General features: G+C 44.1%; 2 protein-coding genes across 2 annotated transcripts in view; one reads left to right on the forward strand and one right to left on the reverse strand.

The window, feature by feature from the left end:
* Positions 1–3,464: 3,464 nt before the first annotated feature.
* On the forward strand, positions 3,465–54,920 carry fbxo41 (F-box protein 41; the record flags this gene model as incomplete). The annotated part of the gene is made up of 13 exons (XM_083634484.1): positions 3,465–4,013; positions 5,169–5,398; positions 30,167–30,374; positions 37,490–37,563; positions 43,632–44,017; positions 46,568–46,806; positions 47,353–47,468; positions 48,918–49,070; positions 51,109–51,204; positions 51,321–51,439; positions 52,386–52,544; positions 53,523–53,638; positions 54,858–54,920. The coding sequence occupies 13 exons, from the start codon at positions 3,465–3,467 to the stop codon at positions 54,918–54,920; spliced, it is 2,508 nt and encodes an 835-aa protein (XP_083490610.1).
* A 12,445-nt stretch (positions 54,921–67,365) lies between these two features.
* The window catches only part of smox (spermine oxidase), a 33,270-nt gene continuing 28,546 nt past the window's right edge, over positions 67,366–72,089 (reverse strand). The window contains exons 6-7 of the mRNA XM_083634682.1: positions 69,597–69,757; positions 67,366–67,863 (exon numbers count right to left, since the gene is read on the reverse strand). Coding sequence (XP_083490808.1) covers positions 67,711–67,863; positions 69,597–69,757 — 314 coding nt within the window. The 3' untranslated portion in view covers positions 67,366–67,710. The remainder of the gene's footprint in view (positions 67,864–69,596; positions 69,758–72,089) is intronic.

Raw genomic sequence — 72,089 nt, forward strand, 5'->3', positions numbered from 1 at the left:
CGAGCAGACAGACAGAAAGTCGGAAAGTAGGATATTGACTGTCTGTCTACCTGTTGAAAGCACATTAATGTAACATACACATCTGTTATAGCTGATATAAGTTTGCAAGCATGGCCACATGGAGAGGACAACATAAAAATGACAAACATAAAACATACCGAAATAACGTTACTCAACTTCATTCCAGAACTGATATTTCAGCCAGGTCCACTTGCTCAGCCCTGCTACAGACAGCTTTGTCTGTGATCCCCGTCTGTCTGTCTGTCTGTCTGTCTGTCTGCTGCAATATAGGGCTGTTTTTGTGTTGACAATGACAGAATGTTGGCCATGGGTGCCACACACTATCTCCTAATAAAACATCTAATATCAGATGGGGGACCCCTGGATTAAATATAGCATTGATGCACTACCACCATTTATACTTGAAACTGTCAAATTTTGAATATTCATTGAAGGTAAAAAATAATAATTTTTAATGAACAATGTAATTATTTTGACCAAATATTTTATACAGAAATGTAAATACTGTATAGCAAAACTCTACTCTGTCTACAACCTTTAAAAATGATTTAGAAACATTTTCCAAATCCATAAAAGATACAGTATGAAAAACAAAATGTGTTGGGTGAGTTGAAAACGAGCCTAACTACGCTCAGTGTGGAAGATAGAAAGCATAATTGTTCTTGTAATTCTTTAAATCAAGAGAAAAATAACGAGTATTTTATTTTGAAGGGTGATGTGTATACCAGACCGTGTCAAGAGGCGTAGCCAGACCGTGTCAAGAGGCGTAGCCAGACCGTGTCAAGAGGCGTAGCCAGACCGTGTCAAGAGGCGTAGCCAGCTGGCTCTGCGGCGCTGCAATTAGATGATGTTGTTTGTGCTCATGGTCGCTCCACCCAGTTTCACAACAGCTCCAGAGAGGAGCGTTCGTTTCATGTCCAGGTGGGCGGAGTAGAAGTTAACACCAATTTATTCATAGTAATTATTCATATTGTCCAAACTGTACAAAAACAGTGCTCTGCACTCCGTCAGGTCCGCGTTGACACACCACGCAAGTTTGAAGTCGATCCGACCAACGGTTCTCGAGATACGCGAAGGACAGAGAGAGAGACAGACAGAGAGACAGACAGACAGACAGACGCTCTTCCAATTATTAGATAGATATTAATGACATGGAGTCAGCCTGTTCATGTCCGTTATTTCTGTATGCTGATGATTCCGCCTTGTTTGTAACCGGAGAGTGCTTAGAATCAGTCAGACTATCACTTAGTAAAGAGCTTCTAAATGTAAGCGCATGGCTATGCAACAATAAGTTATCTCTGCACTTATTAGGAAAATCTGAATGTATTGTTTTTGGAACAAAGCATAAATTAAGGGACCAACCCAGTTTTTCGGTAGAATATATGGTATTAAGTTACAGGAAAAGTGTATGTGTGTGTAACGTATCTGGGATATCAATTGGATCAGTGTATGACGAGTGAAGCTATGGCCCTCTCTGTCATTGGGAAAATTCACTCAAGGACAATGTATTGGTCAAGAATATCTAAGTTCCTTGACAAGAAGACCATGAGGATATTAGCTACCACTTTAATTCAATGACACTATGTGTGGTATAACTAAAAGCCCAACCCATTTTAGAGAGTTAAATTGACTCCCTGTTGAAGGTACTGCAGAGTTCAACAGCTAAAACTTATCATGGTCTATAAAATATTGCATGATCAAATTGTCCAAACTATTTTGCTAAGTACTTCCAGTTTGTTCGGGACACTCATAGCCTGAACACGAGAGCTAGCATAGCGAACTTGAAACTACCCAATCTGAAAAGCAAAGTTGGGAGAAGTACATTCCTCTATACCGGGGGAGAGGAGTGGCACAAGATCCCTAACTACAATTAAATCTGCAAATTCTCTGAATGGTTTTAAAAACCTTCTGAAAAAAATATTGCTGAGTAAACTAGAGTAATGTGCGAGACTTCTGTTGGAATGGTTATTGATTTGAACTTGTGTGTTTTTGTTGATTGTACTATGGTTTATTTGATGTTATGTAAAATATGTAAAATAAGCTTTTAGCTTCAGCCCATACCTTTTTTTGGTCAAGATCTATGTAAAATGTGTTATGTCTATTGTTTTGATTATATGAACATAGAGGGTATTGTACATAGTGTTTGGATGACCAAAAATAAAAATCTGCAAATCAATCAATCAATCAATGTATGTCCTGTTTTTATAAGACCAGGGACCATGTTGGAAATAAGTGTAACAGGTCTATCCCTTGGATGTTGTCTGCTATATCCATGAATAAAGTCAATCAGTCAATCAGTCAATCAATCAATCAAGCATGGTCCAGCCTGACCACCTCATAGACTTCAGACATTGATATGGAAAATGCCGTCAGCATTCACAAGCTCTCACACTAATGGATCCATTTGCCCTTTCCCCCACGCTTCTCTTCCTTTCAGAATAAGAGTGCAGATTTGAGAGCAGTTTGCTTCTTCAGCTATAGTGAAGTTTAGGTTTCATGTTTCCTGACCACTGACCTTGGATCAATATTCGCACTTTAAAGAGTTGAGACGTAGCAGGCCCTAATGTGTGCCTGTCCAGTCAGCAGGAGTAGCACATACTGTAGTGAGGACTAAGTGAAGGGAGGAGGACTAGGCTATGGGACCATCATCTGGATTCTTCTGGAAGAGTTCCTATGTTCTCATATCATATCCTATTGTTAATTATATTTTGAAACCACTTATGCCATTTATCTCAAGCTCATTCATTCCTATTCAATTCCAATTAACATACAAAACAGGTTCAAATCAAGATGTCCAATTGATGTGCTGCTATGCCAACATCACCACTGAGGAGATAAGATATGCCTTTTATTTTCTCAGCAGTAATTCATCGCCCACTTGACTTTGCCGCACTGAAATGCCAGATATGTTTCTAAAAATAATTTCGGCCTGTCAGTTTTCCCCTAAAAGATTGCTTTGCAGCTATGCAGCAGGTTACATTAGGCACAACCCTTATCCATTTCATTTGAACAATCCTTTCTGCATTATTCCCTTGGTTTGGTTCATTCTCAGCTGTATTATTTTATACCAAAAGGAGCCATTCTAAGTATGTCGCATTTAACCTGTCATCTGTATTTCTCTCTCTGTGTGTTTTTAGGACCTCAGGCAGGGGAACCAGAAGAGAAGCAGTTGTGAAGAAAACAGTAAGAACTCATGAAACGTGTGACGCAAGAAAATGTGTGGATGTGAACGTCGCCACTATGTGTGGTTCTGTGATTGAGCTGGGCTCCTCCGTCGCACGTGGGATCTCTCTGGGTCCTACCACCTTCCACTAAACTGCTCTACTGCTCCGTTTTCACCATGAGAGGATCCGTCTGGCGCTCGGCCACCGTGCCCTCGTCCCGGCGCTACCGTTGTGCTGCGTGAGCCCCCCCCCCGACTCCTCCGGCGGTTATTGCACGGAATGGCCTCTCTGGACCTGCCATACCGCTGTCCTCGGTGCGGGGAGCACAAGCGCTTCCGAAGCCTGTCGTCCTTACGCGCCCACCTGGAGTACAACCACACGTACGAGACGCTCTACGTCCTCTCCAAGTCCAACAGTGTGTGCGACGCCGCCGCTCTGCTCCCCCTGGTGGCCGAGGGAGCCCTCCTCACGCCCGGCAACAACAACGACCCTTTCGAGCCGCTTCGACCCTCCGCATTTAAGGAGCGACGCTTCCCCTGCCGCGAGCTTCCCTGCCCGGACGACCTGGGTTTGAGCCCGGCTATCTCCAACGCCCCGGCCCGGTACATCCCCAATGTGGAGTTTCCCCTAGGGGAGATTTTCATGAAGAAAGCCATGACCTCCGCTGACCCGGGTCCCCATGGAAACTCCAGTACCGCTGTGGCAGTGGCGGCTAACGTAGCGGCCAGCGCAGTGGAGGCGGCCTACGAGGAAGGCCTCGCCAGGCTGAAGGCACGGGCGTTTGAGCGACTGGAGATGGACGAGAGGCTGGAGAAACTGTCTGAAGAGGTAATTGGGATCATTATAGTCATTATGGTCGTGGAGAGTCACCGCATCTTTATGTTTGTATTGAGATCCAGTCTTTGAAAACCCATGATATGACCTCCCATTACTTTTACATCCCGGACAATACTCTACTTTGCCATTACCTCGTGCTGCACTAGTAGGCGTAAAATAGACATTTCTAACCAATAAAACCATTAAAACCAGTGGCTTTATTCTTTGAAATGATCTCTTATTGCATTATCTCCCCAACAGGAAATGCATCGGATCCAGGAAGTAAATCTGGACTTTAAGTTTGATTTTCTTTGTTAGTTTCTTTATTAGTACCGTATTTCACTAACCGGAAACCAAATCGGCATAATAAACCATAGGCTCTTTGTTGTGAGCTCTGTATTTCTGCACCACTTTAGAAAAAAAGTCAAACATCTCTAGGGCAAGATGGAATAAAATTGTGACCTAGAAAGTATATGGTCAAAATTCCTACATTTAAGGGGGTGGGGGGAGGGGGGTCATTTTCTCATCAGAGCCGGGGGGTTTATTCTTTTTTATGTCCTGTCGGTCTGTCTGTCTGTCTGTCTGTCTGTCTGTCTGTCTGTCTGTGTCGACAGACTGTAGTGAACACAATAACTCTGGAACAATATAGAAATGTCATACTTCCACCACAGGTTCCCCCTATAGAGGAGATGACCTGATTAGATTCTGAAGCACACATTTGCACACAATGAGGAAAATGACTGTGACTTTGTAACACTTTAAGATAGAATTCCTAATAATAGCACTCATGTTTTGTGAAGACAGAGATGTACTGTATGTTGACAGAAATATTTGCTTCATGATGCATTCATTAGCTTAAATAAATGCCTGTTAAGTCCTCTATCGCCAACTGAGTTATCACAATGGTGATTGAGCGTATGGCCCATTGATGGAAGCCTTTGCATTTTCAGTATTCAGTATTTCAGTATCTGACACAGATGATGCATGCAACACTGCTTGCATCTCACCTGCAATTACCGCTCATCTCCATAGGTGTCACCAAAGAAAACAAAACTGAAATCTTTGAGATTATAACTTTAACCTCATCTTCATAACTGGTTCTGTTTACTACATCGGGGTGATAATGGCGGGACATTAAGCAGCCGGAGTGCCTCTTCTTGCCTGTAGGTGGAGCAGAAGATCGCGGCTCGTGTGGGCCGTCTCCAGGCGGAGCTGGAGAGGAAGAGCTCTGAGCTGGAGCGAGCCAAGCAGGAGAGCGAGCGGCTAGGCCAGGAGAAGCACGACCTGGAGGACAAGGCCTCGGAGCTCTCCCGCCAGGTGGACGTCTCCGTGGAGATGCTGGCCAACCTCAAACAGGACCTGGTCAGCAAGGAGGATGAGCTCAACCACAAACAGCAGTGAGTCATATACTGGTCTGCCCCAGTGTCTGTGCTTATGGCGGTTGCCTCCTGCCTTCATATCACGATTATAGTGACCAAAATTATCACGTTATCAGTATTATCACGATATTGTTAAAATGTGCTGAACATTTTTCACTAAGGCTGTGCGCTTGGCTGCGTCAGGGAGACTGTCCTTTGGTTGATGATGGGCTGTATTTACTGTGTTTTTCAAAGCGCTGTAACCACGGTAACACGGTAATCACAGTAATACGGTTTTAATAATAATTTAATTGAATAATTGAAACAGTACGGTTGCTGTAAGGGAATTTCACCATGGTTTGGACCTACCGGTAGTTCTGAGCGCTGATATGGAGTCCTCCCTGAACCTTGCTACAGGCGTCTCTTAACTCCTGCTCTTCCTTAAAACCCACTTCCAGATGCACAAACACTCCCACACAACTAGGGCTGCAACTAACCATTATTTTCATTGTAGATTAATCTGTCGATTGTTTTCTCGGTTAATAGATTAGTTGAGTTGTTTGTTCTATAAAATGTCAGAAACTGGTGAAAAATGTCGATCAATGTTTCCCAAAGCCCAAAATGACATCCTCAAATGTCTTGTTTTGCACACAACCCAAAGATATTCAATTTACTGTCATAGAGGATTAAAGAAACTAGAAAATATTCACATTTAAGAAGCTGGAATCAGAGAATTTTTTACCTTTTTTCTCATTTCTTTTTACTCAAACCGTTTAATCGATTATTAAAATAGTTGGTGATTAATTTACTAGTTGACAAGTAATCGGTTAATCAACTAGGATTGCACTCGGAGAGCGCAGACCTCCACCAAGGCCAATAGTCCAGTCTGCTATGATATGCGAATTTTGTGAGTTGGATCAGAATCAGAACCCTGACCCTGAACCACCCACACTCCCAGCCACCCCTCCTACCCAGCCCTCGAACCCCGACTCTCTATGACCCTCCTATCCCTAGCTACGGCCTCCTTCCCCTATCCCCTCCCCTTGTTGACCTGAATCGGATCGGATCCGCTCCAAAATTGAATGGGTTCTTCCTTGGCCCATGCTACACCCTTCCACCAAGTTTCATGAAAATCGATCCAGTAGTTTTTCTGTAATCCTGCTAACAAACAAGCAGATAAACAGAAGGACAAACACCACCGAAAACCAGGGATTCCGTTAGCCACTATTGCCGGCTTTTGGCCTGTATCATGTGCAGTGAGTTGGCATATTAAAACGTCAACGGCCAAAGTAGCCGGATTATGCCAAATAAATAAATAAATCCATTCATTAACAGCATATTAAATAGCCTAATCTTGTGTGACCTAAATGCAATCATTAATAGCATAATATTGTGTGACCTATAAGATAGGCTATGTTGCCAGGCCCACCGCAGAGTCAAGCTGATTAGGCTACTGCTTCACAAACGAGCAGATAATTCATTAGAATTGCAACAACACTAATACAAAGGCCAAGTAATGCGTGTCAACTGTCAATAGCCCATTAGTGGCAAATGGCTCTCCATAGGCTACAAACGTGATTCTGGAACGAAATGCAGTCGGGCAACAAGCGCGAGCGATTGATTGATTGATTCACCCGACGTAGGCTAGTTGTCAATTTAGAGGAGGTAAAAAGCGCTCGTATGATATGAGGAGGTAAATCAAAATGTTTTACCACAAATAAAGTCAAATAGGAGCAGGAGAGCCTGGCTAACGCAGGTGTGGAGTGGGAGAGATGAATGTGCATAATGCGTGTTGCTGGAGATTCAAGTCGTGCGCACACCTCTCCACTGTCCTGACAGTTATTACTTTTAGCTGCGTTGTTTTTTCATCAAGGCAATGTCCAGGAGATATTGACTCCTAAGAATTGTGCGTCCACAAATGCATTTTGATAGGAGCGTGCATAACGAAAGTGTCCTCACCGAGGATGACATGCATGCCTGTTGAATGCCAACCAATTAAATATTCTTGTTGCAAATTCGGGTTCTTAATGACAACACTGGAATAAAGAGGCTATAAAGAATAGACTATACAGAAATAAATGGATTCAAAATGTTTATTTAGGATTTTTTTTTTTTTTTTTTTTTTTTTTAACATTTTTGTATTCTTTTTTAAGTGGCCAGTAGATATTCTATATGGCCGGAATTCTGGAACGTTACCGGCTGCATTGGCCATCTAAAAAAGTCTAGCGGAATCCCTGCCAAAAACTTCTTTGGCGGGGGTAATTAATGGTTGCAGCTCTACACACAAACCTATGTCTTGTCCCCTCCTCTCCCCCACCTCTCTGTAGCCTCTCTGTTGATGGTGCGCTCCCCAGTTGTGTCCTCCTACCAGATGGGGGCTGCATCTGTCCCACCATCGTCTCTCTTTCTTGCCTCATGCTCATGCAGGCCTGGGCAGGAGCAGCTGGGTTGGCACGACTGGGCGCTCTCACAGCACTTGGCCCGACTCTCCATAGAGCTGACATTGTGTTTTATGAACTAATAGTAGGGGTTATGCAAATAGTGTACATGGGTATAAAACACAGTTAGCTGATGTCATTAATTGCTGGCTCAGTATCTGAGGAACATGGCTTGGATTTCTGTGTTGCTGAAAGAAACGTTCATTTTTCGTGTATTTAAATGAATCCCAAGGCACTGTATTGTGTGGTCCAAATTGTGATGTTAGATTTCAGGATAACATAACGTACATTAAGCCTGTGAAAGCTGCAATCGTTGCGGCGTCATTACGCTTCGCCTCTTGTTTAAAAGTCACAAGGAACGGAATGGCGTGTCGTTTTGTTACGCCTTTCGTTCCGCCACTGGAGGCAGTATCAGCCCCGAATCGACGTCTGTTTAAAAGGGTAAGCCGTGGGAAAAGGGGAAAGGCTGAAATGAAAGCAAAAAGCGACCTGAAGCATGACTACAACAGGAGGGCCAGGAGGAATTCTCCGTCCCTACACTTTATGTAGGCTATAGTATGAGGCTATTTATGCTCAAACGATGTTGACATTAGTAGGCTAAATTAACAGACAATAATATGAACGACCTATATCGAGGTTTTTCTCCCAATACGCCCGCAGCAGTTTCCCTGAGTTTGTTTCTTTTTCTTTTTTCTTTCGTCTGATAAGCTGTGGCGAGTCGTGGTCTACGGGTGAGGATATTCCCGCTGTTCTGTCTTCCACAATAATTGTATTCCCTTTGAGCGGGTATGGCTACAGCTGTTCACATCTCCATGGCAACGGCCTCTTTTGCTTGTGGAAAGCCAGCTAAAGGCATTTTCTGTGTACTGTAAAAAAGGGAACGCGCGCTCATTTGCCGGCCTTCCTAATGGTGTTACTGCGGGATCTCTGTGTAAAAATGGCTCTACACAGTTGGTAGGTTAGCCTTCTGCAGTATCAGTATGTTGGTTGACTTTTTCTTGAAATTTACTGTGAAAATGAGATGAATTAGACGTTAGAAAATTAGACAACTCATTGCATTGAAATCGCCATTAAACATTTCTTTGGTCAATGCCAAACAGCCATCCAGGTTCTTAGAATTAATGCAAAGTATTTACAAAAGGGAGGCATGAGACGCGCTGACTGACAATCCAATTCCCCCGAATTTACACCATCAGCCATTTACACTTCGGTGCCCTTGTTAACAGATTAGACCGTTCAGACCTGCGGGCGGCTCATGATGACCTGCAGCGACCCTTTCGGCGTCTGGTCTGTTTTTTTTGCGCGAGCCACGACCGATTGTGTGAAGCCAGGCAGGAAGTCGGTACAAGTTGTGACCAGTGCGGAGCAAAAGAGCACGCGTCTGCTGTGAACGACCAGGCTCCTGCTCGAGCTGAATTTATGCGCGGTTGGCGCTTTCGGAGCTGGTGTTTTTTGCGGCATAAGTCATCAAAGCAGCATTTGAATGATTGAATTACAAATACAGAAGACAGAAGTAGGATTAACTGGTACTACTTATCATTTGAAGGTTTTATTCTCCATTAAGCAATTGATTTGGTTTTCAGATAGCACAATATACGGGTCAGGAAAGGGACAGGCAAGAGGTTATTGTTGTTTTCAATATTAGAAAAACCCTGAAGGGGTCACAGAAAATTATTAAATGATTTGAGTTGTTTTGTTGACCTAGAACGCGTGGACAAACATCATTCATGGCTTACAATATAATGTCATCCATATACAAGTGTGCTAATCTGTCAGCAGAGCCAGTCTGGTCTTTCTCTCTCCCTCTTGGTTTTTATCTCTTCTCTTGCGTCGTCTTATCAGTCCTAGATGTCAGCACGAGGCCACACACAGAACCACACTGTCCAGGCCTCCAATCTCCCCTATCACAACCACAACGCTGACATGCTGCACTGTACACACGCTGCGTCTGTCAACCACAACACTGACATGCTGCACACACATCACTGTACACACGCTGCGTCTGTCAACCACAACACTGACATGCTGCACACATCACTGTACACACGCTGTGTCTGTCAACCACAACACTGACATGCTGCACACACATCACTGTACACACGCTGTGTCTGTCAACCACAACACTGACATGCTGCACACATCACTGTACACATGCTGTCTGTCAACCACAACACTGACATGCTGCACACATCACTGTACACACGCTGTGTCTGTCAACCACAACACTGACATGCTGCACACATCACTGTACACATGCTGTCTGTCAACCACAACACTGACATGCTGCACACATCACTGTACACACGCTGTGTCTGTCAACCACAACACTGACATGCTGCACACATCACTGTACACATGCTGTCTGTCAACCACAACACTGACATGCTGCACACATCACTGTACACACGCTGTGTCTGTCAACCACAACACTGACATGCTGCACACATCACTGTACACACGCTGTGTCTGTCAACCACAACACTGACATGCTGCACACATCACTGTACACACGCTGTCTGTCAACCACAACACTGACATGCTGCACACATCACTGTACACATGCTGTGTCTGCCAACCACAACACTGACAAGCTGCACACATCACTGTACACATGCTGTGTCTGTCAACCACAACACTGACATGCTGCACACATCACTGTACACATGCTGTGTCTGTCAACCACAACACTGACATGCTGCACACATCACTGTACACATGGTGTGTCTGTCAACCACAACACTGACATGCTGCACACATCACTGTACACACGCTGTCTGTCAACCACAACACTGACATGCTGCACACATCACTGTACACACGCTGTCTGTCAACCACAACAACACTGACATGCTGCACACATCACTGTACACACGCTGTGTCTGTCAACCACAACACTGACATGCTGCACACATCACTGTACACACGCTGTGCCTGTCAACCACAACACTGACATGCTGCACACATCACTGTACACATGCTGTGTCTGTCAACCACAACACTGACATGCTGCACACATCACTGTACACACGCTGTGTCTGTCAACCACAACACTGACATGCTGCACACATCACTGTACACATGCTGTGCCTGTCAACCACAACACTGACATGCTGCACACACATCACTGTACACACGCTGTCTGTCAACCACAACACTGACATGCTGCACACATCACTGTACACACGCTGTGTCTGTCAACCACAACACTGACATGCTGCACACATCACTGTACACACGCTGTGTCTGTCAACCACAACACTGACATGCTGCACACATCACTGTACACACGCTGTGTCTGTCAACCACAACACTGACATGCTGCACACATCACTGTACACATGCTGTGTCTGTCAACCACAACACTGACATGCTGCACACATCACTGTACACATGCTGTCTCTGTCAACCACAACACTGACATGCTGCACACATCACTGTACACATGCTGTGTCTGTCAACCACAACACTGACATGCTGCACACATCACTGTACACATGCTGTCTGTCAACCACAACACTGACATGCTGCACACATCACTGTACACACGCTGTCTGTCAACCACAACACTGACATGCTGCACACATCACTGTACACACGCTGTCTCTGTCAACCACAACACTGACATGCTGCACACATCACTGTACACATGCTGTGTCTGTCAACCACAACACTGACATGCTGCACACATCACTGTACACATGCTGTGTCTGTCAACCACAACACTGACATGCTGCACACATCACTGTACACATGCTGTGTCTGTCAACCACAACACTGACATGCTGCACACATCACTGTACACATGCTGTGTCTGTCAACCACAACACTGACATGCTGCACACATCACTGTACACATGCTGTGTCTGTCAACCACAACACTGACATGCTGCACACATCACTGTACACATGCTGTGTCTGTCAACCACAACACTGACATGCTGCACACATCACTGTACACATGCTGTCTCTGTGTATTTGTAATTAAACCGTAGATAATGGCACGTAATATTCGGTACATTACTATTACAAGGCTGTTGAGTATGAAATAGTTGGGAATGGATTTGTGTCGTCCACCTTGTTTCACCGCTCTCATTTTGTCTCCTGACATAATGTGAATAAGGGTGCTTTCTCACTGGGAACGATTGTTTTCGTTCCGTTCTGTTCCACGCCCGGGCACGATTGCCCCCCCTCCCCTCTCCCCCGCTGGTGAGCTTTCACATTACAACATTTCTCCCGCGCTCGGGAGCGGAGCAGAGTGCACTTGCGTCATCAACTACGCCTGGAGTGTATCCTCGCCTGTGTGTCGTCTTTGTGGTTCGGAACGGTTGCCGTTCACATTCACAAGTGTTCCGTTCCCGGGCACGCCAAAGCGTTCCCCAGGTCACCTTTTCAAGTGAATCCTGTCACGGTTCCCACGTTGCGCGCCCGGGCGCGGAACGCAACGTTCACACTCATCAAACGTTCCGAAACTGGGGTCAATTTGGGGACAAGTGTGCTCGGGAACGGTACCGGGGCGCCAGTGTGAAAGCACCCTTAGAGCAGTGCTGAGCTGCCTGTATCAGGTTTTCCCCTGGGTCAGAATGGGCTTTTGGAGGGGGTGACTACTACATTTGACTTTTGGGTTAGTGTCAGGGTGATCCTGAACTAAATGTATCAGTCATTGTCAGAAATGATTACCCCAAGTTTCAGACTAAGCCATTTGAACGTACAAATGTGAGACTTTAACTTTGAAGTGGTTCAGATCTTATCTGCAAGACAGGAACTACTTTGTCTCCATTGGCAACTACACATCTGACCAAACCATGTGGGTACCCCAAGGATCAATTTTAGGTCCTGTCCTATTTAACCTTTATATGCTCTCTCTAGGCCTAATTATGCAAAAAAACAAAATAGCTTACCATAGCTATGCAGATGACACCCAACTTTACATAGCCCTCTCATCGGATGACTATGCCCCCATAGAGACACTGTGTCAGTGCCTTGCGCAAATTAATGATTGGATGTGCCAGAATTTTCTCCAACTTAATAAAGACAAAACAGAGATAATTGTCTTCGGCAAAAAAGAAGATAGGCTCAAAGTTACTGCTCACCTCGAATCCCTATCTTTGAAGCCAAAGGACCAGGTAAAAAATCTTGGCATTATTATTGACTCTGATCTAAATTTCACCTCCCACATCAAGCTTATAAGAAAATCTGCCTTCTATCATCTAAAAAATATAGCAAGGATTAGAGGCTATATGTCCAAACAAGATCTTGAAAAACTAATTCATGCTTTCATTTCTAGCAGGCTAGACTACTGCAACAGTCTTTTCAATGGTCTTCCCAAAAAAGCTATTAAACAACTACAGCTCATTCAGAATGCGGCTGCTAGAGTTCTAACAAGAACCAAGAAAGCTGAACACATTACACCAGTTCTCAAATCCCTGCATTGGCTGCCAGTAAATCTTAGAATAAACTTTAAAATTCTGCTAATAGTTTACAAATCTCTCAACGGGTCAGGCCCACACTACATCTCTGAAATGCTTCTACACTATGAACCATCCAGATCCCTGAGATCTTCAGGCACTGGTCTACTAATTGTCCCGAGGACCAAATCAAAACATGGTGAAGCCGCGTTCTCCCACTATGCCTCTCATAACTGGAACAAACTCCCTGAACACATTAGATCTGCCCCTACTCTGCCTATTTTTAATTCCAAGCTAAAGACCTTTATGTTTACTCTTGCCTTTAACTGCTACTAAACTACTGCCTCTCTCCAGCCCGGCAGAATAAACCTGTATTCGGCCTGTAATTTTAAATTTTTACATGTAATAATAATCATGTTTGTTAATTTGAGTATATATTCTAACTAAAACTGTCGGCTGTGTTTTTTATATATGCATTGCTTTGCTGCTTGTTTTTTCGATTATTTTTTTGTAAAGCACCTTGAATTGCCTTTGTGTATGAAAGGTGCTATATAAATAAATTTGACTTGACTTGACTTGACTTGACTTGAAATCTTCTCAATTGATTCAGTAAAAAAGAAAATGATTTTGAGTCGGTGTGCAGTCAGTTGTCCTGAACTCAAATATGTCAGGCCTTTGGGGGGTGGCTTGGGCCTGGCTAAGCCTACAACCTCTTTGGGGGGGCAATACAAACCATGTCTCTAAACTTTGATAACACATGCGTCATCCAGGTGCTTGAGACAGCATTTAATTTTTTGAACGGGAATCTGAGGATCAGTGTGATTTTCTTTCTGCTTAGCCCCGCCTTTATGTGTGTCTATTATTTTACAGTCTATGGTCTCAATAAAGGAGAAAGTAGCTGTGTTTTTTTCCCATGTTTTTTCTTTTTTTCTTTTCAGGATTTTTCTCCCATTTTCTCCCCAATTGTACTTGGACAATTCTCCCTGCTGTCCCTGTCGTTGCGCCACCCCCTCTGCCGATGTGGGGAGAGCCATAGACTAGCACACGCTTCCTCCGATACATGTGCAGTTGCCAGCCGCTTCTTTTCACATCACAGCGAGGAGTTTCACATTCAGGACGTAGCGCGTGGGAGGGTCACGCTATTCCCCCCCAGTCCCCCCCCCAACAGGCACCCCCGACCAACCAGAGGAGGCACGAGTGCAACGACCAGGACTCGCAAAACAACCAGGCTTGTCTGTAGGAACGTCCTGACCAAGCAGGACGTACCGCTGCTGGGAATTGAACCCGGGTCTCTGCAGTAGTAGGACTACACTACCCAGACGTCCCAAAGCAGCTGTGGTTTCAAATTGTCTGAGAAGTTCACAAAGTTACATAGCCCAGTCACCGCCTGGGCAATGTGATGCCTCCCAACTATGCCAACGGCCCAAATTTCTCTCTCTCTCTCCCTCTCTCTCTCAGGAAAAGCTGGCAGTTGAACAGTGAGCTCTTTCAGACTGTAAAATACGGAGTAGCTCAGAGATGGAAAAAGACCATCACAGGCGGTGAATGTTCAGCAGAGGGTCGGCTGTGAGGATGACTAAGCAGTCGTTAACAGACACAGAGCAGCTCATCGGTTCAAACGTGGTTGTCTCTAACAAGCCCATACATTGTGGGTGTCAGTTACTCACGGCAGCTGCATGCTGCCTTGTCGAGTTATAGGGTTTGAAGGGTCTGTGAAGCTATGTGCTCCCCTCAAGGAGGACATGGATATCACTTTTCTTTTTGCATCAATTGCTGACGGATGCTAAAAACGCTAGTCCGCTAACCCGAGTGTTGCTATGCAACTGTGGGAAACTCGTGAGAATTGGCTTTAGCTGCTAGCAGTGCCACGCACAAAAATAAGACCGATCTAATCGTTTCTCGCTGAAACACTGTAAACGATTAGGAAGTGTAGTGTACAAAAACGCCCCTGGTAGAGCAAAAGAAACCTTAGGAATAATGACAAGCAGTGTGAGGCTTATCTCCCATCATTTTAGTGCTTTACAAATTCACTCATTAGAAACCTGCTGCCAAGAAATACGCTGCCATAATCTTCCATTAAAGACATACAGGGTTGTCTGTGGCTATGGTTATTATGTAATTCTGCCAATTGCCAATAGCCTAATAGTCAATTCATTGTGCCAGTCAATCATTTTTGAAGTGCCATTTCTCATCCGTTTTGATCCTGTGGTGGGTAACATTTAAGGCCGCTGTTCACTTTGCCAACAGTGTTTTTGTTGGCCATTTTATTTTATACATAGCCCAGGAGACGATGGCCAGCCTCGCTGAGTGTTCCTGCAAGAGGATAATACGCCTCAGTGGCAGCCAAATGAGATCACCCCCCGCTGTGACATGTCGGCTTAAAGGCAACGAAGGGCAGCTCTGCAAACAGCGTTAGCGCCCGTTTTGCGCTGGAATAGCGCCGCGCAAAGCCCTAATTGTGGGCGTGTCGGGCCGCTGCCCTTCACGTCATCTCAGCGCAAACCCCGATAGGCGTGTTTATGCCCATATTAACAGGATTCACCACAAGTTGAGATCACTCCCCTTAAAAGCCACAGCGTCACCGCCTGCACATCTGTGACAGGCAGCAGCTTCTTTCTCGCTCAGTGCAAGCAGAGTGACAGTGTGAGAGAGAGAAAAGAAATGAATGAATGGTTTATTTTCGGTCATAGGTTAATGAACCACAAACAAAATGTAACAATTTGTGTGAATATACAGCAAGAGAACATCATCATACATGTACATATCAAACCATTTCACACAAATACAATTTATACAATCAATGGCCAAAATAAGGAATAGGCTGAAGCCAAGGCTTATTTTTTGCCTATCCTGTAAGAAAAGAGGGAGAGAGTCAGAGAGAGAGAGGGGGGAGAGAACGAGAGAGGGAAGAGAGAATTGGAGGATGAACCAGTTCGGATTGTAATGAAAATTGATGCTTTTGTCATTAGTAGCCTTTTAATTAGCCGTTTCGCTCATATAGGCTATAACATACACATTTAAAAATAGCCTATTCGTTTCTTTAACACGTTCAGTGCCAGCGACGCCATATGGCGTCATTAGAAATTTACCGTACAGTGCCAGCGACGCCAAATGGCGTCATAACTCCAAATTGTTTTTTTGACGGGGGGGTGTCGATCTAAGCTTCTTACGTCGCCTCTAACAATATTGTAGCTATTGGAGGTCGATAACCTATTTTACAAACCCATTAGGTGGCGACAGCACTCTCCTGATCAGAGAAAAAGGAGCCAAACACACAGAAATAGTCACTGTGGAAAATGAGGAAATCGCATCGCATCCGTCCGTATGCATCGACGTGCCTCCATAAACGAGCACAACGCCAGCTGTGCCCCCAGCAGCAGCATCCACTGTCACAACTGAGCACTTCCATGTACGCTGCAACAGCACATTCACATAATCAGCATTATTATTCCGAACTGGAAGCATGCCAGCCCGTGACAAACACACGCGGAACCAAAAAGCTGAATGTCGCGCACCATTCACTGTGTGTGCGCAGCAAACTCAGCAGAGACTGAGAGCCACCAGACACATAAGACACACCCAGGAGGCGTGTGCAGTTGAGGGGGGGGGGAGCACGGAGAGCAGCAGAGCAGCATACACTTCACCCAGACAGACCCAGACATCAGAAAATTAGCTTCAGAGTCAGAGATGTGCTTGAAATGTTTAATTTCACAAAAGGCTCATTATCTCAGCTCGTAGAAAAAAAGGTATATTTTTCGTTCAATCAAGCTATCTTCTCCGGCTCATAACTAAAGAACGGAAAATGGGATCAATAAACTTTTTTTTGCAGGTGATAGAAGAGAGTCTCATCGTTATTTGTGCGTGTTCAGTGTTTACATAGTAATTATTAAAAAAATTATATGACTGTTTTAAAATGCATTGCGGCCTATGTGGCACAGCAAGCAACCTTTTGCCCAAGGGCCGTGGCACTGAAAGTGTTAATAGGGTAGGGATGTGTGAGATTTTATTTCAATAGCCTATACCAGAATTGTCCACTCGGGTTAACCTATTGTTGCATGGTGCAATTGTGCAGGGAGAGAGGTTACTTACTGTATACTATCAATGGTTACTATACTGGCCGGTGTTGTCAGAAAGTGATTTCGATCCGCGGGACCACCACGCACAGCACAGCACAGCACAGCGCTGCCTCGGTGCCTGGGCAGTGACAAACCATGACAAATGAATTCTCATTGTTAAATCAAGGTGTGTTTTTTTCTGCAGTGTAGGTTAGTTGAAAATCAACGTGGCATTCTGAGGAGGGAATTGTGTGTCCGCGCGCGAGCCGTGCGTAATGGCCCTATCCAAGCGAGGATTTCCTGCACTGCGCCGGAGAATACTGTCTGCGCTCAGGCGTACGTCTGCGTTTGCGCTAAGACCAGCTATTTCCTGGTGTTAAAATTGAGAGCACCCAAGGTGATTTTTTCTAACACATTGCCCTGAACCACCTATTTTGGAACGGGCAACTCCCAAACCTCTCTTTGCGCTCGCCACATACCGACGGTATCTTCCCCACAGCGCTAAATGACACTTGCGCGAGACACATGATAGGCTAGAGGCCCACTGACACGCCTGGGCCACGCCTACACCTGTGTCATCACAGCGCAAAACTGGACGGTGCACTGGGAAGATAGCAATAAGGGGCACGCAAACGCAGCGCAAAGGCAGCGCAAACGATAGCGCCGTACAAAGATAGGGCCCTAACTGTTTTTCTGTGTGCTGCCTAGTATACAGTCTACAGTATGCACGCCTTCCCTTGACTGAGGTTTGGTGGTTAGGACCTTATTGCCTCTCTTCTCGTAGGAAAATCTTGTATATCTCTGTATGGGGAAACAGCACAGCAATAGAGAGGCAAAGTGGAACGTCACTTCCTGCTTCAGCACTGTACCAGAGATTTTCATCCGCCATTTATTTTATTATTTATTTTACTAAAACTAAAAACAACATCGAAAAGATATTTTCTTTAAACCTGCATTTTTACATTTTGGTCCCAGTGAAATGTTATGCGATCTCTCCTGTTTCTAAATATATCTGCACCGTTTGGTTTGAACCAGTAAAACTATTTTTATACGCATTTTATGAAATGTGTATGGGAAAATAAATGGCGGATGAAAATCTCTGGTACAGTGCTGAAGCAGGAAGTGGGCGGTCACACTTTGCCTCTCTATAGAAAGCAATCAGTGATGGGCATGCATATGAGAGCAAAACAGAGGGAAATTTAGGCCCCTGTCACGTTTTTTCTCCCCCATATCATTATTCAGCACGTCACACCCAGTTGGCCTCAACCCCGAGGCTTCAGTTATTCCTACACCCAGGCACGATGAAGGGAGCGAGCGAGCACAAGAAATCCCCATGTGACGAAGCGAAGGCCAGGGGGCGTTCTCAACCTGTTCCCAGCACACGTTAGTGGGAGGGCGGAGCACGCCGAGGGATCCTCGTGCGCGCACGTGTTTCATCGCGCGGTATCGTTGAATGCAAAGTGAGGCTGTCAGGCTAGAGAGAGAGCTTGCCTCGTTAAGGGCAGAGTCTGACACAGAGGAGCGTGCGCTTATTAGCATAGCAAGTAAGGCGGAAGCTGCCGCTGCAGTGACAAGACTTCTGACTGCTTCTAATGGAATGAAACAAGTGTAGGAAATGTGATCAACGCTAAATCGGAGAATGTGGAACATTTGGATTGTAAATAAAGATAGTCATAAACATGAATGTAGTTGATGCTGGTAGCTTTAGATTTTTTTGAATTACGTACCTGGCTGTACCTGTAAAATACTATGGCACGGTGGGGGCGGCTCGGTGGTGCAGTGGTATAGCGCTGTCGCCTCACAGCAAGAAGGTCCTGGGTTCGATTCCCGCCTGGGACGCTGTGGCGTCTCCCCCCATGTCCTCAGTGCCCAGTGCCCGGGTGGGCTATCTGGTGAAAAGGGCCTTTCTGTGTGGAGTTTGCATGTTCTCCTTGTGCTTCCCTGGGGTTTCCTCCATACATACAACGTCAGTATGGACCCCCACTAAAACATGCAGAAGATCGTCACCTGACCATCTACGATGACAAGATTAAGTTGGTGCCCGGGTGCTGTACACTGAAAGCTGCCCACTACTCCTGGCCTGGAGGAAAGCCATGACTGCATGGGATAAATGCAGAGAGACTGTATTTCACCGGCCACTGTCAGCGTGTGTGTGTGTGTGTGTGTGTGTGTGTGGCTGACCGCATGTGTGTATTGTTCAACGGGTGTCATGTGACAATAAAGATGGGTTTGTCCGTCTGGTTCTTCTCCTGTGTACTGTATGTGTGGCGGCCTGGGAGAACCCTCCACATGTCGGTGCTACACATTGTTCAAATGTGAGCTTCATTGATCCGATTGCTTCTACAGTAGGTCCATCCAATCGCGTCCAGATGCATTTCTTTGGTCCGCGCGGACTGTTGATAACACCCCTGGCTGCACATCGAAATTGAACAGAGATTTTCCAGACTCGCGTGTGCGAGTTGGTCTGGCGATGCAGACTAGGCTCTAGCTGTATAGAGAAAGATTGTGGAACCACATGAAACAGACATTTAAATCGGTATGTATACCACAGACCAACATAGACACTGCATCTCGGATTCCCGCCGGCAGGCTTATAAGGAGAAAGGGTTCTGCTAGTTAGTGGATAACCCAGATGATAGTGTATGGAATGTCCAATCTACGCGCTCCCTCAGGATTTATAGGCGCAGGGCGGTCGCGGTCGGGCTCTGCTGTAGCTGCCCGTCATGTGATGGAAAGAATGATTTGCGGGTCCTTGAGGCTGGATGAAGTGCTTTGAAGACGGGAAAGAGGGAACGGGAAGGCTAGTGCTGCAGACACTCCTTCACCGGACATTGCCCCTTCCTTCACTTGAAAGGCTCCTGTGATTACTGCAGGCTACGCTGTTAGAAAAGGCACTATGCTGCTTAGAACAGGATAAGAGGCTTCGAGGCCATACTGGGTTTCTGCGTACGTTGTCGGCGGGTGTGTGGTGCTGTTCCTCGGTGGAAAGCCCAGTCTGAGGCTATGCTGTCATTTCTGTTTATCTTGAGATGGCATCGAGCTGAATGAGTGTTGCTGGTGTGCATGTATGTGTGCAAGGGCTAATGTATATATAAACCGCATGTGTGCCTCAAAAAGCCCAGTTCACACCAATGATTTGCAACGCAACAGAACCCTTCTAGAACTAAGTCTGAACAGAGCCGTCTCATCTCGGCTCCAGCCTATTTTAATGGGAGCCAGAGTTGCATTGCAAGCAGTTGCAAGTTTCAACTACATTGCGTTGCAAACCATTGGCGTGAACTGGGCTTTACACTAATAGGTAGGTACTTTTATCAATCCCAAATCTAAATCTACCAATCTTCTTGTATCGTCACATCAGTGGAAGTAGTTGCATCCCAAAGCTAGTTACCCACCATAGTGGAATACTGCCAGACAAGACACTGCAATCTTTGCTTACAAAACAACAGCATTTGAGGATGGTTTATTTATTTTTAGAACACGGCTCTCTTGAATACTCGATTCTGATTGGTCAATCAACAATATTCACCGGTCATTATTTCTCGACAACCGACCGCTGCTCTGCCACACCTGGATTAATCAGTTGATAAGAGCCTTTTGTCAGCAAGACACTACTAATTAGGCCAACCAGTTGCAGCTGTGGTGTCTTGTGTGCCAATTATGAATGAAACCGCTTTGTCGTTGAAAACGCTATAAAAAAATCTATTTGAATAATTATTTTTGTCAGATTATTGAATGATTTAGTTGTAGGCCGTGTTCTAAGCGGGATAATGGATAGTGAGCCGGTGATTACTGGAAATAATGACTTTCAGGTGAATGATTAAGCCCTCCGCTGCGCGTCGGGCTCAATATCACCTGTCGGTCATTATTTCGCCAGTAATCACCGGCTCACTATCCATTATCCCTTACATATTTTGACATATTGACTGATGAATTTCAGGTGGCATTTCCCCCCCAGAATGAATGCACGCCATTTTGGAACAAATTCCCTTTCTCTCAAGCGTTTTGAAATGCCCTGTGTATAGCCTAATGACCGTGCTGTTGTGTCCTTGGGTGAGTGAACTAGCTGTGGATTCTGATGGCACTTGAACATTTTGTGCAGTGACTGAGGCAGCAGGAGCTCAGCATGGTGCCGCAATAAAATATTTACTTTGTATGATTGATCAGAGGCGAGACCAGGGATTACTCGGGTCATGCATTTCACAAGGAGGCTTTGAACATGGCGGTTGCCGAATGCATCGGGTCGGTGAAAGGCATATTTTCTCCTTGCGAATTTGTCCGATGTTCACGCCGCATTCTTACAGCTGATGTAACGGATCTGTGTCCCTATTCTCTCTTTCGCGTTATTGTGCTGCTCGCTCTCCCGTTTCCCCTTGGTTTGATTGAGCTTGTCTGTTTTCCCTCATCCTTTCATCCCTGTCCATATCCACCCATAGCTCTCATCTCCTCTCATGTCGCTATAGGGAGGGAGGCGGTAGAGTGTGTTGAGTCTACACACCACTGCCTTCTTCTTCTGTTGGTGTGTGTCCTATATAAATGCAGGCTATATAAATGCGTACGTACACGTGTGTGCAATGTAACCTACTGAATCCATCTGACAACATCATTTCCCGGGTCTGATCCAGGTGGCAAAAGCAAATGTCACGCGACGCGAGCGGATGGATGGCCCTTTATTCAAACAATAGCTTCCTATTCTTCACCGTTCCGGCCTTTCAGTCAGTCATCTCTGCTCTTAAATATTAATGAGGAATAATTTTGAATTAATGGCCAGAGATGATGGCGACTCTGAAAGGAGGCTGACCGTGATTGTAATTAACATTTATACAGAGTACTTCAGAAGATCATGCCTTATTAATCATGTGTGTTACGCGGCTGGCGGTCTGTCACGGCGGTCTTAGCTACACTGGACTGTCTGTCATGGTGGTCTTAGCTATACTGGACTGTCTGTCACGGCTGTTAAGTGACAGGAAAATGAAAGCAGCTCTTGGTAGCATAAGAGGTTTATACTATGCGCTGTGATGTATCTTTGCATTCACAAAATAACAGCAGCATAGATAGTTGTCTGGTTGCAGCCTTGAAAAACCTAAATTCACTAAGAGGGGAGTGCAAGAACAAATGTTGTAGCCACTTGATTCACTTACAGTATCTCACACAAAACATGCCCCTTTTTCTCGCGGGAGCAAGCGGCAGACAGCAAGAGTGGTACTGGTACTGCCGGTACTGATCATGAACTGACAGGGAATGTGCGGTCAAACCTTTAGTGGCATTCTCAAGTATAGTGTTACTGCTGCTCTTTGCTGCCTCCAACTCTCCCGCATTAGCGTTTCCTGTAGTGAAGCACTGTGTTTGCCTGGCTGGGAGCCTAGCTCTGGATGGAACACAATGTTTAGTATGATTGGATCCTATGCTACAATGCTTTACCTTACTCATTAGTACTCATTGAAATTACTCACTGCAATAATAGGTAGAATTGTATAAATTTCACAGGTGAAGTCTTGTGAAATTGTATGCAAATCTCTGACACTGCAAAATATATTGGTCTGAGTAAATTTTGCACAGCTGAATTAATTTCACGATAATACCATGGAGATATATACTAAGATCAATTCCATCTTTTAAACAGAATATTTGATTAATTTGCAAAATCCTATTGCTCATCAGTCAATCAGTCTTTGTTAGCTGGGAACACACAGCTACTAAGTTTTTATTAAGATCTAGCATTTTATGCATGCAAGAAGGGGGCTGCATCACTATATAACCTGATCTTATTAGTTAGTTAGAGAAGATCCATTCCTATATTCTTGAAGCTGAATGGATTGCAGAAAATCTTTTGTTTCCCATCTCATATTTTCAAATTCAACTCTGAAGAACATGGTAACAGAGCGGATATAGGGTGTTTACGCTGTACTGTATGTGAGATGGAAAAGAGAGAATGAGAAAGGAGACTAGATGGGCGTCTAAATGGTAAATGGCCTGCATTTATATAGCGCTTTTATCCAAAGCGCTTTACAATCAGTAGATAGTCTACATTCGCCCATTCATACACCGATGGCGGCAGGCTGCCACGCAGGGTGCCTACACACCATCGGGAGCAAGGAGGGTTGAGTGTCTTGCCCAAGGACACAACGACAGCAGCTAGGAGGGAGCGGGGATCGAACCGCCAACCCTTGCGTCATTGGCCGACCCGCTCTACCTCCTGAGCTAAAGCCGCCCCACCCGCGTCTAGGTAGTGCAGCAGTAGAGTCCCTGCCTACCAACACGAGGATTGAAGGTTTTGAGCCCCCATGTTACCTCCAGCTTGGTCGGGCGTCCATACAGACACAATTGGCCATGTCTGCGGGTGAGAAGCTGCATTATGGGTATGTGTCCTGGTCACTGCACACTAGTGCCTCCCCTGGTCGGTCCGGGATTCTGTTCAGGGGGAGGGGAACTGGGGGGAATAGCATGATCCTGGTGAAAAGAAGCAGCTGGCAGATGTATCGGTGATGTACTGTCTGCACATGACATGTAGTAGTGTTTCCCCTACCATTCTAACGACGCCCCCGCCAGGCCAGGAAAGAAATTGCAAAAAAATATATATATATCCTGCTCTCCCCAAAATGTCAATAAACCTGTTATGGCATATTATTACAATACAACAATACTGGTGTTGACAGTAATAGAAGATCATTCAAAACAATAAGCATTTTGCTTTTAGGAGCATCGTGCCAGTAGGGCTGGGCGATATGACGATATATTTCGTCTGGACGATAGAAAATGTATTTCGTCTGATATGATGCTCTATCGTTTATATTGTTGTGTTGCAAATCACACTCTTTACGGCAATATTGTCCGTCATTTGGATGATGCTGTGCTTTCTTCATTCTGTTTTCTTTGTTACTCACGTCCACAGTCCACACACACACCAGACTCTGTGTCAACAAGCCCCTTGCGTCCCTTTATAAGTGGCACAAATCAGCCGGGTGTGTAGGGTCCGCCCAGAGCCGTATAATAGAAGAGTTCCGACATCTCCATTCACTCCAATGGACCAGTTTTTTTCCAGGAAGTAGAAAGTGAGTAAAAAAAGCAGCACTGTCAAATTGCAGGAAAATAGACAGTGTTGTACTTTGAAAGGGTTTTTCATCCCTTGAAATGTTTCATCATCGTCATCCCAAATTGTACATTATCGGCTTTATTTTAGCATGCAAAAGTAGCGCGAGACCCATTCCTGGCTGTTCATTGGCTAATGTGTCTCGCATTTTGGTCCTCCGCTGACGCCACTCTCTTACTAGAGGACACTAGGTCCGCCTAGTCTACCAAGGCATTTGCGCTGTGTTAAGTCTGCGTTTGATCCATATTTGCGTGTGTCCTCCTAACGTTAAACCTGGCAAAACATCTCCTCCCATCCTCTCATCATCCCAAGGAAAACCCTTGAGGGCCGACAACAAAACGTCTATCGTTAGCTTTAGCTTTTAGCTTTCCCTGGGTGAGTTGTGTTGGTTAACCTTCTTCTTCTACAGTTTTATTCTTCTTCTACTGAACATGTAGGTATTTTGACGTTGACTAAAGAAATACTGTCGCCTAGTGGCCGCTTCTAGATATGATTTCCAAATTAGTGCTTAAATCAAACACATCAATAGCAAATGCTAGTGTCCTCTTTGAAAATTGAACTGGTGGTGGGGTTCAGTTTGTGTTTCATTCTACTGCCCTGCAACTAATTATTATTATTTGTGTTGTAAAGAATAGCCATGCTTATCTGTATTCTGAATGCATGTATCCTTTGTGAGGTTTGACAACATTTTAACTGGTTTAACTGCTACATAAATAAATGGCCATGTGGTAATTTTATATAAACTATAAATTGAATTTACAGAAAATATGGTATATCGTGATATCGGTATCGGGATATGAATGACCTATATCGGGATATGAGATTTTGGTCATATCGCCCAGCCCTACATGCCAGCGTGCGGCGCTGTCCCAAAACGTGTCAACGTGTGTCGTTGCCTGGGAAACGCACATCCCATAATACAACTGTTCGCATCGCATCCCATAATAGTATGATGATACTTGGGATGCCATTGCGAACATAGATGCGAACAGGTTAGCTAAAAGTTTAGCGTTGCCAGCGAGGGCCCTTGCGGTCGGGGTACGTTTCGAAATCTCTCCAGGCCTGACATTTTTTCTAGGGGAAACACTGACATGTAACTCCACAGATTGGCAGAGGGGTGGAGCAACGACAGCTTGGCAGGCAGAATTGGACGAATAAAATTGAGGAGAAATCGGACCAATTTTTTTAAATAAATAAATAACCTTTTTCCTCTCCCAGTAAAGATGATGATCTGTTTCTCAATCTCCCCCCGGTGTTCGGGTAAATGTATGCACATTATTTGTCACCTCGTGGCTGCATTTCTGAGGTGTTGGCGTGAGCAATGCTGCGAGGTCTGTGTGTTTGTGTGTGTGTGTGACTGTGTGTGTGTGACCGTGTGTGTGTGTGTGTGTGTGTTTAAATTGGGACTGATGGCGGGAAGCAGCCGCATCCCATTTCTCAATTGTTTCCTCTCTCTCTCTCTCGAGCCTCCTCTGCTTTCTGCTTCCACATGACTGCAGATTTCTGTTTGCTGTCTGTGGCTTTAGCTGGTCCTCTGCAGTGTCTCTCTCTCTATTCTCTCTCTCTCTCTCTGAGACTATTCCTCCCTCTATCACTCTCTCCTGTGTTTCTCCTCTCCTCCTTCTTTCTGGTTTTACCGCTCTCTCTATCCTCTCATGTTTCCCTTGAACTGGTGAGGCCTGTATCTTTTTCCCTTTTACTACTGATGTTTCCCCCCCCTCTCTTCAGTTTCCCTCTCCCCTGCATCACTTCACTCTCTCCCCCTCTCTCTCCCTCCTCAGCTGCCCACCTGGCCTCCACCACATATCTTGTTCTTGTAATCTCTCACCTGATTCCCCTCCTCCTCCTCCATCAGAAAGGCCCAGATAGATTCCCAGCTCCTCCTCCTCCTCCTCCTCCTCCTCCTCCTCCTCCTCCTCCTCCTCCTCCAGGAAGGCCCGATAGATTCCCAGCTGAGTCCAGTGGTTTTCAGGCAGTATGGAGCATTAATGCAGGGATTCATCACATGGAGAAAGAGAGAGAGGCTTTTCTATGTTGCCTCAAACCTGTACCCCTCTGATTGGTGTATCTCGTCTGTGGTGTGACTGGTGGTGTGAGAACCACTGACTTAGGGTGCTTTGCTTTCTCACTGGGAACGATTGCTTTCGTTCCATTCCGTTCCGCGCCCAAACACTCACTATGGCTTTACAACTGAGCCCACTACAACTGCAACTTAACTACAACTTAACCAGGTAGGTCAATTGAGAACCAGTTCTCATTTACAATGAGAACAATGTTCTCATTTACAATGAGAACAATGATTCTTGCTTATTGTTGGACTCTCGTGGTGGGTCTTTTGTTGACATTAGTTGGCATCTGACTGTCTCACTGACTATCTCACACCAGAGAGACACCCAGAGAGGGAGCGGTAGAGGGACACACACACACACACACACACACACACACACACACACACACACACACACACACACACACACACATTCTATGTTTACTCTGAATTTACATAATGGTTGGTGAAGAGTTTATAACAGTGGAGAGAGAGAGAGGTTGACTGCAGTCAGTTATTGTCAGCACTTGACCACCTGATGCCACATGTAGATGCAAATCAGGTTATGTACAATTATATCAAGAGACAAACACTAAACCGTATCATATAAAGCCACTGGCTTTATATGAGACTATGGCCACTTCATTATGATAGCATCGTTCTGCTTATTCACTTATAGCGTGTGTGCTTTTGATAGCGCATCTGCATTCTTTTCTTCCCTATAATCAAACACCTAGTCTAATTTTGGATTCATATTTTTTAAATCTCTTGCCTAAGGACGGGAAAAGTTAACTGTGCCAGACAGGCAGTAAACTATTTATAGCCCAGTGTGCCCCCATTCGAAGACATTTCACGGTGAGTGCCAGTGCAGTTTAGGGCTGGGTTTTGACTTCAAATCTTCAAATCAAGTATGTAGAAGATGAGAGGAATCCATTTCAGGCTACAGATGTGCATCTTGGTTTTACTTGACATGTTTGAGATGTATACGGGAGGGGACAAGGAGCAGAAGCCTCTTTATACCACAGCGATAGAGCTTCTATGTCCCCCCATTCTCTGTCAGAGCTCATAATCAGCTGACCCAGTCGTCGTTCCTATGGCCTCATTAAGGTCAGATGGCAGACTAGTCTTGTTAAGCTCTCTGGACTACATTGTTATACAGTAGCGGCTGGCGCTGTTTATAAGTAGGGATGCACCGATCCACATTTTTTCACTTCCGATCCGATTCCGATACCTGAATTTGGATATCTGCCGATACCGATATTATACATATTTCTTGAATATACAGTATAGGCAAAGATTTGGCCAATTCATTTTTTTTTTAAATATACCTTGCAAAAAGCAGACAAAATTAAGAAAATATACAAGGCAAAGAAGGATGCTATTATACATGGGCAAATTACGGCCCGCGCTGGAATTTTGGGGGGGAAAAAAAACCAGATTCCGATCCGATCCGTGAATTAGTGCCAATATCGGCACCCGATATTGGATCGGATCGGCCCCATCCCTATTTATAAGGACACAAACGGAGATAAACTAGGGAGAGGAGAGGAGAGGCAGCCTGGATGAAGTCTGCATCTTCTGGGAATTGTAGAATACGGATTCCATATTAATTAACGAGCATAAAATGAGCGAGGAAAGCTATGCAGAAAGAGATATGAAGATATGTGTGAAGTTTGGGTGGGGTGAGCATCATAATATACAAGATGAATCGAATGGAGGGGGAGGGGCTGCTATAATTCCGGTGGATTGTCCGTGTGTCCCTTTGCGTGTCTTGTGTGTGTTTTTTCAATGTAGACAGTAACACCTGTCAGGCTGTCACCCATCTATAGCTGCTCACTGCTTCCCTTTGGCTGATCAAGGCTAGATCCTGTCACTGGCGGGAGACACCGCAGCTTAGCACATTTCACTTGCCTGACTGACGGCTCCTATTGTCTCTGGTTCAAATGTACCGGTAGGTGAGATCAGACCAGATTTAGGAGGCTTAATCAATACCAGTGTGCACAAACATGATTGAACCAGAATTTTATTGTCAAGCAGCCTAGAGACGACACCTAACTAATATATTCTGAATTCAAGAGACATCCATTCATTAAAGTCGAGCTGAACCCAAGAATGACTTTTCTTTTCTTTTAGTTCAAATACCTGGGTATGCAGTGCACCTATTTAATAATGTATGCAAAACAAATCACAACAATCTAATTTCTTTAGTTTTTCACACTTTTTCCACATCAAAAGTTCGTTTTTCAAGATTTCATTGATAACAGTAATTTACAGTTTGCTGACGTCACCCAGTACTATCAAATTTCTACCCCATTTCAACCAATCATATCACGACATGCAGCTGTCAATCAAATCTTCATTTCTGGATAATTTTCTCTTCCAAATGAAGTCGAAAATGGCGCGTAGTGCCTGTCATCTGGCAGAATTCATATCCCATAAACGAACTACTAACTTGGCCAATTGTTAGAAACATGAACAAAAAACAAAAACTATAATCTCTAAGAATGCAAAGAAATGTAACTGGCTCGTTAAAACGTGCATTCCAGGGATATCGTATCGTTACAGCAGCGATAATGGCGCGCGCATCCGAGAGCTTGGTTGTCAGGGGTCGCACTTCGGAGATTCCAGGCCGACGTGCTGCACTCTCCGCTCGGCAACACGAAGGCAGCTGGCTGCCTGCGGGTCGCTGACATCCACTCCTCCCGTCAAAAGGCTCTTCCCGAGGGGAGCGCCACAACACACTGAATCCCACTCGATTTGGAGGCGGAACACGCCAGGATTGGCCAAAGCCCAATCCAGTCCCCAGAATTGTCAAATAAAATCATCGACATGATACTATGACCCGCCTCTCAACCTGTCATCTTAGACAAACTATGGTTTCAGTCTGAAACGGACTCATTATGCACGTGACGAACAGGTTCAGTTCGACTTTAAAATGAATGGCTGGCTAAGTTCTGCTTCCTGGTTTGTCTCTGTATTTGGGTAACGGCCTATGCAGTCAAAACAGTTGCTAAGGTGATTGGATGGAACTTGTCCCTACTGCGCCTGTGGTAGCATAGCTGTCCAGCTGCTCTCTCGCACGCCATCTCCCCCTCCTTCTCTTTCTCCTCATTCATTCAGGAACAATTTAGTCATAGGTTTAACCATGTATTGCACAAATGGAAACACAGTTCATGTTTGCCGCTTGGCGCTGATGGCTTCGCTGCTTACAGGAGATGCTCCCTGAATCAGCACAGCAGCATGCTGAGCTAAACAGGGAGCACAATGCAGAATCCTCCATGGGGATGCAAGAGTAAAGCCCAAGCAAGACATTGAGTAAAGTTGAACCTTTGAGCCATGCAAGAAAGGTGGAGGCTGGGGTGGTGGAGGCAAAGCATTGCCAGCAGCAGCAGTGGTGAGAGGCAGCATATTGGTGAGCAGCTGGGCCTGTGACTTCTGTGTCCTCCTGCATGAACTAACGTGATGCTTCATTTCTTGGTTTGTTTTTGTATTGCGTATTTATCTGTACGTACGTACAGTAGTTCAGTTCTCATGCAAAGGGAAAGACAGCAGAGTTCTCATGCAAAGGGAAAGACAGCAGAATGTGAGACATTGGCTTTCCACAGGTTGCCTGCAGTCACATAAGACACATTGGTAGAACACACAACCATCAAGTAGAACATGTCCTCCGGCGAGGTACATCTGCAGTTTGAGCCCTAATAAGAGAGAAACTGTTCGGTTATAATGTAGTATTTCCTCCAGTATAATGAACGTCCCACTCCCTCTCTCGCTGCAGGGAGGTCGCCCAGATTGACCAGTTCCTTCAGGAGACGGCGGCGCGTGAAGCCAACGCCAAGGTGCGCCTGCAGCAGTTCATCGAGGAGCTGCTGGACCGCGCCGACCGCGCCGAGAAACAGCTGCAGATCATCAGCAGCTGTGGCACCACGCCAAACGGCAGCCTGGGACGCTGCAGCCTCCAGGGCTCCAAGGGCAACGGGCGCCAGGTGAGTTTAGGAAGGCTTAGGGATGCTACGCCTTCTGTTACACTGCTGTGTTGCTGTTCAGAGCACGCTGCTAAATGGAAGCTATTATGCTTGATGTGTTTTGAGATGTGATCAAACTCTGTTGCTAACATACAAGACAATTCCCATGTCAGGACAGCAAATGGAACATAGAATGTACGACATGTACACACAATGATTTATGTGCTAACGTGCAAAATCATAACCTTGCGAGGCAGCTGGATTTGCGCGAGGTCATGAGATCACGATCACATGACGAATCCGTCTTGCCACGCTTCAATCTATTGGCTTGAATGCAAACCAGTGGTTCACAGTTTGCACCAATCAGCCTCCTCTGAGGCAGCTGCAGGCGGGCTTTAGATGTGATGCCAGCGAGAGCGAGCCTGTTAAAGACATCATATAGACATGTGAGATGTTTCATCCAATCACCTGTCAGGTATTTTTTGAAAGTGCAAGCCCTTTTGAAACCGTTTCACGAGCGACTCGTTCCCAGATGGTTATGTCAGGTTAGCGAAATGATCTAATTACCTAACTGCATAATAGTGTGGTAAAACTGTAATTTTCTAATAACATTCCCTAGTGTGTTTAGATTTAGCATTTGTTTTTTTTTATCAAAACAGAATAGTGTATTGAAATAACGCAATAGTATTATCTAATACTTCTAATAAACAGCAATATTTAAGTACTGTCATAGTTAATTTAAATTAAGAGAGAGATGCTTCTAGTTGTCTACTTTGACAACGGTTGCTGTAGAAGTAGCTTTTAGTTTTGAATAATGTAGAAGCATTGATTATATTGAGTAATGTCCCGGGACTGCATCACAAGGTAAAGCCATGATAGGATGAGATGAACCCAACGGAGCCCAAGTGGCGCGTGGGTCGGAGTCACGTTTCAGACTGAAAAACAAAATGTGTCTGAGATGACAGGTTGAAAGGCGGGCCATAGTAGCATGTTGATGATTTGATTTGACAATTTTGGGGACTGGATACCCGTTGGTGCCCACAATCACTGACCATTTAGTCAGACCTCACTCACAGAATTGGGATGCAGCCTCTCCTCTCTGTTGGCAAAGCTGAACTTTGGATGAACTTTTGCTCCACCACCTGCGAGGGGGCAAAGCCGACTGGAGGAGAGGAGACTCCTATTTAATCAAAATGCTATTCACCAAAGTTTTTCTATATATCCTGTGTGCACTGAAGTCACAATGTTATAACCATTATGTCACGTGAAACATGGATTGTATTATATCGTTGAAATGCATTGTGTTGACTGAGGGATGTGAACACGCGTCTATGGACTTCCAAGTGAAAAATGTAATCTCAATATGAATGGATTTTAATTGTATGCTGAAATAGTCTGTGTTACATGCACAAAGTTTGAAATGACAATTGTATTAATGCATTGTTGTGTGCTGAAGTAAGCCTGTTACATAACATGTTTTCAGATGAGAGTGGCAAGAGAGTGTCATTGAGTTCAAGACCATAGGAGGTGTCCAAGTTGATGGATGTTTTCAGATAAGGATGGTTCAGTGTTAGAGTATCATTGAGTTCAAGACACCTAAGGGAGGTGGCCCAGTTGATGGACAGGGCCAACATTAGGAGAGGGATCATGTAGCATCCAATCAGAATTGAAGTCATTGAGTCAGCAAAAACATAGACACACCCTCGACTACAATGACATAAAAGGAACGGAACTCAGAGCCTTTTTGCTCTCCTGCATAGGCAGGGAGTCAGACGGGAGACCGTCACTTAGATGGCTTCAAATCCACCAGGGATAGAGCATAGATGCTGTAGGCAGGTCTCATTAGATTAAGAGAAGTTCTGGAATTAGGGTAAAAGAAGCACTGTCCGAGTGCCTGTGCAGGAAAATCCCCCGTTAATACACGGTTGGAGCACAAAGACCAGATATAGACTCCACAAGGGAGAGAGAGGTGTTAGGCAGGCCATTAGATTAAGAAATAAGTTCGGAATTAGGGTAAAAGAAGCACTGTCCGAGTGCCTGTGCAGGAAAATCCCCCGTTAATACACGGTTGGAGCACAAAGACCAGATATAGACTCCACAAGGGAGAGAGAGGTGTTAGGCAGGCCATTAGATTAAGAAATAAGTTCGGAATTAGGGTAAAAGAAGCACTGTCCGAGTGCCTGTGCAGGAAAATCCCCCGTTAATACACGGTTGGAGCACAAAGACCAGATATAGACTCCACAAGGGAGAGAGAGGTGTTAGGCAGGCCATTAGATTAAGAAATAAGTTCGGAATTAGGGTAAAAGAAGCACTGTCCGAGTGCCTGTGCAGGAAATCCCCCGTTAATACACGGTTGGAGCACAAAGACTAGATATAGACTCCACAAGGGAGAGAGAGGTGTTAGGCAGGCCATTAGATTAAGAAATAAGTTCGGAATTAGGGTAAAAGAAGCACTGTCCGAGTGCCTGTGCAGGAAATCCCCCGTTAATACACGGTTGGAGCACAAAGACCAGATATAGACTCCACAAGGGAGAGAGAGGTGTTAGGCAGGCCATTAGATTAAGAAATAAGTTCGGAATTAGGGTAAAAGAAGCACTGTCCGAGTGCCTGTGCAGGAAATCCCCCGTTAATACACGGTTGGAGCACAAAGACTAGATATAGACTCCACAAGGGAGAGAGAGGTGTTAGGCAGGCCATTAGATTAAGAAATAAGTTCGGAATTAGGGTAAAAGAAGCACTGTCCGAGTGCCTGTGCAGGAAATCCCCCGTTAATACACGGTTGGAGCACAAAGACCAGATATAGACTCCACAAGGGAGAGAGAGGAGACCACCAGAGCCACATTAGATGGGAACAAGATACATATCAGAGATACACAAGGTTACATTTAGACAGGTTGGCCATCTCAGATAATAAATCGTTAAAAGCCAAGAGTGATACTTAAATAGGGAGAGTATAATGAACTCCATGTTGAAAATTAAGGTAATGTACATTGGATAATGATGTCATCTATATTGGACAGAATGTAATGGACAATAATAGTATGCTTTGTAAGGAGAAGTGTTAACTTATATATAAAACCTATAAAAACCAAGGATTTTTATTTATTTATTTTTCTTCTTCAAAACATCATTGAGAAGGGTCCACACATCCAATAAGGTAAGAGGCATGATTTTGGGTTCAGATAATTAGCCTCCTCCATGCATGTAGAAATGACAGAATGATCTCGGGCTTCAGCTCGTCGTTTCTCTCACTAGAAATTATGTACTGGGTGATTCTACTATATAGGTTAGTAAATTCTTTCACCCTGGAGGGAAAAAGTGCCGTAAGGCCACCTGTATCGGTAGACTGCCCACCCGATGTTCGGGGAGGAGGGGGTAGAGGTCCTAGATTAAGACCCGGAGGTGGACAAAGGATTAACGTGTTGTTACTCATCGGGGGGAACTTACGTGTCTGCCTTTTACTCTGGGTATTTATAGTCGTATGGGATAGCCTCTATTAGGAAGAGATCCGCTGGTTATCACGGTCTCTCACCTCCGTGATTTGGGAGTGCTCCGATGACGCTATTCTAGCTCTCAGGGGAGGGGTCATAGGTCAGAGGTCGCTCGCAAATCATTTCATCTCTCTCCCCAGAGGGCTTTCATAGTCTGCTTCACTGGCTGACTCCAACTCTGCTCAGTTGTGCTCCTTCACTCAGGAGAGCTCCATCAGCAGCTAATGAATGGAGCTGCCCATGGTGCTGAACCTGTGTTGACTCATTTTGGCCTCTAATTAGCCTTTTTTGCCAATTTAGTCATCCCTACTTACCTAATTAAAAAATCTGACTCCGTTAGGTCACCCGCAGGCGTGCTCTTTAGATTTCCTGAAAGAGTCAGGCGTGCTCTTTAGATTTCCTGAAAGAGTCAGGCGTGCTCTTTAGACTTCCTGAAAGAGTCAGGCGTGCTCTTTAGACTTCCTGAAAGAGTCAGGCGTGCTCTTTAGACTTCCTGAAAGAGTCAGGCGTGCTCTTTAGATTTCCTGAAAGAGTCAGGCGTGCTCTTTAGATTTCCTGAAAGAGTCAGGCGTGCTCTTTAGATTTCCTGAAAGAGTCAGGCGTGCTCTTTAGATTTCCTGAAAGAGTCAGGCGTGCTCTTTAGATTTCCTGAAAGAGTCAGGCGTGCTCTTTAGATTTCCTGAAAGAGTCAGGCGTGCTCTTTAGATTTCCTGAAAGAGTCAGGCGTGCTCTTTAGACTTCCTGAAAGAGTCAGGCGTGCTCTTTAGACTTCCTGAAAGATTCAGCGCGATCACATGTAAAAATGGCATAGCTGTGACCGAACACAATTTCTGCTCACACACAGAGACTTTGCATTCTTATTATAGGATTAATTTAAACGCCCAGACAATACATTGGAGAATGAAATTGTAAATTGTAAATGTAATGTAAACAAAACATGTAGTGGGGTGCCAGTGCTTCAGCAGGGGGCGCCAGTTACACACTTTGGATAAATGAAATGTACAGTATATCTCTTTAGTCCCATACTCAAGTGATGTTCAGTTCATTTTCCATTCGTGCTCCCCTGGGGTTTCATCCGTATAACATCAATATGGACCCCCACTAAAAACATGCAAGAAGATCTTCGTCCGACCAGTGGCGGTTAGAAGAAGATGGTCGCCAGGCGCTTCACTGGAGCTGCCCACTGCTCCCGTGGAGGACGAGCCAGGATGGGAAAAATGCAGAGGACAAGTTTCACGGCGCTGCACCTGTGTGTGTGTGTGTGTGTGTGTGTGTTCAATATGTATGTCCATGCATTGGTGCATTGTGACTAATAAAGACTGCAGAAGGCTGAGATTGTGAGGTTGGGACTTTGATTTGCAGCGGAGCCTCTGTGCCTCTCTGCTGGGCACTCAGCTCTGCCACAGGCTACATGCTGACCAGAGGCTGCTGGACTTGCACATAATGCGGCCACATGCTACGCAAACGGGAACATTGGCTGTTCGTTCGCCCCTGGGCACGCTGCAGCTTGCATAACATCTCCTCTCTCTTACTTTGCCTGATTAAATGTTGATAAAAATATATATTCGCAGACACTTCCTGTTCTTGAAAATGTCACTTACTGAAATCGTTATCCAACACTTCGTGAGAAAGAGGTGGCCAGCTCCACCGCACGGCTCTGTGTGCTGCCATGGAAACCAGTTCTTGCTCTTGTTCAAGATGCCAAGCTGATCTGATAACAGAGAGGCAGTGTCACTGACACATATATAGAACAGTGATATCTCTATGGGGAGTGTAGTGGAGAGATCCATCTGAGAGAGAGAGAAACTAGCTCCTTCATTATGTCTTGTGTGACTGATGCTCAGGCAAATCCATCTTCGCCACGGATCACTATCGCTGAGAGCCAAGATACTGTCTGCAGCCTCGGCTCATTCACTAACCAATTGCTGTCGTATAAACTAATATGGTGAGAAGTCCCAAGAGTTTGCTATTAATCACAGATAGCTGTCTTGTTAGGAAAGTGATGAGGGAATTGGTTCAACACAATTTTTCTTGCAAACTAGAATTAGCCCCATTAAAATAGTTCTCTTAGAAGTTATCTTAGAAGATTTTTTTATCCCATTTTTATCCCCCATTAGTGCTAATTCTTTATTTATCCTGGTTGCTGCTCCACCCTCTGCCGATCTGGGGAGAGCCAAAACTGGCTCCGTGCTTCCTCCGAGACATGGGCAGTTAGCCAGCCGCTTCTTTTCACCTGACAGGGGAAGCTTCACCGGTAGGACATAGCACGTGGGAGGTTCACGCTATTCCAACGAGTTCAACCTCCCTCCGAACAGGCGCCCCTAACGACCAGAGGTGGCACCACATCAGCGACCAGGATAGTGCATGTTTTGGTGTGGGGTTCCTATATGAAGGAGACCCCCAGGGGGCACGGGGAGAACATGCAAACTCCACACAGACAGGGCCTTTTCACGACCCCACCCGGGTGATGGGCACTGGAGGACATGCGGACGGGCACGCACTCCTTCAGCGCTCACAGCGTCCCAGGTGGGGATCGAACCCAGGACCTTGTGGCCCATTTCCACCGCAGGTAGTAGCGCGATCCCGCTCCGCTCGACTCGATAAATTGTCTCATTCCACCGGTTAAAACCGTCCCAGCCCGGGTTGTATTGGGGTCGAGTCGTGCTACTTTTCGTACCTGCTTCGTCGAGGTTCTATTCTGTCAACCCGGGTTCATACGGTGACGTGAAAACATTGTTGACGACTGATCGTGTTTACTCTGTCTATCAATGCAATGCTGCATACCAGTTTAGTGGGCTTACCTTCTCTTCTGTTGTGTTATTTCCATCAGTTTTGTGTTGCTGCCTTCGCCTCTGGTGAAATAAAATCGTGGCATTGGTTTCAATTGTTTTCAGAGAGAAAAAAGTCCGCTGCTCAGGGAGCTCCTGTAGTTGAGTGAATGAGTTGAGTGCAGCGCTCCGCTAGGCCGCAGCGGGTCTTTGGTGAAGCCGCGGTCTTGCCTGGTGAGAGGCCGCCAGGGTAGAGGCTTCACACTCTGTCTGTAGCGCCTCTCCTGTCCCCGCGCAGCGCAGCGCATGCATCTCCTGGCCGATTGTCACATTCGCCCATGTACACTGTAGGTCATTTAGAGGCACCGGTATTTCATAAACAGTTTAAAAGTTCTGTGGATGGATTTAATTGTAACGTTATGTTATGTTTATGTTATAGCCTACTTCGGCTATAGCAGGCGGAGGACAGATATGCGGTCGCTATGACGACCAGCTGTGGGCAGGGGTAGGCGGGGGCAGATGATTGGCGGTCGAAGCAGAACATCCATCGGGCCGAAACGAGTAGAGCCGACTGGTGACGAGCTGTGCAGGGCAGTAAAATGTGGTGGAAATGAGCCATTAGAAGACCATTTGACTTTCTTTTTTCTTTTTCTTTTTACATTTTTTGTGATGCTCAAACAAACCCTGCTTACCGAATTTAGATGTTTCTCTTTGGATTTAACCATCCAGCTGTCAGCTGTGTGCTGGTGCAGGATTGTGGGACTGTGAATCATCGATGTGACAAGTGCAAAGTGGTGGAGAGACCTTGTAGTAATAATACTTTTCTGCCCCCCTCCCTCCCTTTTTCTGTCGACTGCATCGTCTCCTCTCTCTCCAGAGAAACTCCAGCGTCTCTGGCAGCACGAGGGGGATGTACCAGGTGTCAGACCGACGCTCCTCCCCCAGCACTGGGTAAGTCAAGCTCCTCCCCCAGCACCGGGTAAGGCAGCACACCGCGCCTGTTCCACATCCAGAATACCAGATCATTGACATTGTAGATCGGATTGAAATGGGATCCACCCAAAGGAGCACTGTGCCCTACAGTAGGTGGCTTTTAGATACGATTATGTTCTGCAGTACAAGTACAGAGACACTCACACAATTGTAGCTCACTAAACTGATGATTATTTGAGCTCCCAATTGCCATATTACATACAGTATAGTGCAATTAGGAATTAGTTTTCTTTGCTCATCTCCTTAAGATCATTTAAATAAGCAATACAGCTGCAAGCTGCCATTAGCAGGGTCCCAGCCCATGGGGCAAATGATTTCACACTGACAATATAAGGTTGGTTCATCATTTTGGAAAAGTGCTACACAGATAGCACATTTCATTGACAGTCCTGCAGCTTCAGATGAAATTGTTTGGGCCTCATGGTAAAGCTACAGAGTGCAACCAAATGTGAGCTATTATTAATTAATAGTATTGTTAATTAATATATTAATTATATTATTAATTATATTATTATTAATTAATAATAATTAATAGTACTATTATTAATTAATAGTGTATTAATATAGGGCCTCGCGCACAGAGTCGGCTATTTAGGGAGCTGTGCAGTGTCTTGTAGGACAAGTTGGCAGGTGTATGAACATGAGCTGACATGAGGGCTATACAAATTGTTATTTTTTTTTTTATTTTTTATTTTTTTATTATTATTATTATTATTATTATTATTATTATTATTATTATTATTATTATTATTATTATTATTATTATTATTATTATTATTTATTTTATCTCCCAAGAGAACGCAGAATTTCTGGTTTAGCTGGTGATCTAGTGCTCCGGAACTGATTCAACCTGTACTGGAAACAGATTTACTTCAGTAGACCAGAGCAGCAGGCCTGTCTTTCGCACGCACGCATGTACTGTACACACGCATGCACGCACGCACGCACACACACACACACACACACACACACACACACACACACACACACACACACACACACACACACAACCAACCCAGAGCACACCTCATCTTTCTTATGTAGTAAGAGCTGCTGTAAGTGAAACACACTGTGTCAGTTATGTGGAGCCACGTAAAGCCCAGTTCATGCTTCGTCGCTCAACACTTTAGAAAATGTCACTCGACAGGTGTGACGTCTTTAGCCACAGAAAAAAGTGTCTCTGGCACCTGGGGAATTTTGTAATGTCCGCGGGACGCCGTCATATTTTGTTGCACAATGGATTGGCTAGAGTCACTAAGAATGTAGTGACATGTGAGAGTTCCGTCAGTCTAGCGGTGTGTGACAGTCAGCCTGCCTTGGCCAGCAGCTACCTTCCCCCGGGAAAACCAGCAGGACTCTGCATAGGCGGAGTGGAGGAGCGAGCCGTGGTCTGTCAAAACCCAGGCAGGGAGATGAAGATAGGTGGTTATTTTTTGCCTATAGGACTCGGATAGACTCAACGTGAGAGACAAGGGCAAACTCCACTGCGGGCTCCCTTTAAAACGGCCCTACTCCTTCATACATGTAGCAATCACACAAAAACGCTACTGAAAGCAGCATACATTACAAACGTTGTGCGACTCGTTTATTCCTGTCAAGCGACACTTGAAAATGTCATGCGCCGCCCTACCATAAATCCAACTCTCCACCACCATCTACTGCGCATGCTGCCTGGCCTCTGGGACACACCATCTACTGCGCATGCTGCCTGGCCTCTGTGCAAGCAGCCGCAGTGCCATTGTTGACGCCTCCACGATTCATACAGCAGGTCATATTCAGTGCTAGTTATGCTAACTGATGTAAATTTAGAACAGTGGTTCTCAAACTTTTTTTTTGCATCAAGGACCCCTAAACTGACACAAAGTAGACCACAGACCCCCATTTGATAAGATTTTGTCCCAGGGTCCCCCATCAAGATTTGAGCTTTTAGATGTTTTACAGAAAGTGTATGAAACACATGAGAAAAATACTCATACACTCTGTCATTGTGTTACCTGAAATTATAGTGAAAAGAAAATATTTCCCTTTTTGCTGCGGACCCTCTGGAACCCCTTCGAGGACTCCTGGGTAGCCCCAGACCCCATGCTGAGAACCACTGATATAGAAGATGTGTTTGCTGGCTCTGTTTGTTCCTCAAGTTCAGCCTGCAGACAGTTTTCAGCTCTACTTCTACGACTTACGTCTGATTCCACCTTAGATTGTTTCTCCCACCACATTTGTAGCACTTCCTATTTTGGGGACGCAAGTCAAGAGCCTGTAGTCATTTCCCGCCAATCAGAAGTAATATATATACTGTATGCACACAAGAGTGGATTCCTGCTCAGCTGGCTTGCTCCATGATAGTGACGCACCAGTGAATTACGGTGGTACTTCTCTGCATAGAGTTGATAAAATTAACTACTTGGGAGTATGGCTCGATTCCGAGCTTACATTAAAACCTCATATTAATCACATTTTGCACAAAGTTAATTTTGGAACCAGTGTTTTATTTCATTCTAGAAACTGGTTTACACTTAATACCCGACTGAAACTTGAGCATGCCGATGTCGTTTATCAAAATGCATCAAAAACTAAGCCTCTACCTCTGAATACGGCTTACAATAACCTCTGTAGATTTGCTCTTTGATGTTCCTATACTACTCATCACTGTATAATGTCTAATTCACTTACTGTAATTGGCCTTCGGTCTGTATAAGAAGACATATTCATTGGCTGCAACTAATTTTCAAACGTATACACCCCATGTGGCCATAGTATTTTTTGTTTTATTTTATTTTATAGTGTTTTTGTGAGTGCAGGTTTTCTGGATGTCTGCTTGAGATGTCAGACACATTGACATGGCATAATCTTCTGTCTAATACAACTGTCATTCCCATTTGGTGTGTGAATGTGTGTCTTTCCCGTGACGTCACACAGACCCTCTCAGGCCTTCCCCATTGAATCATGCGTGTCCCAACGACAACAACCCTCAAAGCCTTCTGTCTCTGCTCATCAATAATTGTTCATCAAGTCGGATGATGATGATTGTTATGCCGGTAGATTCTATTTTTGGCCCTAGATGTATATAAACGGTCTCCATCTTGGGTGCAAAACAAGTCTCTCTGATTTATCCACATCGGCTTCATCAGATAATTATGGAACAGTCTTTGTTCTGCGTGCGTCAGTTTTACACCAGAATGGCTCCGTCCCTCACATTCAGTCCCACTGTGCATTACTAATCAGGAAGCTAATTAACGCTGTCATGCTGTCACTTTCTCAAATAATCATCTTTACCCAATTATCTAATTCCACTGATTGATTATGCTCCACTGATTTAACTTGTATAGCTTTATTGTTGTTGTTATTATTATTGTTGTTATTATTATTATTATTATTATATTTTTACTGTGACACTAGGGAATCACTAGTCACTAGCAAACCCAACTGAATATGTATTTCTGGTCATTTGTGACTTGTGATATTTGAAAATATCTCCATTGAAGTTTTAATTAATATCATTGTATTCTACCACTTTACTGTTGACAATTTTTATGCCTCCGCCGGCGATAGCCAGGCCAGAGGCATTATGGATCCGGGTTGTCCGTCCGTCCGTCCGTCCGATGTTCGTTAACGCGATATCTCAGGAATGCCTTGACGGAATTTAATCAAATTTGCCTCAAACATCGCCTTGGACTCAAGCATGAACTGATTAGATTTTGGTGGTCAAAGGTCAAAGGCCAAGGTCACTGTGATCTCTCGAACGCCATTTTCAAGACTGTTAACGCAATATCTCAGGAATGCCTTGACGGAATTTCATCAAATTTGCCTCAAACATCGACTTGGACTCAAGCATGAACTGATTAGATTTTGGTGGTCAAAGGTCAAGGTCACTGTGACCTCTCGAACGCCATTTTCAAGCTTGTTAACGCGATATCTCAGGAATGCCTTGACAGTTTCATCAAATTTGCCTCAAACATCGACTTGGCCTCAAGGATGAACTGATTACATTTTGGTGGTCAAAGTTCAAGGTCACTGTGACCTCACGAACGCCATTCCCAAGTTTGTTAAAGGACGGCTTTTCCGTGGGGAATATGAATATATATTAAATCTCACGCCCCTGTTTTCGAATCCGTTGAAATTTTTGAAATTGGTTGTTTACAGCCAGAGATATCAAGCATCTCTCACATTATTTCCATGTCGCTCTGACGCAAAACGCGTCAGAGCGACAAAAAGGCAGCCATCTTTTTCAACCGCATAGCCTGCTGTAGCTAATATTAGCTTTCCATAGTTCCTTGCAAAGAGACCGATCTCGGGAACGGAAGCACGGACAGACACGGGACTGGCGGCATTGGAAAGCTTGTCAAATTTTACATCTAGTAGTAGGTGCGTTGAAGTAACGAAATCAACGCTGAGCAATGTACCCGTTTTTACACATTTTTACAGAAAATAGTTACAACATCAGATGCACGTAACTCCTACGAAAATGCCTTAAAATGCATGAATTTTTTTTTATGAAGACATCTCCCGACATATATACTTCGGTTTAAATTTGGTGCAATTTGGAGGCAATTTTATTTTCGATTTTTTCTTCTTCTCTATATGTTTTATTGTCGAAGCCTTCTTCTTCTTCTTCTTTGAGTTTTATGGCGGCAAACATATATGTGCATTACCGCCACCTACTGGAGTTTGATATCAGCCAAATGCCTGAGGGGTGGGCATGGAAACGAAGGCCACGCGAGCCCAGTGCATTGTGGGAAATGTAGGATTTCGAGTCCCCGCACCCGCACCTCCCCCCCACCACCCCCCCCCCCCCCCCCCCCCTTCACACAGAGTGGATTTCGGTTGATATCTCAGGCAGTGAACCTCCAATTTAAAAAATTTAAACGGATTCGAAAACCTTAGGGGCGTGAGATTTAATATATATTCATATTCCCCACGGTAAAGCCATCCTTTAACGCGATATCTCAAGAACGACTTGATATAATTTCTTCTGATTTGGCTCAAACATCGACTTGGACACAAGGATGAACTGATTCCATTTTAGTTATCAAAGGTCAAGGTCACTGTGACCTTTTGAATGCCATTTTCAAGCTTGTTAACACGATATCTCAGGAATGTCTTGATGGAATTTCTTCTAATTTGCCTCAAACGTCCACTTGGACTCAAGGATGAACTGATTACATTTTGGTGGTCAAAGTCCAAGGTCACTGTGACCTCACACACCCAATTTCCAAGTTCTGTAATGCAACATCTCAGGAGCGCCTTGACGGAATTTCTTCCAATTTGCCTCAAATGGCGATTTGGACTTAAGAATGAATTAATGGCGGAGGCATAAGTCCGCGTTGCGGTCGTTGTAGTTTTTTTTATGGCATAGAGGTTATTGCTTTGCAATTGCATCCATATCATTAGAAAGTAGCTGACACAAAAATGCCGATTTTGTCATTGTCCTCTGTTAGATTGCTGTTATAATATACAAAGAGCTTTGCTACTGTAGGTTTGGGTGGATCTGAATTCAAATGTGCGGCATAATATGCAGCTCATCTGCAGTGCAGGAATGACGACGAGAGATTGTAACTGGCAACCTCTCCATGATACTCTTTCATTGTCATTCCCAATGTGCTGCATGCAGAAGGCAGATGCTTCCTCTCTCTTCATTATGCAAAGAGAAACGGGGGAAGGAACCAGGAAGAAATAGCGGAAAAAAAGAGAAATGTCCTACTTTCTGAGAGGCTGATATTTGTAACTGCTCATTATTCGTGTTGGGAGGGTGGTTATTTTAAGTACTGTTGAAGCATGTACAAAAGCCACCCTCGCTCTACTGTAAATCCTGTGATCCTGAAATGCAGCTCTTCCTTATCAGTCGCACTAATCTATTTATTATGATAATGATGACCATGATGATGATTATCATTACCGTATTAATTTTCATAATACAATAGGGGGACCACCTATGGGGCACACCTGGGGTGGGGGTGGGGGGGTGCTATCATCATCAATTCGTTTTTGCTAGTCTTACTCGTCACTCACTCCCTTCTTTTTTCCCATAGTGCATCAGGGCGCCTCAAGTCCGTCTCACAAGGCTCTGGGGGTTACGACAGCGACAGTGTAGAGATGCACCCCATGGAGGACTGTCCCGAGGCCCAGTACTACCATGTCCAGTGCCGGCTGGGCGAGGGGGGCTACGAGCGCTCCCCCGGGGGCGGCGGCGTGTCCCGGAGCTGGGGCCTCCGCAAGCAGGCCATCCAGAACTGGCAGCGGCGGCCGTACCGGAACAGCACCGAGGGGGAGGAGGGAGACGTGTCGGACGTGGGCTCCCGCACCACCGAATCCGAGGTGGAGATGTGGGAGCAGGAGAGGAGGGCCGTGGCTGAAGTCCAGCAGTCTGCCGCCCCCTACCCTCACCACGGCAGGGCCGGCTACCGCCCCAACACAGGTAGGGGCTCTGCGTAAACCAGCCGAGCCAAGGAGCATGCCTGACTAAACTGCTGACACACCGGAGCCCAGATTCACAGACCAGCAGTATCATAGTCTGCCTTGAAATTACTCCCAGAGGAACAGACCAGCAGTATCATAGTCTGCCTTGAAATTACTCCCAGAGGAACAGACCAGCAGTATCATAGTCTGCCTTGAGATGACTCCCAGAGGAACAGTGGCTGATCTGAATCTAGGTCAGGATGAGCTGCAGTTGTGGGACAGGAGCTGTGTCACCCACTGGCTGGTGAAAGACCATTTTACAAATCCTGGAGTCTAGATTAGATGTGAGATTATATGGAACAAATTGAGGGCAAGGGGTCCCATAGCTCCTCTGTCTGTCAAAACAAACAAAATACTGCGTTCACTGCTGCTCCTATCACTGTAGTCTTTCAGCTCTGTGTACAGTATCTGTGTTTGAGAGAGATAGATGGTTCAGTGGTTAGCAGCACTGTTGCCTCACAGCAAGAAGGTCCTGGGTTCAAACCCCGGTCCATCCCAGGTCCTTTCTGTGTAGAGTTTGCATCTTCATCCCATATTTGTGTGGGTTAACTTTCCTCCGGATGCTCCGGTTTCCTCCCACCATCAAAGACATGTATGTTAGGGGTAGGGCTGTCACTTTTTATTCGAAATTCGAATTTAACTTCGAATGTGGGGGAGGAGGGGCATGTTCGAATGTAATTTGCCATGTTCGTTTTTTTTTTGTTTTTTTTTATTAACCAAATTAACCAACTGCTGCTTGCTGGTAATGTTAATCCCATGTCAGAAAAAGTCTCCAGATTTGTCGCGTTAAGTCTCTTCTGAGAAAGATTGTCTCCAGGGTCTGAAAAGTTGTCTCGAGTTGGATGCAGCCAAGTTTGTGAGGCAGTGTTGTGACTGTGAGCGTCCAAGCTAACACAGCAGCGGAGAGGAGCTGACTGACTGGACCATGAGGACAGCTGAGGATTTTTTTTTTTATATTCTTTTAATATTTAATATTATATTATATATATTTATACGATGTAACCGGTAGGCGCGGACTGCATAATCGGGCACGTCGGGCCGATGCCCGGTGGCCTGGCCTGCATTTTTTTTTTTTTTTTTTTAAGGTTAATAAACCTTTGAATATATTCGAACATTTTGCGGGCAATTCGAAGTTCGTTCGAACTTTATTTTGGGAAAAAGTGACAGCCCTAGTTAGGGGTAATACTCCTGTCAGTGCCCCTGACCAAGGCACTGCCAATCGAACTGGAGTTGGTCACGCTGCACTGCGGCTGCCCACTGCTCCTAGTTCTAGGAAGGTTCCTATTAGAGGATGGGTCAAATGCAGAGGATGAATTTCCCCACGGGGACAAAAAAGGATAACTTCATATATTTTGAGCCAATCAAAATATGAGTTTGAATTACATGTAGCCAATTTGTGCTGTGTGTTTGAGAGATAGAGGGTGTCTGTAAGTGTAAATGCAGTAAAACTAAGCTCTGGGCTTTTGTGAGAGAGGGAGCCAAGTAACGGAGCCAGTCGCATCCACACATTTCAGATCCAACACTGACTGTCCATATCTCTCTTAGTTTCCTGCCCTGCTCAACTCATTGCTGCTGCCCTCCATTTTCTCCACCTGCTGGTGGGTTCAGTGTTAAGTGCCAGGTGTAGCACAGCAGTCCTGCTGGTGGGTTCAGTGTTAAGTGCCAGGTGTAGCACAGCACCAGGTGTAGCACAGCACCAGGTGTAGCACAGCAGCAGGTGTAGCACAGCAGTCCGGGAAGGTGCAAAACTGGGCCAGAGTCCTCTTGACAGATTTGTCTGGACTGCTAGGTCTGTCGCATAAACTCACATGGATTCTTCTCGTGTAATAATCTACATTTTAAATGGTTTATGCTTTTAATGTCATTCTTATGCTCTGAGGTAATTCTCCTTATTGGGAGTCTCTGCCAGCTTTTATCAGATGGTTACTATGTATCTACAAGCACACAGTTTCTCTAAGCATGTAACACACGGCTGTTCAGTTCATTTTTGCAATACTGCGCGTAGGCTGTGTGTGTGTGTGTGTGTGTGTGTGTGTGTGTGTGTGTGTGTGTGTGTGTGTGTGTGTGTGTGTGTGAGTGATAGAGAGAAAGATAATGAGTGAGAGAGTATAGGCAATGGTTCATATAGCCCTGTTGCTTTGAAGAGGACGCCTTCCAAGGCCAAAGATACAATGAATCATCTAGGAGCGATCTTGCTTGGAGGGATACGCTTGGCTTTGATTAGACACATGGTATCAGCCAATACATAGAAATAAATAGAAGAAAAAGAAGAAGGGAACAAATGGTTGTGTTGTGTCAAGTTGAAAGTTGGCGCCACCATGTGACAGAATACCGTTTTAACATTTCTGATTTTGCAATTATTTAAATGTCTTCTTTAGAGATTTTTGCTAACTGTAAAGTATAGCATGACATTCTGAGTTCAATTAATTCACTCATATTTGAATTGTGCTTCTACAACAGCCTCATGGCGTTCAGTTGAAAACAAACAGCGCTCTTTCCCTTCGCACAGGTCGGTCTGAAGGCGTGTACAGTAAGCCGTGCCGCCATGACAAGAGCCCGTCTAAATCCAACGAGGTGATCAGCCCGGAGATCCTGAAGATGCGCGCGGCCCTCTTCTGTATCTTCACCTACCTGGACACCAAAACCTTGCTGCGGGCCGCCGAGATCTGCCGCGACTGGAAATTCGTGGCCCGTCACCCGGCCGTGTGGACCAGAGTGCTGCTGGAGAACGCTCGCATCTCTTCCAAGGTGAGACCAGAGTGCTGCTGGAGAACGCTCGCATCTCTTCCACGGTGAACACTGTAGCTAACTATGTACGCACTCAATCGTTTGTAATCGCAGGAGAGCACTTCAAACTTTGGAATGATTTGGACGTGTCTCTGAGGTCCACATTATCTTTCACATCCTTCAAAAAGTTATTGAAAAAACATCTTATCATGTCTTAACCTTCAATGTCATTATTTTCCATATTATGTAACCATGTTTTCTTTTATGTTGTTTATGTTTATAGTTTTTCTATGTTGTAAATGTCTTTGTTTATCTTGTGTTTTACGTATCCACTGCAGTAGATGATGGGAGTGGAACTCTGTACAAGCCCTTTGGGCTTCGTTCCCTCCTTGCACTGTTTTTCTTTTTAAATTGTGCTAAATAAATCGAATCAAATCAAATCACTTCCAAGGCCGTTTCAGAGCCTGTCAAGGCAGGTTTACGCTGAACCTTTTTGTTGCTTTTTGCAGTATATACTATACTCATACTATATATATATATGCAGTCATCCTGGTGTCTCTTTCTCAGTTCCTGGGCACGCTGTCTCAATGGTGCACTCAGACGCACTCGCTCATCCTGCAAAACCTCAAACCACGACAGAGGGGCAAGAAGGAAACCAAGGAGGAGTACCTCAAAAGCACACGGTGAGACACACACACACACACACACACACACACTCACACACACGTACAGTAGAAACAGAAGTGCATGCACAGTTAGGGATGTCGTAATAGCCATACGTCTCTCTTTAAACGTACAGTCTCCTTGGGATATTTTATGATTACGATATGAATAGTTTTGCTATTGGTAATCGTTGCATGCGTCGTACTGATTGATTGATGAGAGGATGCCAACATGGCGTGATTGAATATGTAATGATTTTGAAGTTGAAACAAGCGTATCCAGTTGGTCCAGGTGTTTTGTGTGAAAGAGGGAGAGAGAGAGAGAGAGAGAGATGTACAGACACATTCTCTTTCTAGAAGGAGATAAAGGTAAAGGTAAGTAAAGGTAAAGTCCCACTGATTGTCACACAATGTGTGAAATTTGTTCTCCGCATTTGACCCATCCCCTGGGGGAGCGGTGAGCGGCAGCGTGCGCCGCGCTCGGGAATCACATGGTGATTTAACCCCCCAATTCCAACCCTTTGATGCTGAGTGTCAAGCAGGGAGTCAATGGGTCCCATTTTTATAGTCTTTGGTATGACTCGGCCGGGGATCGAACTCACGACCTCCCAGTCTCAGGGCGGACACTAAGACCACAAGGCCACTGAGCTGCAAGGCCACACTACTCTCATCTACCTAACTAACATGTGACTTCCTTTCTCATTTCAGTATGCTCACACTGCACTGTACTCTCAGACTACCCTCTCTGTACTCTCTACCCTCTCTGTACTCTCTACCCTCTCTGTACTCTCTACCCTACCCTCTCTGTACTCTCTACCCTCTCTGTACTCTCTACCCTCTCTGTACTCTCTACCCTCTCTGTACTCTCTACCCTACCCTCTCTGTACTCTCTACCCTCTCTGTACTCTCTACCCTACCCTCTCTGTACTCTCTACCCTCTCTGTACTCTCTACCCTCTCTGTACTCTCAGACTACCCTCTCTGTACTCTCTACCCTCTCTGTACTCTCAGACTACCCTCTCTGTACTCTCTACCCTCTCTGTACTCTCTACCCTCTCTGTACTCTCAGACTACCCTCTCTGTACTCTCTACCCTCTCTGTACTCTCTACGCTCTCTGTACTCTCAGACTACCCTCTCTGTACTCTCTACCCTCTCTGTACTCTTTACCCTCTCTGTCAATTAAATGAATATTCTTCTATTCCATTATGGGTTTCACAATGTATTACAGCTCAAAGGCAGACATGGACATTCTGTCGATCTGGGAAGAGCCGTAAACTATCACATGCTTCATCCGATACATGCGCAGTCGGCAGCTGCTTCTTTTCACCTGACAGCGAGGAGTTTCACCGGCAGGACGTAGCGCATGGGAGGATCACGCTATCCCCCCCCAGTTCCCCCTCCCCCCGGTTCATCTCTACCCGGACTAAGCACCCCTGCTCTGTCTGTCTCTCTCCCCGCGCTCCCTCTCAGTGGCTGTCTGGAGGAGGGTCTGGAGGCCATACTGAAAGCCACGGGAAGCAACCTGCTGATCCTGAAGGTGTCTCACTGCCCCAACCTGCTGACAGACCGCTCCCTCTGGCTGGCCAGCTGCTACTGCCGAGCCCTACAGGCCGTCACCTACAGGTAGACGACACGCAACTCCACCGCTCATTCATCAAGCATCTCATGGTGCCTTCCATTTGCGTCGGGAACTTGGAAGTCCCAGCTGGCAATGATGTCACACTGCGTTCCAGTAAAACAGTCAGAAAACCAGCCAGGATTAGCTCTAGCCAGGCTAGCCATTATTAGCAGTAACAGTTGATCATTATGCGATATTTTGCGTAGCAACCTGTCTACAGATAGAAGTTAGACAGTACTCTGTCTGTATGACTGATTTAATGAGATACAAATAAGACAGAAATGCAAATAAATAGTGTATTATTACAGCTCTCACTACTGTTGTGATCATGTGATCAGGGCATGGTTTCACCCATGCATTGTAGTCCTGAGTTCTTTTTTTTTTTAACACATTCACTGCCAGACGTTTTTTTTTTACTGTAGTTAGCTTCTGCCAGAGGGGTTTTTTGAGGATTCTGGCTCATCTTTCAAGACCCGAGGATTCTTTTCTGCTAAGATTTTGTGAACACACAATATCTCAAAAGAACTAATAGAATGTGTGCTTTCTCTGTCTAAAAGAGTTAGTTTGTAGAGTTAGTAGTTATGTAAGCATTAGCAGTTGAATACAGCATGGTTTCAGCGTCAGAAAAATTATTCAGAGATAAACGGCTTTTTGTGAAATTCGATAGAACAGTCACTTTAACCATTCATTTTTGGCATCAGTAAGAGTCAGACATCTAAACAATAGTTTTGAACAGTAATTTCCTCCATAACAGCAGGAAACCCCCCTCTGCTTCCAACTACTCCCTCCGTGGGCGTTCTTCTTGGCTGCAGCGGCCGTCACAAGCTTGTCACCAGTCTCACTGCTTTGCTGCTGCTGCTGCCTGTCTGCGCGGCCGCTGTTTGAGGAAGTCTGGATGGACTCGCTCGCTTCTTGGAGTTTTGGTTGAGAGAAGCTTTTGCGATTCTGGTCATATTTATGCTGCGTGTTTCAAAGTGTGTTCCACCTGTAATCTATTATGCAAATTTGCAATCCCGCATCGCCAGCAATCAGCGCGAAAACGAAAGCGTTTTCCCCCATCCATTTTCATGAGAATGGCTGCTTTTTGCTTGCCTTCCTCTAGTCAGGAGAGCACTGTCGCCACTTAGTGGCTCGGTGGAATGGGTTGTAAACGTTCGGTGGCTCCAATAATTATATAAGAGATGTAAAAGGGTTAGATGCACATCCCACGGTCAAAAAAAAAAAATCATTTTTTTGACGTATTAATACGTCATTGGCAGTCAACCGTTGGATTATTTTTGACGTATTAATACGTCATTGGCAGTGAACGTGTTAATACTTTATTTTTACATCCTTTTTTCAAGAGAAAATACACACAGGACAAACAATAACAAAAACAAAACAGCAACAGCAACAACAGGAGGTCAGGAGAGGTCACAAACTATGATGTGATGCAACAGTTACACAATACAATGTTACCGTGGGCCAACCAATGTAGTTGTAGCTAGAATATTTGCAAAAGTCACTCCCTATGGATCAGGAAAAGTGTCCATTTACTCCAAAGAGATGTAGCCTCAGACTATAAGTCAGCTGCTCCGTTCGATGTAACTGATTTACAATATTTATAAACATCTCCACCGGGGGGTAATGTTTCTGGAGCCAACATTTTGTGATGGCTTTCTTTCCAGCTGCCATAAAGATCTTCAGGAGGTATAAGTCACTTCTATCCATATCCTTTGGAATAAGTCCAAGATATAACGTGGGGAAGGACATGCAGACATCAAAACCCAGCGTTTTGTTGATTCTTTTTGACACCTCTTCCCAGAATGTCTTGATATGGGGGCATGTCCTGAGTTATTTTAAAGATCATTGACTTGTAGTGTGAAGAAAGGGAGGAGAGGGGATTTTAGGACCAAGATCCTCATGGAAAGCCACACACTGACCAGACCAGTGCTACAAGGACAAGAGTTTGCAGTTGTTCCCCAGTGACTTTGCTCTAACTTTATATTTTTGACCTATGTATTTAATATGGACATGTTGCACTGTATGTTTGTTTTGCTCCAGGAGTGCCACAGACCCAGTTGGCCAGGAGGTGATCTGGGCCCTCGGAGCAGGCTGCAGAGACATCATCTCCCTGCAGGTGGCGCCACTACACCCATGGTAAGAGACTGAGGGACATATACTACCTCTCCACCTTTTTGATTTTCAGCAGATTATGAAGAGCCACGTTGTGTTTATTCAAGGATTGCACATGGCCTGTGTTCTGTCTCCCCCAGCCAACAGCCCGCTCGCTTCAGTAACCGATGCCTACAGACCATAGGGAGATGCTGGCCGCACCTCCGTGCCCTTGGTGTGGGTGGGGCTGGGTGTGGCATTCAGGGCCTCGCCTCACTGGGTAAATATATATGTATGGGTGTATATACATAGTAATTCATATATGTATATACCATAGTGTTCAATTTCAGTAGTGGCAGCTGCATAACATAACACTACAATTTATATTTATTAACTGCACTGCTCATTCATTCAGGGACAGTATACAGAAACGGTTAAGGACTGTCACATCTAGAATGATAACTATTGCTGTCCAAATATTGACACTACAGCAATATCTGTGATCTGCACACAAAGCCGTTACTGCAGTGAGTTACCGAATTCTCCTCCTACATTCTTACAACTTCAATTTAGTTTGCTGAATGAATTGAATCATTGTTTCTGCAGCTGAAAATCACTCTGAGATCAAACCAATGATTTCTTTATAATTTAGTTCTCATTTAGGATGTTTTCATACTGTAGTTCTCGTCAATGTCATTGATGATGTCATTTGGAGCAGTTTGCCATGGTGTCACTGTCACTATATCACTATCAGTATTGCTCTCTCTACCTTCATTCACAGAACTTCCTGATCCAAATGACATCATTATGACATCATTTGGACCAGGAAGTCCTGCGAATGGATGGGGAGCTCTCGGTCCAGGCAAGATGGAGTGAAGTTAAACATTCTCCATTTGCATATACTACTAATTTTGTAATGATACAAAATTGGGTGAAAATTGGCAAAGTGGACCTTTAACTCCTACTGTAGCCATTGCTGTATAATCATCTTCACCTTCTCTCCTTTCCCTCTATTCCTTCTACCTTCTCCCACCTTGGCTTCCCCATCTCTGCGTCTCTACTCCCCCTCCTCACACCACTCCTTACACCCTTCCTCACACCACTCCGTACATCCTTCCTCATACCCCTCCTTACACCCTTCCTCACACCCCTCCTTACATCCTTCCTCATACCCCTCCCTACACCCGTCCTCAAACCCCTCCTCCCCTCCCTTCACCTTCCGCCAGCGAGGAACTGCATGCGTCTGCAGGTGCTGGAGCTGGATCATGTGAGCGAGATCAACCAGGAGGTGGCAGCAGAGGTCTGCAGGGAGGGCCTGAAGGGCCTGGAGATGCTGGTGCTCACCTCCACCCCCGTCACCCCCAAGGCCCTGTTGCACTTCAACAGTGAGTCTGAACACTAACAGATGCTGCACAACAGTAGCAACAGTAGGCCTATCCAATGCATTCGGCCTTCTCTCCACCCACAAGTCCAACCTCCGCAGTTTCGTTGACAGAGCCTTCTCCAGGGCAGCTCCCAGGCTCTGGAACTCCCACCCCTCTGACATCAGAGAATCAGAGTCCCTCAGTTTTTCAATCCTGCCTCAAGACCCATCTCTTCTCCTTCTCCTAATTCCCCCATATTGTTATTGTTATTATTATTATTGTTATTATTGTTCCTGTGGTGAAAACAGGTCTTGCAATTCACTATAATGATGTCCTTCTGTAATAGGACTGAGTTAGTTTTGGTAGAACAAAGCAGCAGGTGTTGATTCACTGTATGTCAGTAGCTACAATAATGCATACAATGTGTTCTTATATAACGTGTATGTATGATATATTACGAAATATTATGCACCTTGATTTGAACTATAGCCTACATGTACCTATGTATTTGATTTAGGGCAGCCACAAAACCTACACTAAAACAACAGCTGTACTGAAACTAATTTGGTTAAAGGTGAGGTTTAAGATTAGGGTGTAGGCAACTCAAACTTTGGTTAAGGATAGGCGACTAAAACAACTTGATTAAGTTAAGGGTAGGGCTTTGGTCATGGTTAGATACAAACTTCTGCTGAAAATGAAAACTTAACTCACAACAGAAAAGTTCTCTGCATGAGGCAGGAATTGAACCCAGGTCGCCACAGCCAAAGGCAAATATATCCACCCACCCGACCTCCACTCCGTTACTCTCGGCAACACTGTTGAACTACACCCTGTTTGTCACATGAGACCTCCCTGCTGTTTCACTTGATTCAGTAATTGTATCGAATCGAATACAAAATGGTGTATTTACTTTTCATGACTGCAAGAGCGGCTTTGTTATGAGAGCAGCCTGATGACATCTATGCTCCTGTTCTCTCAAACCTCTCTCCACCCATGTAGGCGTGTGCCGCAGTCTGAAGTCCATCGTGGTTCAGATTGGCATAGAAGACTACTTTGAAGACCCAAACAGCCCCGAGGCCAGGAAGCTGTTTGATGAGATGGTTAACAAGCTGCAGGTAACACTGAGCTCACACACAGCTTTCAGAGATATCCCTAGACATACTGCAGAAGATAAGAGAAAACAAAGAGAGAAAATTGTCAATATTCCACTCTCATATTTGTACCATATCTGCAGAATATTACTGTTTTTACAACATGTATGAAATACAGACCTCTGAACAGTTGATCACACTAAATACAGTATGGTAATATCCGCAAACTAAGTAGTATATTAGTGAAACCTAGTTTGAAACCAGGCTTATTGCACTTTCTATTTCAGTTAGTGGTCCAAACACAGAGACTCTTGGTATTTCCATGTTCCCGCAAGTCTTTGGAGTTGTTATGTATACACATGACTAACCCTTACAATCATCCAGCTACCAGCTGTTCGGTGGGTAAGACGCATCTATTTTTATTCCGACTACACAATGAGAAATCATGACTCAAACCTTGAAGTCGGCTTGATGGTCGGTGAGGGCGATTGGCTGGCGCTGTGAGCGGGTGTGTCCGGTCAGATGCCTTAGAGCTGACCGCTCAGTTGCGAGAGAGAGATGGGAATAGCTGTGAAATACCAGGCCGTTTATTTATGGTGTGCCTTTATGAGTCAGTTAACAGTGAGTCCCTCTTGGATGCTGCACTGGAGATGGTGGGGTTGTTCACAGCAGTTAGGTAACCTCTCCAGAGCTGTAACCAATAATATGATTTATTCTTATCCCGGCTTCTTCTTTCTTTTTTTAAGTGTGCTGTTGAAATGAAGCCAGCATTCTCCTCTGGTATTTAAGCAACCCTCTTGAGGAATGATTCTGTAATCTGCAGAGGGGGAATCTTATGTGTCCATAACCTGCACCTCATTCTTCTGCAGCAGCATGTGGTATACAGTATATATTTTTCGTCTTGGCTGCTGTTGTAAATCAAGTGTCTTGGCACATTCTAATACTAGCACAGAAAGTGGCTGCTGTTGTTACAGTCAGCCCTCAGATCTACTTGCTTCGCGTTTGTATTTGATCCAATTTGGGATTTCTCAAGGTTCCACTCTCCCCGAAATGTAACAATCTAAGAAAATTTGACTGCTAAGTTATTCATCACAGAAATGAGGGGAAAGCTACTACAGACGGAAGTCTACAAGGGGGGCAATAGAGTGATCTCGCATTCATATATTTAGGGAAAATCCCACACGGGTTGGATGTATTAAAAGAAAGAACGCATTCTGATATCCCTGCCTCCCTTTTCTTTCAGGCTCTGAAGAAGAGACCTGGCTTCTCCAAGATCCTCCATGTGAAAGCAGACAGCCTCTGCTAACACCCTTCGTGCAGCTGGAAGTCTTGGAGATGCGCCATCTTGGCTCCAGCCATTCAAACAGGCCCCCGTTGTTTTGAGCCCTCTCCAGCAGGGGGCTCGATCAGTCTGAAACAACGGAAGAACATAACGACCCGGCATGACGTCCCGGGGACGTTGGCTACACACTACCAAGGCTCAACCTGCGTACTCTGTAACTACCAAACTACAAACAAACTCATTTACTATTCCAGTATCTCCTTCACTTTGCTTATGACAGAACACCAGTCAGGAGGATACATCACATGAAGGGCCTGTCTTTAACTTGCCAACTAGACAAAAAGAAACCCAACTGATTCTTCATTCTCAGCTTTACTTTCACCGTGAGTGGATCATGTTGTTACAGAAGCAGATCCCTTTCTGTAAATGCCTGGAGCTAAGTCATGATGCACAGTTCATGCATCTGCATCTATAACAACTCGGGGGGCAGGAGCATGTACTGTACATTCACCACCAGGGGGCAGGAGCGTGTATATTCTCCACCGACAAGGACATTCAAACTGTTGTGAGGATAGGAAATGGTTTTGGATTTCTCAAATTACGCCCCCCAAAGGACAGGAATCTTGAGCCAGTATATTTAGAGGTGTGTGTGTGTGTGTGTGTGTGTGTGTGTGCGCGTGTGTGTGCGCGTGTGTGTGTGTGTGCGTGCGTGTGTGTATTTACGTGTGTATGTGTCAACCAAGGGCCTAGGACACTTTTCATCCCGCCTGGACTCACCTCCTGCACGGACCACTTTCAGAAAGAGAAACACATATTGCTTCCACCCTGAACAGAAAGGTACTGTGCCAGCTCCAGGCGCGCGCGGGGAGAGAGCGACAGAAAGGTACTGTGCCAGCTCCAGGCGCGCACAGGGAGAGAGCGACAGAAAGGTACTGTGCCAGCTCCAGGCACGTGCGGGGAGAGATGAGCGAAGACAACCTTCCTGCAACACGCGGACAGTCTTCATCGACGGTCTTCTCATCGCTGTGCGGTGCGGATGTGATGGCAGTGATGCGTTTGACTTCTTCCCGCCAACCCTCTGCTCCCCATGCAAATGGCATCGTTAGGTTATGGGATCGGGATCAGTTGGGCGCAGGCCTACGTCTCACATCCCCGGACTCACTCAGTGTTTAAATCTATTCCTTGTTTATTTTTTTTATTTTTTTTCTGTCACGGCCATATCTCCAGGCCCGAAACGTCTGACGTTCTTCAACAAGGCTGCAAGTTTACTCATCATGCATTTCTCTGGAAACTGGTGCCATTTGTAACAGTGTACGTTTGTCCTCATTCCACTGAGTGTTTTCTCCAATGTGCCATTAACGGGAAAAGAGGGACCATGTAAGGCAGATGTTTAACTCTTTAAATCACAAGCAACCAGCTCCAGTCCTTTGGAGTTTGATGTGAGTGTAAGCAAACGTTACTACTAACAAAAGGTATTGTGCTTCATGTAGAACATGGTGCATATGGCTCTCCTCCGGGTATATTCCAGTATGTTATGGTGATTCTACACAGTATATATATAGATATATATATCATGTGAGTTTCATAATTTACTATATTTAACAGTGCCATACAAAGGGCTTGTCATTGGATGAGCCCCACGCTGTTCCTCATGCGCCTCAATAACGACATGTCGATGCCCTCTGGCTCCCTCTGCTGGTTTAGTAGGCAGTTACACAGCTGAAAGGCCTGCTAGTGTATTGGAGTCATCCAGGAGACTTTGTGATCTTTGCAGTGCGTAACGGCATTGAAGAGTACCAACTTAACTATTACACAGTACTCTAAAAGCAAGGCATCGATCAGGTCTTCACAGTCACATTTATTACCTTTGACGCAGAGAATTTAATATGGCATAATGACTTTCTAGTTTTCATAATTACAGAGACTCTCAAATAGTATAGCAGCAATATTTTCAGTGGAAACTCAAGAGTGCACATGATCCCGTGCTGCAGATAACTTACAGAGAGGCTCTTCTTACCGGTGCAGAGGCTTGCATCTCATTTGTTTGAAAAGAAATAGTGTTTATAACACTTGGAAAGGTTTGCATTTTCTCCCGAATCCCACATCAGGGTGAATATCACTAGACTTCTCCCTTGCGACAAGTTTCCAGCAGGAGGCGAACAAGTCGCTCTTTATTTTTGCCTTTCATATTCACCTAAATTGTTACCAGGCAACTAACCTCGTCTCAGTTTAATAATACAACAAATTGGAACATTTGTGGGTGGAGTGTACAACAGAACAAGGTGACTGATTCCAAGAATGCTGAGCGGGCATCGGTCGAGTCACGATTCGTTGATGGAGAGAGCTGCTGGCCGCTGTGTTTGATCTCTACTTCGTAGTCGATTTGTTTATGAGGAGTTGTGTCGCTGTGTATTGTCCTACTGATGTGCTTGTTCCAAATCGATATGTGAGACACATTGTAACAGTTGTAGCTGTCCATTTTCTCCATGTTTCTTCCAGTAGTACTGCATATTATCCCCAGCTGGTACTGACTTGCTGAAAGATTTTCCCCTCGGCTTCATATACCCCTTTTACACCAGGGGTCCAACCAACCAGCGTTATTTGTTTATTTCAGGACCCCCCTCAAGAGGTGGATTGGACCAGGGTCGGTCCAGGGTTGATTTGAGTGTGAATGGCACCACCCGGGTTGCTATTTGTTATGCTAATAGCCTAGGCCAGGGGTTTCCATGCCAAGGCCCCCCAAATAGCGTTCGCTTTTGGCCACGACCCCCATCGCAAGATGTCTTTAAATACCCATTGACAATACTGTTGCAATTGTCAAAAATCACATCCATACAACTTCCAGATGTATTACCTTACTTTTATTAATGTAATACCATAATTACATTTGTATCTCAAATCTGTTCTCCGTAGCACAGCAACATTGTGGTGCGAACCGTTAGCAGGTCAACAATGACAATGAATGTGATGACATTTTGACTAGTTAACAAATATAGCTGAATCCTTTCCCTCCACATAAAAATCGTATTTGCAGTATGTAGATAGATATATTTCCAGTTGATCAAAACATTTTATTCAGTTAAAATCACAGCTTAATGCTTCCCCAGGACTAATAATGTACACTCACAACCAGGGTGGGAATAACACGGAGGCCATGGCCTCCATTGCCCCTCCCTCTGGCCGTGATGCCCTGAGATCCCTAAGGCCACCTTGGCAGTGCCCTGCTACCCTCCTGCTATATGTCAGTTGCTTTAAAAGCGCCAGTTTAATGTAGCCTGCCCTATGCAAAGCATAGCATTGGCTCATTTTAACACACATTTCAGAGAAATCGCCCTTCACGATGTCAATAGAGCAATTGCCTTTGTGCCCTGGCATGTGGCCTTGTGCAGCTAAAGAAAATGTACCCTGAAGGCCAGCCTGCTCACAACTAGACTGCAGATAAACAAGAACAGACACTTGACCAATTGCTCCCTCTAGTGTCTTGAAATCAGATCTGCATCCTCCTCCCCACTTTTCAGTTTGTTATGGAGGATATCTCTCATTCATTTGTTGAGGCCCCCTGGCGGTCGCGGCCCCGCTTTGAAAACCACTGGCCTGGGCTAATTGATATGCATCTCTCGAGTGTTGTGACCTGGGTCAGGTCTGAATTGTCATGACCAGGTTTGAACCCGTGTTGACTGTCTTGTGTGAATTGACAAAAGAAGGGTTGAACATGGGTCATGTAACCCTGGTCCAACCCTGGTCTGTTGGTATAATGTGGTAATAGAGGGAACCAGGTTTGGTGATAGGATGTTTTAACTTTGCTGACACAATAGAGAAAACACAAACACAAAGCACTTGTTGATTTTGAGTTTTAGACAATCCTGCCTTAGCTAAGAACTATTCTGTACATAAATTATTTGTAAAAAGAAAAAGAAAGGAGAAAACAACCTTTGATGTTATATAATAAGATCATAATTATGGGGATCTTCTTGATGGAAAAAGTTTACAGGTCTTCATTCTGTAAGCATCTTCTCTCCAAAGTTGAATGAACGATAAACATAGAGAATTATATTATGTATAACAGTAGTGTTGAAATTCCAGTTGTGTATTATAGATACTTTATATTAAATGTGCATCAGAGTCATATAGAGATGGAAATTATTTAAAGAAGAGGATAAAGATGATAATTCAGCTATTTATTTCTATAAAAAGAGCAATGTCTATAATGTTGGCATGTTTGTGTTCAAGCATCAATCATTAAGTTGCCTTCTTAACTGTTCTGCTACTGTGGCAAGAAAATTATTAGATGTTTAATAGGTTCGATTGCTTGCAGGTTAATACAGTTTATCTTTATTTGATCCAAGTCTGTTGTTGCACTAGTGAGGAAAAAAAAAGATATTCCAGGTGTTTATTATTAGTGTTGTTTTTAATGTTCAGATATTTCTCAGTATTTGACAAAATATACTGCACTTTTTCTAGAACGCTTTTATCAGCCCATTGGCCATCAGTTTAGTCAGAAACATGGGTTTCTGTCAGCGGGACGTCCCGTACGATAAGAGCTGTTCACTTACATGGTCGTGTTACGGGAGATAGATTCGGGGGCAACAGAACCAGTGAGCCGCTAAGAGTGAACAGACTATGTACAGCTGAAGAAAATGTGCTTATTCCAATGCAGACGTTCTCTCTTACACCATCCGTCTCATCTCATTGGTTGGGAAGTTCATGACTGAACCTGATTCACCCGCATCCAAGTGCTTTTTTCGTTTCGTTGCCAATATGACCTTGTGCTCACCACCTTTGTTACTGTCGTACGATTGCTGGTTGTGAAAAGTGTGTTTTCTCACTGCCAATATGCTTGATTTTACGTTTGCATCACATCTAGATTTGCATTACTATGAAAACGGACCTGCTGAAGTTGTTCCAGAGCGTGTCCTCTCTGAAAATGGAGAATGCAGGCGCGAAGTAATGTGCCAGAATAATTTTGGCTTACTTCGCCATTCTCTGCCACTCCAAATGTCAACCAGATTTATCTCTTCTACCAGTTTTGAAAAATAAACTTCTAATTTATTGTATTGATTTAGCACCTGAAGCATCACTTATCAAACCAAGGTGTGGCACATTTTTATTTAATTGTTTATTTATTTCAATCTGCTTTTATTAACCCATTGTTGGAGCTGCAGCAAATTGTCATACTGTGCATTTGAAAAGCAGTTTCTGTTCATCAGTATTGATGTATCTGTGTACATATTTTCTGTATGAATGATTGTACTCTGCCCATTCATCTAAATAGTATTTTACACATTACCTCAACACTTATCTGGGCAATTAAGTGTGCAGTGCTTTGAAACTTAAAATGTTGACTGCATTGACAAGTTATGCCAATGGATTCATGCCTTTCCTTCATGTTCCTACAGTACTATGATGAAATGGGTTTTGTTGCTGAAAATCTTTTCCAATAGAGGATCAGCATTCTACAGTGAGACTGCAATAGATGAAAATGGTTTGTTATTCATTTTCACTCATTCCTTGTCATCAATAAAATTGCTTAAATACATTTTGCAAGTAGTGTCAGCAATCTTTTTCTATAATTTTGAAAGACTAAGCACAAACTCCTTTCTGGAGCTCAATCAGACATTGCATCAGCTTTGTGCGCTGCTGGGAAGATTATTGATATCTGACCTCGCCAAATCAAAAATATGATTTTGCTTCCATTTCTTTTGATCAGGTCATGTTGGTTTCAAATGGAGTCAAAAGTAATGCATTGAGTGCCTTCCATAAATGTTATGGCGCCACCAAAATAGTAAGAAAGATTACTTTGAGCTTTTATTTGAAGTTTTAGTCGAATGGTTCAATCCTGTCTCTTTATCCAGAACCTTCTCTGCTGTGTTTCCCTGCCTGCTTTGCAGCTGTCTGAATGAAGAAAGCAACACTGACGGTGAGTCTGCCTGTCCTCCTGTACAGGAAACGCGTTCACATTGACATCTTCTACACGGCTCACCCTGCACGTCACGTTCACATTGACATCTTCTACACGGCTCACCCTGCACGTCACGTTCACATTGACATCTTCTACACGGCTCACCCTGCACATCACGGCCAAACAGAAATGTCAGGGCTTACTCTTACATGTTGGCTCAACGTCCCCTCTGTTACTTGACTCCACTCACTGTGTGAAGTTGGGCTCTCTGGCCAGATGTATCAATCACTTTGTAGCTAAATGAAAGGGGGTAGGGGATCTGAGAGGGAAAAAAGAAGGAAAATAAGAGTAAATTCTGTAGCAGCTTTTCAAATGTTTGAGATGGACCATGTGACTGGAGGTGTGCTCTCCCCCAGTAGGCTACAGATGTTTGAGATGGACCATGTGACTGGAGGTGTGCTCTGCCCCAGTAGGCTACAGATGTTTGAGATGGACCATGTGACTGGAGGTGTGCTCTGCCCCAGTAGGCTACAGATGTTTGAGATGGACCATGTGACTGGAGGTGTGCTCTGCCCCAGTAGGCTACAGATGTTTGAGATGGACCATGTGACTGGAGGTGTGCTCTGCCCCAGTAGGCTACAGATGTTTGAGATGGACCATGTGACTGGAGGTGTGCTCTCCCCCAGTAGGCTACAGATGTTTGTTTTCCCCAACTGTACTGTAAACGTCACAAAATTAGAGTGCATATTATATAATGCTATGCTGGCTAGATATCAATTTATTAATAGATTTGTTTCAAATAAGAGAAGTAGAGGAGTTGGGGAGGAGGTTGTTGGCAGCATCTAGTAGCTGGCATCTTATTTGTATATTTTCAAACCCCTCATTTTGAGTTTTGGATGTCATTCTCACACTAAATCTTTGGGCTTGCCATTCCCTCTCATCTATTACTGCAGTTGGCAACAAGAAAATTTATCATTTCTCTGTCCTTGGCGTAATTTTGTTTTGGAGTCGTTCTTTGGCTGTTCGATAGAGCCGAAGGTGTTTTTGGTCACAATATCAGACAAGAAGATGCGTAATCACAGAAATCTTTTTAATATTAATATTGATGGCTGTGTGTCTTTTATCTAGGTGATAAATCTGACAGTGGTCAGGAAAGGCGTATACTATAGGAACTTTTGTGACTTACCATTTTATAGTTCTGGTGCAGTAAGTTAAGATTGTTTTGTATAAATTACTTTTATGTATAGCATTTTAAGAAGCAGTCCACTGTCCTTTATATTGTTCAGTCTTCCTACAGTAGCATAATAGTGGCTTTGGCCATTTTACATGATGTAAGGATCTAAATCAGTGTTTCCCAAAGACTAGGTCGCAACCCACAGCTGGGTGGCAGGAGATTTTATTTGGGTCGCCAAATAAATTTGCAGAATTTCTTACATAGTCTTTTCTTAAATAGAGGTGTTTTTTTTTTTACTGAGGAGACCAAAATGAGAACTTTAACTCCCCCTAAATGCCCTTATTTTGTCTCATTTCAATAAAAAAATGTGTATATTGTTTTACTGAAGAGTGGAAATATAGCCGATTAACTATGCCGAAATGCATTTATTAATAAACAAAGCTGTGATTTATCAAACATATCTCTTTGAATTGGCTGGTTCATGTGGTAGAAATCATGAATTACCTATGCCAGTAAAAAATATTTTTTGGATTTTAAATTATTCTCATTCTGTCTGTGGCAGAGAATGTGGTTTCTTGCTGAGAAAATACTTCCCAGACAGATAAGCACAAAGAAACTTCAGGATGTTCCCAATGTTTAAATAAATGTTCCTCATACACTATTTGTAACGAATAAGAACTGCAGTTTTCTATTGTTTTTATTCTATGACAAATGTTATTCTGGAAGGAAAACTCCGCACATCTCTCTTACGGGGCAGGTGCGTAGGACAAGGATATAATTCACACAAAATAAAGAGAGTCCCGCACACTGTCCAAACTTGCAAAAATAAATTTAATAATGTAACGTTTCGGAAATCAATTTTGTTTGAAAAAGGTCTGAGACCGAAACGTTACATTATTAAATTTATTTTTGCAAGTTTGGACAGTGTGCGGGACTCTCTTTATTTTGTGTAAATGTTATTCTGACCTCGCACGTCAGCAATGTTCCAATATAAAGATATGAGACAGAATGATGCTCTTGTCTTTTTGATGACGTGATCTGTGTCATTGTTCAAACAATTAAATAAAAAGAAAGATCACTCTTTTCTCAAGTCATGGGGTCAAAACCCATAGTTTAAAATTCTTGTCTAGAGCAGTGGTTCTCAGAGCAGTTTTTTTGTTTTGTTTTTTAAATGCTACATGTTACTTATTCCTTCTCAAACTACTTCCTACATGGTGCTAGTCTATCAAAATATCTTGGCTGTCATTGATTGTGTTGCATAGTGGTTTTCTGTACTGTTGACAAATTGTGATATTGCAAGTCGCTTTGGACAAAACAAAAGCGTCTGCTAAATGACGTAATGTAAATGTAATGTAATAAAAAAAATATATACCGTAGATATATTTTTTTTTGCAAAATCTTCATAGTTCAACGAAAATAGTTTATGCTTTAAATCTAAAATGGTTCATGGATTACATTCTAATAACAAACCTATCAAATTAAAAGTCAAGCACGTTACCGTGGAAACAATTAAGCTTAGCCCAAAATCACAAATCAGAATGAGGGGGTCCCCGGTATATTTTCTATCTTGTAAGGGGTCCTTGGCTGAAAAACATTTGAGAACCTCTGGTCTAGAGGATGCCGGCCTAGTCTTCACTGAACCGGAAGGCATCCTCCATGTTGATGACAGTAGTACAATCATGAATGAATTTGTCTGCAAATGAATCAAGTCTTGGCTGATTGTTCTCACTGATGATGAATTACAGGAAAAACATTGGATACAGCAAGAAAACATAGGATACAGCAAGGGGAAGGGTATAAATAAGAATAGATGAATGCTGGCATAACTGACAATTACACACTACAATGGAGAATACGCAAACCTTTAAAGAAAGCAATTAAAGCCAATTATCAAACAAGTTAATTACCATGTAGCAGGTGGCTAATTTTGAGCAAATGACAAGCAATCAATGCAAAGGTCTGATTATCTTGATTATTGTTGTTTTTGTGTGTGTTGCTTTGACTGCATGTCCTTGTTTCATTCTTCCTCTCAGCCTTCTTGCCAGAGGACAGAGACAGCTCATTTAGCTGTCCCAGTTGCTTCAACACTCCAGCTTCCCTCGCGCCCCCGCTGCAGATGAGCAGGCAGTGAGGAATGAAGAGGCGTCCAGCCGCTCCAGCAGAGAGGCATGCCTGCCTGGTGCAGGCTGTTGTGGAAGAGTAGAGCTTTGGAAAAGTAAGCTCTGAAATTAGATACTGTTTCTGTAAAGGTCGTTGATGTGAAAAATTGACCCATCAGACCCTTAATCATTCACTTACATACAGTGCATACACATCATATATTTCATAAGCACATCTCTCCTTAACATTCACACACTTTTCAACTCGGTACACCATTTTATCTCACATGTCCAAACACAGGAATCCTATAATCGATCACACATGACATGTCATCTCTGGAGCACAGTTTACTGTACTACTGTATACAATGTATCAGTACTAACTTAGCTATTATGATGTCAGCTCTCTGTGCGTCATTGCACCACATTAAAGACTATCAATCTCTTCCTCTTGGAAGAACTGTCTGTATCCATGCACCATTGATGCTTGTCTTCCTCTCATGAGACCTTCAATCATATTCAAAATATTTCAAGTAAGCTGAAGCTCTGACTCAAGAACTGTTACTTTAATTATTTTACATCATTTCGTACAAAAGAAAGAAAGAAAAATAGGCCAAAATGGAGCTGGCCTGGGCCACTTTGTCGTATTTGATATGATTCGCCTGACCCATTAAACAGTTTATATGTGAACTAAGTCAATAAACAATCTCTACTTTCTTCTGTATTGTCAGGTGTCCATGCTTAAGTCAACCCGGCCACGGATGTCGACCTCGCAGGTTTCATGTTTGCGAGGTCACACTTGTCTAATTTTCAAAATGTTGGACATCAGCCTTTGGCTCTACAGTACATGAGGCAGAGAGTTTAATCCTCTGCCTTCAAAAGACACAAGGCCCCTCACTGGATATGTAAAGACCATATGCTTTTACAGCCAAATCAAGAAGAGCAAATTAAACATATCATTTAGAATCAAATATGCCAGGACCAAATATTAGTATGAAATTTAATCAGATGGACAGCAAAAATGTAAGCCTTATTAATGTCCAACTGAAATATCTTCTACACTCCACTTTGTACATGCAGCTGGCTGTGTTGTACAAAGTGTTGTGAAGAGTGGATGTGAACCCAGATATGGAGTTGGTGGGCTGCCGCTGGGGTGGTTGGTGGAAAATTTGTAATAGCGCTTCAGGGTGAAGCTCACTGGCTTTGACCTTTACTGGAGGTAAGTTCTATGAAGCCCTGAATTGGTCGTCCGAGAGTATATATATTTGCCATTTCCAAGCTCTGTTGTAATTAGCTTAGGATGTGTTACATTTCTATACATGCTGGGAGAAAATGTTTATTGGTGTCTTCAGGGTTTGTTGCCATGTCCAGTGTTGCAGTCTTGGTTCTCAAAACATGATGGAATTGATCATGATGTTTGCTGTTCTTGCACTCGCAGGTCTCCAGAAACCCTCCTGGTCTTCTCATTTCCTTGCCTGTTCACTCCCTGGTAAGTGTGAATATGATGTAGTCAATAACCTGTTATAGACTCTCTGTTGCCTCTGTGCACTATTCCTAATAGAGTACTGCTGCTTCCACATTTCATCTTCCAAGGCCATTCATCTCAGACATGAATGCTGTGTAATGCTCTCCAGATGCGACTCTTTGTTCACACGCAGGCTCAGCCAGCAGAAATCCTTCTACAGTAAATGGAGGAGTAAAAATTGTCTTCTTTTTCAGAGGGAACTCAGTCTTCCTATAGTCTTATTTTCGCACGATGCTGCTTCTAACTCGGAAAACAATTTTCTCATAGATTACTTCCTTTTGATTCATTGCAAGTGTAATTTACAATGAAGTGTAACTATTGCGTGTGCTTTTTAGCCACCAGAGGAATATGGGAGGACAGATACATGTATCCAGTCTGGAGAGAGCTGGTACAGCACATAGCTTTCTGGAGGATCTTTAAGATCTTGTGTCATCACTTACATTGTCTTTTTTTAAATCAACTTTGACTCATCCACATTTTCTTGAAGCTAGCTTCCAAATTCAAAATGTAGTTTTTAGCTACATCCCGACGATGGAGAATCTAGTCATAAGGGTAGTAGTCTCGCAGTGGCAGCCGTAGATGATATCTACGTCACTGGAAGCTTGATGACGTCGACGGTGGGTCTGACTACGTGAGACTATAAGGGTAGTAACATGTCAACCGTGCAAGCCCCGCCCCCACAAAACATTATTTTAAAAGTTAGTGACGATGCCACTTGTTCATAATAATCAAGGCTAAAGGCAACATCAGACAAGGAGTACTACTAAAAAAAGGTGTATGTGGGCGGAAGACTTTGTTAATAAAACAAAATAACAAAAACATAGTTTTCAGTTATTTTGCTATTTTTCATTCATAGTACCATGGCTGCAGGCCTTGTTGAGTTATAAGATTATATGGATTTCACTACATGAGTTTTGTCCGCATGGAACCTTCTAATCCCAACCTCACCATACAGTACGTTAACTGTGTGTGTCTTCATTCAGCAACACTAGAGGGACCTGCACACCTCCATAACAGTACTGACAGTATCTGTCTTGCCTGCATCCAGTGGCAGAACAAAGCTGTATTTATTTATTTTTCATTTTCAAGCAGTACAAAATCCTGGTTTTAGAATAAGACAAATGAATGCAAAGAAATATTCTTGAATATGTTTGTATTTCTTTGCTTGTGATGATGAAGGGACATGTTTTGATCATGTGAGGGGTGGGTGATGTTTCCCATCTATTCTGGTCCATCCTCTTTCTAGCTTTACTGTGTAGTAAAGTGAGAGTGGAAAGTATCTCACCTAATAGGTTGGGAAATACCGTCCTCTTCAGTAGCACAAGACACATTTAGTGTTATTTAATTAGTCACTCAGGATCTGCGAATTAAATCAAAACTCCTATTTCCTCAGTATAGCCTCCAAGGTGAGAAAACTATTGGGAATATATGCAAATTAACTGTTATTGTATTGAAGAAATATTGAAGCTGAGCCTAACTGCTTATACCATTGTCTCAGGGATGATAGTGAAGCTCTTCTCTATGTTACTAATCGTGGAATATCTCACTTGCTCATAAACTCACTTTCTCTCCTTGATTTAAAAGAGGATACCCGGGGTGGTGGAAACGCTTGCCTGTGGCCACACCCAACATGCCATCACCTCCCTGGAAAATATACTGTATATAATTAATAACAACACCAAGCTAGGACTGTTTAATGATTAATCTTTTTTTTATTCTGTTAAACTTTCTCCATTTTTATTTATTCTTGCCATTATTTTTGAAATAACATAACATTAATAAGAACAGAAGGCACTTACAAAAAGAAGTTAAATTAGAAACGCTGTTATTATAAACATGAACTTACTGATTTAAAAAAAGAATAATAAAGAAATGACAGCACCATTGGCAACTTTTGAACAGTACATCTCAAATAAAATCTAACTAATCTTGTGAATCTACAATACAGTATATAATAATAATAATAATAACAATACTTATTTGTTATCAATGTAATGCCCCCAGCTATGCTTTAATATGTATAACTTAACGATTTATTCTTTTAAGATAGAAAGCATAAAACACAACAGTATTGTATGTTTTTCACTAGTCAGTGGTTCTTTTTTGTTGTTTGTTTGTTACATATTAGGCTTTGTGGTTTCAGCGTTGTGCAAGTCCTGGTGCATCTCTATCAGGCGCGTGGCCTCTCTCTGTCCTGACAGCAATGCACCATGGGTAGTGGAATAGTATTTTCTGTGGGTGGCCTCTCCGGCGAACAGGACCTGCAGAGGCTGGGAAGAAGAACAGGAGAAGGAAATGAGAAGAGACAGCAAAACAAGGCGATAAGGAAAAAAAGACAAGACACTAATGGCTGCCTGGCTGACTGTTGCCAGTTGTCAGTCGCTGTTCTTTTTGCACTACACAACTTGCTGTCTTGTAGTCAGGAGTCTTTGTGTCATTGTGGTTTTCACACTAATATGACTGAGCTGTGACAGGGGATCACACATTATAAGATATTTTCACCCAGAGAATCCCCGACGAGTCTCGCACCACAACACAGTCTCACACCTGCTTTATGTTTTCTAAACGCACGCTCGCACAACATACAGTGCGAGTCATTCTACGCAATTGGTTCAAAGTAAGATGTATTAAGTCAGAGTTATTAAGTTTACTGCTATCTCAAATATGATTTCAGGTTTCAATAGATAATAGAATGGTCTTAGTAAACATCTAATATTTTGCATAGCTACATTGCTTTTTAAATTTGTTTTTTGCTTGTGGGACGGCACTTTGTACCAATGCCGTAGAATGGCTTTCTCCATCAAACTACTGGCCTGCCTGCAGCCTGCTGCAGTCACTACTGTCTATTTCAGTCACAGTCACAGACTCCCTCCTTAGAGATCTGTGGAAGGCAGATGCCTCCTGCTGCCAGAAGGACTTGTGCAGAGGGCCATGTTTTTTCTTCAGCGAGGCACCCAGAGACCCCCGGCCACCCAGAGGCCCCCCTCAGGTTTCAGGGTCTAGACCGCCCCCGTCCACCCAGAGGCCCCCCTCAGGTTTCAGGGTCTAGACCGCTGGCTGGGAGTCAGGAGACCCAGAGGCCCCCCTCAGGTTTCAGGGTCTCGACCGCTGGCTGGGAGTCAGGATTCCTATCTCCTCTGACACCAGCTGTAGCTGCATGTGCTGTGCTGTGGCATGCTCATGATGACACAGCTCAGTGCCTGAGCGGATTGTAAACAACCCACTGTATACTCGTAAATTCAGCGAGGATATCGTTTTATAGGGCCCATCGCTCTTTATCAGGCTGCATCAGAACAAAGATATAGTATAATGGGACAATGAAAAAAGATCGAGTGTCTGAATCTCGGTTTTGAAATGTGTTATTTGTATTTCAAGGACAGTTGCTCGTAGCCAAAAACATGAGAAAATTGAGTCCCAATTCCCCTTAATCTGTGATATCACACTAATGCATCTCAAAGATGATCACAGAGATGGACTGTCCTGGATCTTTGGTGTACCATTGTCAGAACCACACTGAAATGCTTTTTTTTTTTTTTTTTAGCTCATTCTATTAGGACATACATCTATTTGATCATTTATGATTTAAAAAAAGTTTATTTTATTGTATTTTTTTCACTCTTTTTTTTTTTATCTCATTACTTTTACTTCCTGGAAAATGCAATGACTTCATCTTCTACCAGGAAAACGAACAATCCCGCCCCTCACATCAAATAAACCCGCCTTTCTCCCCCTATCCCATTGGTTTACACAGTTGAACAATCTCTCCACATGTTACAGTTATGTCCCGCCTCCACATCTTATTTCAACAGGAGATACATCGCATATAGAAGCAAGATGCTCTCCAATATGCTTTCATTGTGACTTCCAATTGAGTAAAATATTCTCCTTTGATTTAGGATCAACACATTTTGCAGACAGATTGGATGCAGGGGCTGACTGGTCTGCTTTGCCCAGGCAGCCAGACTGGCACAGATACTGGATATAGTGTTGTGGTCCTCCTCACCGGGGCCTTGGTGCTCTTGGCATATGGCAGCGGCATGGCCAGCCTCTCAAAGTCCCCACCGTTGGAGCCCACCCTGGTGAAGGAGTAGGAGCCCCGAATGTAAGGGTTACTGCCCCACGAGGAGCGCAGGACTCGCCTTGGCTTTGGAATGTCTGGGTTCCCTGTGGATGGAGAGACACACAGAGAGAGAGAGAGAAAGCAGAGTGAGAGCGAACTTAAATGACTACAAGCTAGGCCAAGGTTAGGCCATTCTCTGGGACATCCAAGTCCAGTCTGCCAAAACTAATCAACTCCTGACCCTCTCAGAGCAGAGGCACAAGCTAGTCTCTATGCAATTAGGTGACAGCTGAGGGGATTAGACCACATTGACCTAAATAAGAAATGCGTGTGCCTGCCTGTGTGTGTGTGTGTGTGTGTGTGTGTGTGTGTGTGTGTGTGTGTGTGTGTGTGTGAAATGTGTGTTTGACTGCATGCAGCTGGTGGATGCACATTACAATATGCATCTAGGACAGCGGTTCTCAACATGGGGTCCGGGGACCACCAGGGGTACCTTGAGGGGTTTCCAGGGGGTCCCCCAGCCACCAGTTCACCATGATTTAATTGACAAGAAGTTAAGACAATTAGAGAATGTAGAAGAATGGTCATATTTGACCTAATCACAGGATTCATAAAACCATATAGACGATAAAGATGTTCTCCTAAAAAAAATCTCATAAAATATAAAATGGTGTGGGGGGGGTGGGGCTTGTGGCTAAATTAGGGTCCTTGATATGAAAAGGGCTGAGAATCACTCATCTAGGAACCCCACTGAGCTTCTCATAAAGTGACAGTCTCTGCTTTTTTTTACATCGTGCTAAAGGTACCTTGTTGTGACCCATTAATTTGCAACATTTTAAGCCTGCCTTTCAATTTCTGTTTTGGTGCTATGCTATCGCCGATTCACCGTAATAGTAATTTCATCAGAGATTCTACATTTGCACCTACAGTATGTTCTCAACACCTGGTATGAAGTGGGTCTTACCTATGCAAAACGCTCTGCCACAAAGGAAGTGCTTTGTTTGATAGGTTTTTTACGTTGGACCACAGCAGCAACAGTGGTTTGTTAGGAATAAATGAAAGAGGAACTTGAACTGTGTACCGAGAAGGAGAAACACTTGTCAGATACAAAATAGACTGGGCTTTGTCTCCTGTTGAGCTGTTGCACATAATTCACAAACTGCTGCTTTTAATAACATTCATCATCATTTTTTTTAGCTACTTCAGAGAAGAGGCTCAATTTAGTGTGTGAAATGATCGAGCATCAGGTAAATTCATGACATTATGTACCCCCGTTTAACCTCTGGACCCCAAAGCCCGTCTGCAGGCCCGAAAGTATGTTTTATTCGTATTTTCAAATTGGTGATTCGCGCTTTCGTGAGGAAAACAAAACCAAATCAAAGCTTAAAACATCGAAATCACATTCTACATGTCTCGTTCAAAATTTCGCCAAAACATTATCAAAACAAAACATTCAATTCTGCGTTTCGCATCGCAACTGACAAGAACTCAGCGAACTTGACTGAACTGCAGCACGCCGCCTGCACATAGAGCACAGAGGAGATGAGAGGTATCATGTAGAGGTAGAGGTATTAGTTCAGCATGTCTAAAAAAGAAATGCAACATGTTTTCTTTTCTTCTTTATGATTTATGACATAACTGCACTGCAAGACAAGGCCCGGAAACTGCTTGGGGCTCTGAGCGTTGCTCATACAATGCTGTAATGTGTCATCGTGTAGGTAGGGCAAAAAAAAGCAGTGTGTGAGATAACACTATGTAACCATAATGGACAGATCCTCAAGTTATGTTTTAGTCTTTGGAACATCATTTTCATGCATTCTTTTGAAGAAATGTCACATTGTCAACATTAGTTTTCTATTAGGTGAGTCAAGGTTTTCTTCTGTAAGCTCTAGATGTCTGTAGCTGCCTTCTTCTTTTTTCTTTCGTGGCCACTATTTACACGCAGTAAGACAGCGTTCAGGGTGGAAAGACAAATAGAGTGAGATACTTTAGCACCCACGCCATTTTGTGTAGTGTGTGTGTGATGCACTCACTCTACAACTCAAAGCCTGTCGCGTTGACACTGTGCCGTTCAATTCTATGATCTTGCCCTGGAGCTTGGTCTTTCCACTCACATCAGTGTGGTGGGACTGACACAAGACCAGTTAGTATGAGATGCTAAATTGCCAGATACAAACTTCCTGAGTCATTATCTGACAGCCTTTTCTGGGAAAGAGCCTGGCAGCTAAAGCTTATGTCACTTCCCTCATCTACAGCACAAAGAGCAATGAGTCACTGTGACTCACCCAGGAGCAGTGATGCAGTTCAACCTACCAAGGGCATTGTGTTAGTTTAGGTCACTGGTTCCTTGTACACGCTTAACTCGAAAGGAACAGGAAGTTATTGTTTGGTGTTGCAACATGATGCCCATAATCCATCTATATGAGTCACAACAAG

This window comes from Poromitra crassiceps, assembly GCF_964638095.1.
Source record: "Poromitra crassiceps genome assembly, chromosome: 4".
Classification (NCBI taxonomy): domain Eukaryota; kingdom Metazoa; phylum Chordata; class Actinopteri; order Beryciformes; family Melamphaidae; genus Poromitra; species Poromitra crassiceps.